General features: G+C 40.1%; 1 protein-coding gene across 2 annotated transcripts; it reads right to left on the bottom strand.

The window, feature by feature from the left end:
* Positions 1-44,976: 44,976 nt before the first annotated feature.
* On the bottom strand, positions 44,977-51,121 carry LOC106976122 (HLA class II histocompatibility antigen, DM beta chain). 2 transcript variants are annotated; one of them, XM_015073528.3, is made up of 6 exons: positions 49,987-51,095; positions 49,024-49,305; positions 47,476-47,760; positions 45,903-46,019; positions 45,708-45,743; positions 44,977-45,337 (listed from the first exon to the last, which is right to left on the bottom strand). In XM_015073528.3, exons 1-6 carry the CDS (start codon positions 50,039-50,041, stop codon positions 45,321-45,323), a joined length of 792 nt encoding a protein of 263 aa, XP_014929014.1. In that variant the 5' UTR covers positions 50,042-51,095; the 3' UTR covers positions 44,977-45,320. The 2 variants fall into 2 exon arrangements, with proteins under 2 accessions (XP_014929014.1, XP_026913842.1); XM_027058041.2 differs by lacking the exons at positions 44,977-45,337; positions 45,708-45,743 and adding an exon at positions 46,880-46,978 and having other exon boundaries at positions 45,926-46,019; positions 49,987-51,121.
* Positions 51,122-51,911: the final 790 nt, after the last annotated feature.

Below are 51,911 nucleotides of genomic sequence, written 5' to 3'. Positions count from 1 at the left end.
CTCACTGGCTGGGCTCCTACTCCTAACATTTGCATCTCTTTCCTGAAGGCTTTCTCCAAAGCTGTGGAAGCCACTGACCTACTCACAGTGAACTAGAAGGGACAAGGAATTCATATGCCGGAAAGCTGTTTTCTTTTTTTTGTAATATAATTTATTGTCAAATTGGCTTACATACAACACCCAGTTCTCATCCCAACAAGTGCCCTCCTCAATGCCCATCACCTGTTTTCCCCCTCCCCTACCCCCCATCCACTCTCAGTTTGTTCTCTATATTTAAGAGTCTTTTGTGGTTTGCCTCCCTTCCTCTCTGTTTGTAACTATTTTTTCCCCTTCTCTTCTCCCATGGACTTCTGTTAAATTTCTCAAGATCCACAGATGAGTGAAAACATATGATATCTGTCTTTCTCTGACTGACTTATTTCACTCAGCATAATACCTTCCAGTTCCATCCACATTGCTGCAAATGGCATGATTTCATTCTTTCTCATTACCAAGTAGTAGTCCCTTGTGTATATAAACCACTTCTTCTTTATCCATTCATCAGTTGATGGACATTTAGCCTCTTTCCATAATTTGGCTATTGTTAAAAGCACTGCTATAAACATTGGGGTACACGTGCCCCTATGCATCAGCACTCCTATATATATATCCCTTGGGTAAATTCCTAGTAGTGCTATTGCTGGGTCATAGGCTAGTTCTATTTTTAATTTTTTGAGGAACCTCCACTGCACCAGTTTGCATTCCCACCCACAGTGCAAGAGTGTTCCCATTTCTCCACATCCTCGCCAGCATCTATCGCCAGCATCTATAGATTTGTTCATTTTACCCACAAATATAGATTTGTTCATTTTAGCCACTCTGACCAGTGTGAGGTGGTATCTCCTTGTGGTTTTGATTTGTATTTCCCTGATGAGGAGTGACGTTGAGCATCTTTTCGTGTGCCTGTTGGCCATCTGGATGTCTTCTTTAGAGAAGTGTCTATTCATGTTTTCTGCCCGTTTCTTCACTGGATTATTTGTTTTTCAGGCATGGAGTTTGGTGAGCTCTTTATAGATTTTGGATACTAGCCCTTTATCTGATATGTCATTTGCAAATATCTTTTCCCATTCTGTCAGTTGCCTTCTAGTTTTGTTGATTGTTTCCTTTGCAGTGCAGAAGCTTTTTATCTTCATGAGGTCCCAATAGTTCACTTTTGCTTTTAATTCCCTTGCCATTGGAGATGTGTTGAGTAAGAAATTGCAGTGGCTGAGGTCAGAGAGGTTTTTTCCTGCTTTCTTCTCTAAGGTTTTGATGGTTTCCAAGTCTTGCATCCATTTTGAACTTATTTTTGTGTATGGCGTAAGAAAGTAGTCTAGTTTCATTCTTTGGCATGTGTCTGTCCAGTTCTCCCAGCACCATTTTCTAAAGAGACTGTCTTTTTTACATTGGATACTCTTTCCTGCTTTGTCAAAGATTAGTTGGCCATACATTTGTGGGTCCAATTCTGGGTTCTCTATTCTATTCCATTGGCCTACGTGTCTGTTTTTGTCAGGAAGCAGTTTTCAACCAATGACCAAAGTAAGGCACCTGGTTTTCTTAACTGGCTTCACAGCAGTACAAGTCAACTTCTCTCCATCCATTGTTCAAGAGTAATTAACCGTGACTCTTGATCATAGTGCCTGGGTCTCTAGCACCCTGTTTCTCAAAAACTTCTTATTCCTGTCTTTCCTCTCACCAGGATTTTTCCTTCTCCAGAATGCATGACAGCCCATTCTATTGAATATTAAGCAAAGGCAGTTTAGAAACTGTTAGAAATAGGAATGCCTGGGTGGCTTAGTCAGTTAGGCATGGGACTGTTAGTTTGGGCTCAGATCATGATCTCACAGTTCATGGGTTCAAGCCCTGAGACTGGCTTCAAGCTGATAGCATGAAGCCTTCTTGGGATATTTCTCTCTCTCTCTCTCTCTCTCTCTGCCCCTCCCCAGCTGTCTGTCTGCCTGTCCATCTCTTTCTCTCTCTCTCCCTCTTAAAAAAAATAAATAAACTAAAAGGGAACATTTTTATTTTGTTCAAATTTGTAATGAGAGACAATATGCCCCCCCCCTGGTCCTGTCCTTATATGCCCAAAGTATCTAAGTGTGGGGGAGCACTGATCATCTGTAACACAGTTTTAAGGGATTATAGGGCACAAGGCCCCTAGACTGGCACCATCTCCTCAGCCCAGGGATTCTGTATCAGTTCCAAGGCAAGAAAACTGGCTCTGACTTCATTAAGAGTCCTTCATAAATCTATTATTTATAGCATAAACACTGACTTCAGACTTTTACTAATCTAGGCCTTTCTTACATCTTGCCTCTACCATGGTTTTCAAAACTAAATTTTAAATTCAAGAGCTTAATCTTTTGATCATCATTCGTCTGCTGTGGTCACCCAAGGCATGAAAGGGAAATGCCTTATCTGCCTCAGAATTAGAAAGACAAAACAATCCCCAGTTGACAGCTCGGAATTTTTCCTGCCATACGCCGGAATATGTGGAAGCACAGGAAATGTCCTAGCAGATCCCTAACATTGCAGTTACCCTTGGGAAGCAGTGAAATGGCAGGGGAGTGTGACAAAATGGGACTTCTACCCCACACTCTTCTCTATGGTTTGAACCTTCTGTAACAAGAACAAGTTCAGGGGTGCCTGGGTGGTGCAGTCAGTTGAGCAACTGACTCTTGATCTTGGCTCAGGTCATGATCTCACGGGTTTGTGGGTTTGAGCCCCGCATTGGGTTCTGTGCTGACGGTGCAGAGCCTGCTTGGGATTCTGTCTGTCCTTCTCTCTGCCCCACCCCAGCTTGTGCTAGCTCTCTCTCTGTCTCTCAAAATAAATAAATAAACTTTTAAAAAATTAAAAAATAAAAGAACGAGTTCAGGTGTTTGCTGTGGAATTTTTTAAATCATAAGAAATAGGACTTTTTTTTTTAAATGAAGGAATTTCCACTAGGTGGTAGTAGAGAATCACAATCATTATCAGTCTGACACTGAAGGGCAAAAGGTGAGAATCAAATGTTGTAGCCCAACAAATATTTATTTACTAGTTCAGACTAAGGTTTGATTTCTTCACTAAATGCCACATGATACATATCATGCTCTTTAGAGTGATGTTTTTCTACTTACATTCTCCTATAACCTGTTTTTCTATAAACTGGCTTGTATCCATTTATATAGGACTATTGAAATTGAACAATTGGAGTCCATTACGGTTGGAATGATAGAATTTGGAGAGGAGATACACACACCGACAATAAAAATACATACTTTTTCCTTATGTGAAATAAAATTATAGTAATATACCTTGGATCTGCACACATTCCTCTCTTTAAGTCTCCCTGGGTAAAATGAGGCAAGTGCATTCTGAAGGAGTAACCACAAGTGGGATACAGCATCCTTACCTAATGTCCAACATGTTTGACCAGGCTGCATCTTTGACTCTTGGGTCTCTGCCCATTTTTTTTTTTTTTTTTTTTTTTGCCCATTTTTTTTTAATTCTAGCCTATCCCTAGCTCCAATCGGGCCAATACGTGTAAGATCTGGATATTCTCACCTGTGATATGCTGTTTCTTTTCCCTAGAGGTGGCTAGATTTGGGTTCTAACAGCCACCGATCCAGTTTTACAGGGATCCTTTGAAATAGGTGGCCAGATTCACCTTATTATGACTGGGTACCACCATGACCCCACAAATTTATTTCCCTTGGGATCTAAAATCTGCCCAGACTGAACAGCAGTTTAATCCTCTAATGTGTCCTATTAGACCCTGGTTCATGACCCTTGCTTCTCATCTTCCGTTGCTCCCTCCCCAGCTGTGCCTTATTTAATTTTCTTTGATTCTCACTCATGCCAATTCCAGGAGAGACATAGTCTCCTTCATCATTGGTCAGAGTTCCCAGCAAATTGTGCTAGAAATCCTTGGCATTTTAACAATGGAATCACTGCTCACCCATGACTAATAGGCAAACCACGCCCATTTCTGAGTTCAAAAGTCTCTGCCTCTGGGTCACTTAATCTTAAGTGTTTAGTTATTTCACTTCAATGCCCAAAGCATTTTTCTTACTGTTTACTTTCACATTTGGTTCCCTGCTTGTTCTTGTGCTCTTTTTTTAAATCCTTGGACATGGCACCTTCTTTCTGCTTTGGCAGAAAGTCAAAGTAAATTCTCTCACTTTGGCACCCTGAGTCCCTGGCAAGTAAACTTGATAATGTTAGGTATTTTGATTTTTGTCTATCTAGTGATTTTTAAATGTGATTTCAAGGGCAGTTTTAATTCACCATTCTTTGATAATTATGATGGACATACTTTTAAATGTATTTTGTTCATTTGTCTTTCCTTTTCTATAATCCATATTCATGTCTTTGACTATTTTTCTCTTAGATTATTGTTAAATGCTCTGAATATAATGCTATGTAAATTATGTGTGATGCAAATAAACCTAGTTTGTGGCTTTTGGGTTTTCTTTCTTAGAGTGTACTCTGAAAAAAGTTTCTAATTTTAATGTGGCCAGATTTATTAATCTTTTCTTTTATTTTTATATTTCTTTTTAAATTCTATATAGTTAACATACAGTGTTATATTAGTTTTAGCTGTACAATATAGTGATTCAACAGTTCTATACTTTATTCAGTGTTCACATGATAGGTGTGCTTTCCATCCCTTTCACCTATTTCACCCATCCCATGACCATCTTCCCCTCTGGTAACCATCAGTTTCTTCTCTATAGTTAAGAACCTGTTTCTTGGTTTGTCTCTCTCTCTTTTTCCCTTTGTTCATTTCGGTTTTTTTTCCTCTTAAATTCTATATAGGAATGAAATCATATGGTATTTGTGCTTCTTAGACTGACTTCACTTAGCATTATACCATCTAGATCCATGAATATTGTTGCATAAGACAAGATTTCATCATTTTTTATGGCTGAGGAATATTTCCATTGTATATATACACCATATCTTCTTCATACATTCATCTATTGATGGATACATGGGTTGATTCCATAATTTGGCTGTTGTAAAAAAACGCTGCGATAAACATAGAGGTGCGTATATCTTTTTGAAATAGTGTTTTCATTTTCTTTGGATAAATACCCAAATGGATCATATGGTAATTCTATTTTTAATTTTTTGAGGAACATCTGTACTGTTTTCCACAGTGGCTGCACGAGTTTGAATTCCTACCAACAGTGTAAGAGGGTTCCCCTTTCTCCACATCCTAACCAACAATTTGTTGTTTTCTGTATTTTCTATTTTAGCCATTCTGAACGTTGTGAGGTGATATCTCATTATGGTTTTGATGTGCATTTCCCTGATGATGAGTGATGTTGAGCATCTTTCCATGTGTCTATTGGCCATCTGGATGTCTTTTTTGGAGCAATGTTTGTTCAGGTCTTCTGCCCATTTTTAAATTGGATTATTTGGTTTATTGGTGTTGAGAATATATAAGTTCTTTATATATTTTGGATACTAATCCTTTATTGGATATGTCATTTGCAAATACCTTTACCCATTCCATAGGCTTCCTTTTAGTTTTCTTGATTGTTTCCTTTGCTGTGCAAAAGCCTTTTATTTCAGTGTAGTCCCAATAATTTTTTTTTTTTTTTTTTTTTTTGCTTTTGTTTCACTTGCCTCAGGAGACATATCTAGAAAATGTTCCTATGGCCAATGTCAGAGAAATTACTGTCTGGGGTCTCTTCTAGGATTTTTATGGTTTCAGTTCTCATATTTAGGTCTTTAATCCATTTCAAGTTTATTTTTAGGTATGATGTAAGACAGTGGTCCAGTTTCATTCTTTTGCATGCAACTGTCCAGTTTTCCCAACACCACTTGTTGAAGAGACCATCTTTTTCCCATTGCATTTTCTATCTTCCTTTGTCGAAGATTAACTGATCATAATTGTGGGTTTATTTCTGAGCTTTCTGTTCTGTTCCACTGGCCTCTATGTCTATGTACCATACTATTTGGATTAGTACAGTTTTGTAGTATGTCTGGATATCTGGGATTGTGATAGATCCAATTTTGCTCTTCTTTATCAAGATTGCTTTGACTATTCAGGGTCTTGTATGGTTCCATACAAATTTTAGAATTGTTGGTTCTAGTTCTGTGAAAAATGCTATTGGCATATTGATAGGGATTGCATTAAATCTGTAGATGACCTTGTTTTTGAGCAGTATGGACATTTTAACAATATCTGTTCTTCCAAACTATGAGCATGGAATATCTTTCCATTTGTTTGTGTCATCTTCAACTTTTTTAATCACCGTTTTATAGTTTTCAGAATACAGGCCTTTCACCTCTTTGTTTAAATTTATTTCTATGTGGGGCACCTGGGTGGCTCAGCCAATTAGGCATCTGACTTCAGCTCAGGTCATGATCTCACAGTTCATAGGTTCGAGCCATGTCGGGCTCTGTGCTGACAGTTCAGAGTCTGAAGCCTGCTTCAAATTCTGTCTCCCTGTATCTCTGCTCTTCCCCCACTTGTGCCTTCTCTCTCTCTCTCTCTCTCTCTCTCTCAAAAATAGACATTAAAAATTTTTAATAAAAAATAAATATATAAATTTATTCTTAAGTATTTTATTATTTTTTCTTATTCTCTCTCTCCTACTTCATTATTGGTGTATAGAAATGCAATAGATTTCTGTGAATTGGTTTTGTATCCTGTGACCTTACTAAATTTATTTATTAGTTCTAGCAGTTTTTTGGTGGAGTCTTTAGGGTTTTCTATATATAGTATCATGTCATCTTCAAATAGTGACCGTTTTACTTCTTCCTTACCAATGTGGATGCCTTTTATTTCTTTATTTTGTCTGATTGCTGTGGCTAGAACTTCCAGTACTATGTTGAATAACAGTGGTGAGAGTGGGCACCCTTGTTCCTGATCTTAGGAGGAAAGCTCTCTGTGTTTCACTATTGAGTATGATGTTTGCTGTGGGTTTTTCATATATGGCTTTTATTATGTAGAGATACATTCCCTCTATCCCAACTTTGTTGAGGGTTTTTATCATGAACGGATTTGTCAAATGCTTTTTCTGCATCCATTGAAATGATCATGTGGTTTTTATCCTTTTTCTTGCTGATATAATATATCACATTGATTGATTTGCAAGTATTGAACCACACTTGCAACCCAGGAATAAATCCCACTTGATAGTGGTGAAATATTCTTTTAATGAATTGTTGGATTCAATTTGCTAAGAGATATTGGCTTGTACTCCTCTTTTTTGTAGTGTCTTTATCTGGTTTTGGTATCAGGGTAACTCTGGCCTCCCTGAATAAATTTGGAAGTTTTCCTTCCTCTTCTATTTTTTGGAATGGTTTGAGAAGAATAGGTATTAGCTCTTCTTTAAGTGTTTGGCCCCTGTAAAGCCATCTGGTCCAAGACAATTGTTTGTTGCAAGCCTTTTGATTACTAATTCAATTTCATTTCTGGTAATTAGTTTGTTTAAATTTTCTATATCTTCCTGATTCAGTTTTGGTAGTTTATATGTTTCTAGGAATTCATCCATTTCTTTTAGGTTGTCCAATTTATTGGCATACAATTTTTCATAATATTCTCTTATAATCCTATGTATTTCGTTGGTGTCGGTTGTCATTTCTTCTCTTTCATTTCTGATTTTGCATATTTGAGTCCTCTCTCTCTCTCTTTTTAATGAGTCTGTTTGAAGGTTTATCAATGTTGTTGATCTTTTAAAAGAACCAGTCCCTGGTTTAATTGATCTATTCTATTATTGTTGTTTTTTTAACTTTCTATTCCATTTATTTCTGCTCTAATCTTTATTATTTTCTTCTTTCTACTGGTTTGGGGTTTTGTTTGTTGTTCTTTTTGCAGCTCCTTTAGGTGTTACATCAGGTTGTTTATTCGAGATTTTTCCTGCTTCTTTTTTAATGTTTTTAATGTTTATTTATTTTTTTAACATTTATTTATTTTTTGAGAGACAGATCACAAGCAGGGGAGGGGCAGAGAGAGGGGGAGACACAAAATCTGAAGCAGGCTCCAGGCTCTGAGCTGTCAGCAAAGAGCCTGACATGGGGTTCAAACTCATGAACTGTGAGATGAAGCTTCATGAGCTGAAGTCGGTCGCTTAACCAACTGAGCAACCCAGGCACTCCAATGTTTATTTATTTTTGAGAAAGAGAGACAGAGAGAGAGACAGAGCATGAGCAAGGAAGGGGCAGAGAGAGAGGGAGACACAGAATCAGAAGCAAGCTCCAGGCTCTGAACTGTCAGAACAGAGCAATGCAGGGTTTAAATTCACAAACTGTGAGATTGTGACCTGAGCCAAAGTCAGGTGCCCAACTGACTGAGCCACCCAGGCACCCTCTTGATTCTTGATATAGGCCTGTGTTGTTATAAACTTCCCTATTAGAACAGCTTTTACTGCACCTGAAAGATTTCGGACCATTGTGTTTCATTTTCATTTGCCTCTATGTTTTTTTTTTAATTTCCTCTTTGATTTTTCTGATTGACCCATTCATTGTTTAGTAGCATGTTATGTATTTGTGTATTTGCGTTCTTTCCAGATGTTTTTCCTGTGGTTAATTTCTAGTTTCATAGCATTGTGGTTGGAAAGATGCATGGTATGACATCAATCTTTTTTAATTTGTTGAGACTTGTTTTGTGGCCTAACATGATGTATTCTGGAGAATGTTCCATGTGCACTTGAAAAGAATGTGTATTCTGCTGTTTTAAGATGGAATGTTATATGTTAGATCCATCTGGTCACTCAAAGTCACTGTTTCCCTGTTGATTTTCCCTTTGAATGATCTGTCCATTGATATAAGTTGGGTGTTAAAGTCTCCTACTATTATTACTATCAATTATTTCCTTTATGTTTGTAATTAGCTGCTTTATATATTTATGTTTTTAAAAATTTGTGTGTGCTCTATTTAACAAATATTGCCCTATCTTAAAGTCATATAGTTATTTCTTTCCCATTTCATCTGAAAGTTTTAATGTTCTGTTTTTAATATTTTAGTACTTTGTTCATTTGGAATTTACTTTTAGGTATGATGAATGTATATTCAATTACTCCAATGTTATTTATTGAATATTATATTTTTTACCCATTTATCTTGAATGCCCACTCTTCACATACAAGCAGCCCTGATGCCATATTTCCATTCTATTCTGTTGGTCCAGTTGTCTACACACCCTTCCACCATCAACAGTGCATGGTCTCAATGACAGTATAATAACATTCTTCAGTAGTATCTTGCCTCTTAACCTCATACTACTTCATTTCATTTTAACATCAGTTTGTCTAAACTCCATAAAATACCACGTAGAGATTCTTCTAGGGATTATATTGAAGCTATAGAACATATTTGGGAATACTAATATTTTTATAATATTGAGGCTTCTTAACCATGATTATGGAATATCTATTTATACAGGGCCTCATCACTGCCTTTCAATGTTTTTAATTTTCCCCATTAGGATTTTGCATGTCCTTTCTTTATGAGAATTTATTCCTGATGACTTTAAGAATTACTATCAAAAGGGACCACTTTAGCATATTTCCTACTTTTTTGTCTAGTAGAAAAATGCAATGGACTTTTTGTGTATCTCTCCAACCACATTGCTAAACTCTAATTCTTACGTCTTAGATTCTTTTGTATTTTCTCTATAGACAATCATATCACCTGTGAATAAAGAAAGCTTGCTTTCTTCCTTTTTACCTTTCTAACTTTTCTTCCTCTTCCTTACTTTCCTTTCTTTTCAGCTGTTGTTAAAAGTCCCTTATTCCCTGCCTAAGTAACCCTAATGTGCCATTTTCCATTTCATATTATAAAATTTTACTCTCTAACAGTGTCTGCCTCTTTTTTTAACCCAATGCCAATAATGAAATTTCAGCTCTTAACCTTAAAATGCTGGTGACAACATTCTCAACAAGATAAAAAGCAAAAAATGTTCTTTTCTGCCCCCAAAGCTGGGGAGAACAATATATTTTTAACACAAAACTTTCTTACAAATGGTATTTCTAACAAGGATAATTTTTCAAACTCCTAGACTTCAAAGATTTGGGGTGCGACCTAATAAAATGACCCTTATCCTGTAAAACATCTGTAATTTTGATTACTTATCTTTGTTAATAATTTAGTGTTCTTGTGATAATGTTGAGTTAATGTCTCCATCTACAGGAAGGTAAAATTACTTGTGAATGTTTTCTATCAAACCAAAAAAGAAACATTGGCATTTCCCTGTACTCACATACACACAATAAAATGGTTCTACTGGAATTTTTATTAAAGAAAGTGTGAGAGGCTAGATAAACCAACCAGAGATGGGAGATGTAAGGAGGGTGATTGCATGCTGAGCCTAGAAATGAGCGCACAATAAAAATTTTTTTAAGATTTTTTTTTTTTAATTTTAAAAAGCCAAGTTAGCAAGGATGCAGAGAAAGAGGATCTCTTTTGCACTGCTGGTGGGAATGCAAACTGACACAACCACTCTGGAAAACACTATGGAGGTTCCTCAAAAAAATAAAAATAGAACTACCCTACAACCCAGCAATTGCGCCACTAGGTATTTATCCAAGGGATACAGGTATGCTGTTTCGGAGAGGCACATGCACACCAATGTTTATAGCAGCACTATCAACAATAGCCAAAGCATGGAAAGAGCCCAAATGTCCATCGATGGATGAATGGATAAAGAAGATGTGGTATATATATACAATGGAGTATTACTCGGTAATCAAAAAGAATGAAATCTTGCCATTTGCAACTACATGGATGGAACTGAAGGGTATTATGCTAAGCAAAATTAGTCAGAGAAAGACAAAAATCATATGACTTCACTCATATGAGGACTTTAAGATACAAAACAGATGAACATAAGGGAAGGGAAGCACAAAACAGGGAGGGGAACAAAACTTAAGAGACTCTTAAATATGAAGAACAAAGGGTTATGGGAGGGGTTGTGGGAGGGGGGATGGGCTAAACGGGTAAGGGCATTAAGGAATCTACTCCTGAAATCATTGTTGCACTATATGCTAACTAACTTGGATGTAAACTTAAAAAATAAATTAAAATTAAAAAATTAAATATAAAAAAAATTTTTTTTAAGTCAAGTAAGATAAAACTGTATTCAGGCCTTAATGGGAGACTGCTTGCTTCTTGGATCTTTTCTCTAACTAGCTCCAAACTTTGTTAATTGTTACTGAAAATTCAGAGCTATTTGAAAGAAAGAAAATTATGGTATTTTATTGTGTGATTTTTGTCTAAAGGCTTTTGCCAGAAGTCACTGGTAGTATAGGTTCAAGTGGAATATTATCTGTGAGTGTTCTAGCAGTTGAATCAGAGCAGGCATTCCCAAACTTGAGTGTATCAGGATTGCCTGGAAGTCTTGTTACAATGCAGATTCCTCGGACCCCCATCCAGAGGTTCTAATTCAGGAGTAGGTCTGGGTTCAAACCTGAGATTTTGCATTTTAATACATTTCCAGGTGATGCTGTAGCTGCTGGTCCAGAGACCACATTTTAAGAGCTGCTGGATTAGAATGATTGTAATTCCAGTATATATTCTATCATTAGCTTTTTTAAGTTGGCTGAGTTATGATTTCATCTGATTCAAAGTAAGTGATTCAGAAAAATGAGGCTGAGATGGAGACAATCTCCATGGAGAGCACTAAGAATAACCCAGCCTGGGTTTAAATACACAATACAGAACACAGAGGTTTCAATAGGTTGCTTTTTGCAGTAACAGAGATCCACAACCCACCACAACACCAAGATATTTTTTTAAGAAACATATGGAAGCTGTGTGATTTTTTTGTCTTCTAGATGTATGCAATTTCTTTTTTCTTCTCCTTGGAAGGAAAGTGCTACTGTACAAGTGCCAAGTACTTTCCCAAGAAACCTTTCCCAAGATTTCCCAAGAAATTAATGATGTTCTCTTTTATTTGAGTGTGAGATTTATTTTCCTTGCATGAAACCCCGTGTGAACTGTGTGTTTTTATTTTTTCATCTGTATTCATGGGTGAGACTGACTTATAATCTTTCTTGTGGTGTCTCTGTCAAGTTTAAAAAAAAAATTTAATGTTTATTTAATTTTGATAGAATGCAAGCAGGGAGGGGGCACACACACACAAGAATCCAAAGCAGGCTCCAGGCTCAGAGCTGTCAGCACAGAGCCCAATTTAGGGCCTGAACCCCCAAACCACAAGATCGTAATCTGAGCTGAAGTCGGACACTTAACCGACTTCAGCCACCCAGGTGCTCCTGTCAAGTTTTCAGTATGAAGGGTTACACTAGCCTCATAAAATGAGTAGAGAATATATCCTCTTTTTACATTCTGTAAGAATTTCTGTAGGATTAAAATTATTTTTTTCTTTGATTGTTTGGTGCAACTTACTGGTATAGCCATCAGGGCTCACATTTCCTTTGAGGGAAGATATTCAACAGTCAACTCAATCTTTTCTGCAGGAAAAGGCATTCAGTGCAACTGAAAAATGATGAGTAGATTATTGGTACCCGCAACCAGCAGCTATTTTCAGAAAGAAAGAGCAAAGCTCCTTTCTATCACCTACCATGTCCTAAAGAAAAGGCACTCTTTGGCTTAGGGCTTCTTTCCTTATAGATGAGTCTAAGGGGTGGGTGGAGCACAAGGCTCATAGGGAGAAGGCCTTGGGTTACTTTGGGAGCAAGGGCACCAGGAGTTCAGTTCTAAGAGAAGGATCAGGGGGCACCTGGGTGGCTTAGTCTGTTGAGCTTCCGATTCTTGATTTTGGCTTAGGTCATGATCCCAGGATGGTGGGACGGAGCCCCATGGTGGTGCTAAGCGTGGAGCCTGCTTGAGATTCTTTCTTCCTCTCTCTCTCTCTCCTTCTCCCTCTCTCCTTCTGCCCTTCTCCCCACTCAAATGCTCTCTCTCTAAAATAAAAAAAAAAAAAGATAATAATCCAAGAGAAGAATCAGTGTCTTTCAGACTTTTTTGTAATTATATATATATATGCTTGCTAACACAAACAAAAACACATATATATTTAACAGAAATAAATGTTATATGAAACTATAGCTATGCTCACTGCCTGTGACACAGGCTGGCATTTTCTGTTCTATTTTATTCTCTTCCATCTCAAATCTAATGGTCATTTACCATGGTAATCAGCATTAAACATTGGCCTATTTTATTCTATTCCATTCCACTAAATATATATTTTTAATATGATTTAAAATTTTATATTACTATGTATTATATATTTATAAATAAAAATGTTTTACTATAAATATATACGTTTATACGTTTATTTTATATGTATTTTATTATATATATATTTATATATATGTGTGTGTGTGTATTACTTATTCCATCGAGGGTCGTGAACGTGGTTTGGAAGTGGGCTTAGGAGTGTGAATCCAGTGCTATGGATTCCCTCGACCTCACACTTCCACATCCATGGTACCTGGGGTTCCCAGTTATTCTACTTGGGGACAGATAACGTCCCTCTTCTCCATCTGCTAACGGGGAAGAAGCCAGCGTTAGTCAAGATTGGCATTTATCAATTAAGCTGAAGTGGACTTAGATTCCAAGCTCCTGTTTCCCGCTGCAGCACGTGAAAAACCCGAGAATGCTCCTAGAAATCCCCCTCCTGCTCCTCACGGCCCTCCGCAGAGGTGAGTAGGTGAGTTTGGAATTGAGGTGAGAAGCCATCGGAGTCCGACAGAGAGAAAGCTAACACTTCCCCTCCCCCACAACCTTCTCCCCCAACCCTCTTCCCACAGCTGCCTGCCTCCTCATTCTACCCCCTCTTCCCCCCCTCGTCCAGCTCTTTCCCTCCCCCGCCCTGAACACTCTCTTTCCTCCCTGCGGAGACTAATTCGCCGCGCAGCAGCCGCTCAGGGCCACGAGGGGCCGGAAGCTTAGAAGAGACCTGGTCCAAGGTCCTGGAGAGGTGCCAGTCAGGTCGCGGGCCACATCAGCCGCTCCGGGACTCCCAGGCCGGAGTGTTTCTCGGCCGCCTCGCCCCGCCTTGGGGGTTGGGGGACGGAGCCTGAGAGCTGAGACTGGAGGGGTGGCGAAGCGGAGCACCAGGATCTCGGCACTGGGAGCAGGAACAGCGCAGACAAGCTGAGAGAACCTCGCGGACCACGACTAAGAGACCTTTCAGGTTATCTGGCGATGACCCTAGGGGACGGCCCTAGGGGACCCGGATACTGCACATCTCGGAGAGCCTGTGAATAACCCCGCCCAGGTTTAATCTGGAGAGCCTGGGGGCATTCCTCCCGCCCCCGCGGCGCCGGGCTCTGATTGGCGCTCACCGGAACCAATCATAGCCAGGGCCTGAGGTGGGTGGGACCGGAGCGCACAGGCGAAGCGGTGGGGGAGCTTTCCCAGGACCTGGTGTTTCAGGTGCCGCAGCCCCTGCAAGGGGCGCCTGAGGAGTTCCGCTTCGTCTCGCTTCCGACGGCCCTCGCTGAAACGCCTGCTCCCGGGCTTAAGATTTGGGCAGGAGCAGGCACTGCGGCTGGAAACCCGAGGCTCAGTGGGAGGTCCCGTATTGTGCAAAGTCCCTGAGCGCCTGCCTGGAGGAAGAGGGCATCCAGTGGCTCTGCAAATACCTGAAGAACGTGCAGGTGACGCTAATGCAGGGTGAGATTTGGGAAGGTGTCCCCCAGGGATCACCGAGCTGGGGTAGTGCGGAAGGGGTATGGACTTCTGGATTTCTCTCTCGTCCTCTCCGTGGCCTTGGAGTGAAGTGGGGGAGACTGGGTCTGGTCCGTTGCCCGGAGAGGGAGAGGGTGCTCTGCCCAGACCTTTAGACCCTCCTCTTTTGGAGGTGTGCTCTCGTTCTCCCGAGATCAGTTACAGGAATCCCGGCCTCTGGCGAGGCTCCCTGGAGAGTCCTTGGAGTCGTACGTTTATCCCTTAAGTTCTCATCACGTTTGTTTGGACACAGAACTCATTCCCCTTAACCTGAGGTGGCCTCCGTTTGTGCCACAGCCGTCATCCGTCTCAGACAACCCTCGGGGCCTCACACCGTCTCCCTCAGACTGAGACGAGGTACGGAGGGGTTGGTGGGGAAGGAAATCTCTTCTCAGACCAGGGAATAAGCATGACCAGGGTTCCAGCCTGGAAAGAATTATAAACCATCTCCTCTTCCTCTCTCAGAGCCCTCTTCCTAACTTCTTCTGATCATCATAGACATGAATGCTGGCCTTCTCTTCCTCGGTGCTCTGGTTGTTAGGGTGTAACTTGAATAATACAGATGAAAAACTTCAGGAAAAGAGAGTTAGGATACCAGGTCTCTTCCGCTTGACTTCTGCATTTCCCACACTAATAGGTGAGGTTCCCGCTATCCCGCCACGCTTGGGCCAGGGCGACTCACAGATGTGCTACAGAGGGTGGAAGGCGGTGTGCCCTTCAGCAAGGCAAGCCAGCCTGGCATGCAGAGGGGGTGGCCAACAAGCCACACTTGCTTGCCAGCACATGCTAGTGAGTTCCTGCTGCTGCTTGGATCGGAGGAGGTGAGGCAAGAGGCTAGTGAAAACTCATCCTGATGGTCAGTTTGACAAGCAGTCAAGATGGAGAACGGCAAAAATCAGCAGTACTGGTCTTCTGGGAGTCCCAGTGCCCAATGACAGGCTCCACCAGGGATGGCCAGCCCCTGTGGGCTGAGCTCCGCATGCCTGGTCTGCATTCCCATCTCTCCTACTTCTTCACAGAAGCTGGGGAAGCTGAATGACCAAAAGGGCACCCAGGCGCCTGACTTGATCAAAAATAAACAAAACTCTAAGTGAGCATGTACAAGTGTGTAAATGGTGCTACACGGTGGCGTGATTGGGTAATCAAAAGGGATATCCACCCCAGGCATATATGAGGGGGAATTTTGGAGTCAGAGAAACTTGGTGTGGTCCCCAGATGCAGAGTTCATTGGAGGCAAGCCACTGCTTCAGGACAGATTTCTGGAGAGCAGTTGTCTGAGGCCAGGCCCTTACCCCTCTTTTCCTGCATTGTTACCTGATTCTACCTTTGATCTGGCATTTAATGTTTATACCACTTCAGGAATAAGACCAATAGTTTGCTCTATAATCTCATAACCCCCACTTCCCCACTGGCCTCACACAGGTTATTTTCTCTTCACAGGTATTGAAAGAAGGTGGTAGCCTGATCTTCAAGTAAATAAGGGGGAGGAATGAAAACTGTGAGGGAAGGGGAAAAGTGGGTCTTTGCTGTGAAAAGTGGGTCTTTGCTATGAAAAATTAAAGAACCTACTTAACAGAAGGGAGCTTTGGGGCCTGTTTGGGGCAGGCCTTCCAGAATGCCGAGGGCTTCAAATCTAGTGTGTCTTTCCATCAGTGTTTCCTTCCTCAGTTTGAGAGGGCTTTTTGGCATAGAACTGAAAAAAATGCCCACTCATTCATACCTCTGCCCACACCCAGTCTCTCTCCTCCAAGCATTTGTCCATTTCCTAACTAGGAAATTCCTAATGGGTAACACAAGAAGGGGGAAGAATAGCTCAGTGGTCTTCCCCTCACATCCACCTGAAGAGAGTTGTAAAATATATGGCTCCTCCCACAGGCTTAGGTGGGCCTGAAATTCTCAGCATGGATCCAAATAGTTGCAAAGAATATAATGTCCAACATACCATATATATTAACACATTTAGATAAAACTGCTAATCACCTTGTCACATGTCCAGTGGAATCTAGCATAATATATTTTTATTTATTTATTTATTTATTTATTTATTTATTTATTTATTTTTGACAGAGAGAGAGAGAGAGAGAGAGAGAGAGAGAGACAGAGCATGAGCAAGGGAGGGGCAGAGAGCGACACACACACACACACAGAATCCGAAGCAGGCTCCAGGCTCCAAGCTGTCAGCACAGAGCCTGACGCGGGGCTCGAACTCACAGACTGAGAGACCATGACCTGAGCTGAAGCCAGACAGTCCACCGACTGAGCCACCCAGGCACCCCTAAGTAGCATAATATTTTGACACCCATCATTAATTTTTTAAGTGCACAACCTCTTTCTTAGCAGTTGGAAATGTTGGGGCACCTGGGTGGCTCAGTGGGTTTAGCGTCCAGCTTTAGCTCAGGTCATGATCTCACAGTTCGTGGGCTTGAGCCCCGCATCAGGCTCTGTGCTGACAGCTTGGATTCTATGTCTCCCTCTCTCTCTGCCCCTCCCCTGCTCATGTGCGCTCTCTCGCACGCGCTCTCTCTCTCAAAAATAAATAAACATTAAAAAAATTTTTAAACAGTTGAAAATGTTACATTGCTCCTTTTTTTCTTTTGAGTTCATATTTTCATTTTCTTCCCCCTATAGAATTTTTTCTTTTTTTAGTTCTCAACCCTGACAGCATCCTAATGTAGTATATTTTTGCTCTTGGAAGTCTTTTCTTGATCCATCTATTATGCTTCTTTGCAATAAAGTATGTTCTTAAAGTAAATTTTTAATTTTCGATCTCAGTGTTTGAAATACCATATGAATTAAGGTAATACTACAATCATTAGAGAAGGTTGATCAAAATAATATAAATAATACAGTTTTTGGTAAATAGAAGTATTAAACGTATAAATTTTGTAAGTAAAATTTAGCTGGAAATGCTTCTCTTACAGAAATGGTTAGGGGCTTTATTTTCCCAACCTCATGTTGATGGAAGTTATTCATTGTTATTATGAGGCCAGGTTCCATATGATTTCCATTCCTTTAAAAAAAATTTTAACATAAAGAACTAAAAAGTCTTGTTCACATATAAAAGTATGGGGACAGAATAAGTATAAGAATGGAAAGAATTTTATTATAATAACTTCACCCAATTTTTAAAATTTCTTCTTAATTATATGCCAGAACTCACATAGTGAGCTATTATTAAATACTATTTTAAATAATCTCAAGTGTAGAGTTAATTCTTCAATTTTGTTGAAGCAAAGAATCAGAAACTACCTTATTTGCAAAACTATTTTTACACACTAGTTTCTTTCACTTTCTCAGTTCTTAGAAGTATACCAAAAAAGGCTTTACAAATTCTTATGAAATAACTAATACTTATACCTGTTAGAGGCATCTTGTTTGTAAAACTCAAATTGGATGAAACTGGAGTTAGAAACAAACCCACAGAATTGGAAATTAAAACTCAATAGGTTCTGAATAAGACCTTTTCTCCATTTTTTATGTCATCTGGAAGTGCATTTAAAAATTATGACAAAGAGGGGTGCCTGGGTGGCTCAGTTGGTCAAGTGTTTGACTCTTGGTTTCAGCTCATGGTTTGTGAATTCGAGCCCTGCATCAGACTCCATGCTGATAGTGCAGAGCCTGCTTGGGATTCTCTCTCTCCCCACCCCCTCTGTCCCTCCCCCACTTGCTCTCTCTCTCCAAAATAAATAAACTTAAATTTTTCTTGATTATAACAAAGAGATGGGCACTAAACTATTGTACGTGTGTGTGTAATTTCATTTGGCCATAGAAAAGGATTAATTTTATAATCATGCATTTGACAGGTATAGAACAGTATATCAACATCCAAGAGGGAGAAATTAATCCAAAATAAATGAACCTGGATTTCTAAAGTTTCGGGTATTACAACCAAGACTGCATCTTGGAACATTTTGTTTTGTGTCCATACATAAGTGGATTTCTGCATTTAAGAACACAATTTAATCTACTTAGTGGAAATTAACAGCAATATGAAGAGAATATGTTAGATCTTTACTCAGTGTAAGTTTACACTATTTCTCAATGCTAAGTGAATTATTTATAGCAGAATATATAAAATATTTCCATCAGATTGACTTGAATCTAGTGAGTCTATAATAAAAATAAATAAATAAGCAGAAAAGTAACAGTACATCATAGACCTATACCCAAATAGAAAAGTGTATTTATATGATCCAGTAATATTTAGTAAAAGTCAAAAATATGTCACCTGTAAATCAGAATAAGCTCAAGAAGACATATGTTAAAGTACGTGTTTATTTTACTCCAAAATATGATGTTGGTCTGTCAGAAGTAATGTCGAGACTTTTGCCTTCAGTGCTTTCAAATCATGCACCGTAAGCAGGTGAAGTATAGATGAGACACAAATGGGTAGGGCTTTGTTAGTTCTTAGGGAACTCTGTTGCAAGTTAGTATTTCTTTACGTGATATTTACAAATTGAGAATATTCTAATCCTAAAACAGATGAGGATTGGAACCTCATCATGGGTTTGTCACCTGAATGAACTTAAAAACCCACCACCATCAGTATTTCCTGGCAATGCTAAGGAGCCATCAATTCTTTCAAATTAGAAAAAGAAGTCTCAGATATAATGTTTCAGCATTCCAACTTTTCCACAGAGGAATTATGCAAATCCAGAATATTGTAACACAGGCCAAAGCTCCCCCATTTCTTACGCCACTTGTCACCCTTAACACAAAGTTACTCAGCCTGGAGCATTATTGATGTTTGGAGTTGAACTATTCTTCATTATTAGAGGGGTATCCCGTGCATTGTAGGATGGTCAGCAGCATCCCCCACCTCTACCCACTAGCGCTGATCCCTGACCCCAACCCCTCAGTTATAGCAATCAAAAATATTTGCAGATACTGCCAAATGTCTCCCCTGGGGGGCAAAATGGTTGAGGATCAGTGCCCTCAACAGAAATATAGAAGGACACCAAGCTGTGGTTAAAGGAGGCTTTGTGGCCACAGGTTTTGAACTGTCCTTTGGTACTGAGAAATATCTTATTCCCAGGTCAAAGCACCATAATTATATCTTGGGTAGGTAGGCGGTACACCTTTCCCTGTAAAGTGGGAAAGGATTGAGTACTATAAGAGCAGTCATAAGCATGTCACTTTTTTTTTTAAGTGGCTACAACAGCAAGCATTTGATTAAGCACATCACTTTTTCAAGTGTGTGCACATGGAAGTTGAGGGTGTAGATTCCCTTGAAACTTTCTGTGCCTGTGTCCCCCTTGGAAAGCTTTCTGGTAGCCTGGAAATATAAAACCCCAGTTTGATGACTGCTGCTCTTGGGGACTGTCACAAACAGAACAATGCTGGATAAAGCAGAGCAAATGAGTTCTACATGCAAGGCTTTCTTTTTTTCTCTAGGGGGAAGGGAAGGGAAGGGAAAGGAAAGGAAGGGAAGGGAAGGGAAGGGAAGGGAAGGGAAGGGAAGGGAAGGGAAGAAAGAAAGAAAGAAAGAAAGAAAGAAAGGAAGGAAGATCCATTCCCTGAAGTCAGATCAATTCCATATCTTGAACATTTAGGAAGATTTTCACCTTCAACTGCCCAGCACACATGGTCTCACATAGCACAGTGACTCCTCCCTTCATATAAGTGGAATGTGAAAACAACCTCAGCATTTAGAAACTTGAAGCCCTTCGTGAATTGTTCTAACAGTACAATGAACATTCTTAGTGTACCTTTGAATTCCCATAGAAAAATATTAGTTGGATATTAACTAGATTTAAATCTTTTACAATGTCTTCAGCAGAAAGTGACACACAACAGCTGTTAGAAATGTAAGTTCCTCTCTTTACTCTTTTTGTAATTGTCTACCCAGTCATGAGAATCATGAAAAATGTTAGCAGACATCCAAGAAGTGAAGCACACACTCAAATGCAGCAACCATTTAGGCAGGAGATACCAGATCAAGGTCCCAAAGTCAATTAGAGATTTCAAAAATTTACATTAAGTTAATATTAAAGAAAAATATAAATACCATTAATGTTAAAAATCTGGCTGAGTACATCCAGATGGCCAACTGACACATAAAAAAGTGCTCAACATCGCTCATCATCCGGGAAATACAAATCAAAACCACAATGAGATACCACCTCACACCTGTCACAATGGCTAACATTAACAACTCAGGCAACAGCAGATGTTGACAAGGATGCGGAGAAAGACAGTCTCTTTTGCATTGTTGGTGGCAATGCAAGCTGGTGCAGCCACTCTGGAAAACAGTATGGAGGTTCCTCAAAAAAATTAAAATAGGGGGCGCCTGGGTGGCTCAGTTGGTTAAGTGTCCGACTTCGGCTCAGGTCATGATCTCATGGCTGGTAAGTTTGAGCCCCACATCGGGCTCTGTGCTGACAGCTCAGAGCCTGAAGCCTGCTTCAGCTTCTGTCTCCATCTCTCTCTGCCCCTCTCCACTCATGCGCACGCATGTTCTCTCTCTCTCTCTCTCTCTCTCTCTGTCTGTCTCTCTCTCTCTCTCAAAAATAAATAATAAAAAACATTTTTAAAAACATTTAAAAAAAAAAATAAAAGATGAGGGCTACCAAAACTTGTAAGTAACAAGATACCTTACAATGGGTAAATGGATAAACAAATTGATACATTCATACAATGGAATATTATTAAGCGATTTTTGTAAATGAGCTATCAAGCCACAAAAACACATGGGGAACCTTAGGTGCATATTGCTAAATGAAAGAAGTCATCTGTAAAGGCTACATACTGTGATCCCGACTATATGACATTCTGAAAAAGGCAAAACTATGGAGACAGTAAAAAGATCAGTGATCACCAGGAGTTCACAGGAAAGATGAATTGATGGAGCTCAGGGTATTTTTAGGGCAGTGAAGCTATTCTGAATGATATTGAAATGGTGGATACATATAATTATACATTTGTCAAAACCCATAGAATGTACAATACAAAGAGTGAAACCTAATGTAAAACTACAGATTCTACTTAATTTAAACTCAAAATGCACGAAACAATTTAACTTATTTAACTTATTTAATTAACCCAGCTCAAGAATATTAAATAAACTTAGGTTAAAATTAAATTCTTTTTAATTTACTGCATAATCCTATAAGTACTAGGTTAAATTTTTAGTGCAGAAAGATTTTTAGTGTCTTTTTATGATCACTAATCATTGGTCTATGGTCAAGTTGCATATCAGATTTGTATTTTATAACTTACTAAAGACACTGAAGATATTAAACCCGAATTATATTTCCCATTTTTCATACAAAACCTTTTTAGGAACAAAAAGTATTTATATTAAAAAAAAAACAAGACCACTGCTTAAGCATTCATTATAACCTAGTTATTTTTATGTGATTTGTACTTTTCTATCTTACACTTATTGAAGTATAATATTTATTTTTGAACTAAAGTTTTATAATAAGTATATACTTTTTTTAAGTTTGTTTATTTCGAGAGAGAGAGAGAGAGCAGGGGAGGGACAGAAAGAGAAGGAGATAGAGAATCCCAAGCAAGCTCTGTGCTGTCAGTACAGAGCCGAATGCGGGGCTCGAACATACTAACTGTGGTATCATGACCTGAGCTGAAACCAAGAGTTTAACTGACTAGAGGCTAACAAGAGGTTAACAGACGCTTAACCGACTGAGCCAGCCAAACACCCCTACTTTTTTAATTTGCAAGGCAACTTTGCCAAGTAAAGAATCATTAAAAGATTTCTGAAGGCTAATTTCTTTAACGTACTTAACCTAATTGTGTAACTTACAGATTGGAATTTTTCTCCGCAGTCTCTTGAAAACAGGGTGACAGTGGAACTCAGGTTCATAGATCCTGTACTTTGACCTTATCCCAGCATGGAATTTTTCTTAAATGTTAGGAACATTTAAAGCACTAGGAATCTTGGTTAATAACTTTTTCCCCCTATGTATTTGAGACTCCAGTCTTGGATTCATGTGAGTTAATAATAATCTCTTTTTTTTTTATTTTTTTAATGTTCATTTCTGAGAGAGAGACAGACAGAATGAGCGCAGGGGGAGGGGCAGAGAGAGAGGGAGACACAGAATCCGAAGCAGGCTCCAGGCTCTGAGCTGTCATGTCAGCACAGAGCCGGACATAGAGCTTGATCACACAAACCATGAGATCATGACCTGAGCCGAAGTTGAATGCTTAACCCCCTGAGCCAACCCAGGTGCCCCAACAATAATCTCTTGTAATCAATAAAAACAGGAGCTCCATTGACCATGATAGACAATGGCTTTTATTTTTTAATATCCTCCAGATGAGGACCTCATCCTAAGTTAAGGGCACCTTCCAAAGGAGGCTCCTTTCCTTGATATCCACAGTGTAGCCACACCAATTCTCAAGAAACAAGCAGCAGACTCCAGGCCTTTAAATTCCCTACTCCAAAGACATACAAATTCAACTGTGTGTTCAGCAATTGAAACTGTATACCTGGTCTACTTTCCAGGGCCCTGTTTTTAAATCAAGAAATGTGCAGCCTACTCTCCTTCTCCCAGTCTTGGTTTGTTTCCTGGGTTTACTCGGATTATCTAGCTGATTCACTGTCGCTGTAAAAAATAAGGCTGAAAAAAATAAATAAATAAGGCTGAGCGTGCTGTGTTGAAAGGCACTGAAACCAGAGGAAACCAGCTATGAAAACCCTATCAGCTGATAGATTTCTTCCTGATAACTCCTCATAACTACTAGCATTTTTTTTTCCAGTCTAGGGCAAATCTCCAGGAGCTGACCAAGAACCAGGGCTGTTTCAGCCCAGATTGCCTGTGATCTCCTTCCCCATGCTTGAGGGTGCCAAGCCATACTTTAACATGGACCCTGGCTACCTGGAAGGCCTGGTGCGAGGGTGCAAAGTCAGCCTCCTGACCCAGCAGGGCTACATCAACCTGGTCCAGTGTGAGACCCTGGAAGATGTGAAAATTCGTCTCCAGGCCACTGATTATGGCAACTTCTTGGCTAATCTAACAAATCCTCTTACTGTTTCTGTTTCCAGAATAGACACTGAGATGAATGCAGAGAATTTGAATATTTCTGTAATCATTCCCTGGAACTCCTGAGCACATTTTTCCACGTATATGACATGCAGTTATATGCAAAACAATATGATTCTACTGATGAACGGTGCATTGCAAAAAAGAAAGAAAGAAAGAAAGAAAGAAAGAAAGAAAGAAAGAAGAAAGAAGAAAGAAAGAAAGAAGAAAGAAATTCTGGTGAAGTGCCACCTATTGGGCTGTTTCACAGAAATGGAAGTGGTCAACATTTCAGAGACACCAATCTTTTTTTTTTAATTTTTTTTTTAAGTTTATTTATCTTTGACAGAGAGATAGGCAGAGAATGAGCAGGGGAGAGGCAGAGAGAGATGGAGACACAGACTCGGAAGCAGGCTCCAGGCTCTGAATTGTCAGCACAGAGCCTGACGCGGGGCTCGAATCCACAAACTGCGAGATCATGACCTGAGCTGAAGTCAGATGCTCACCAACTGAGCCACCCAGGCGCCCCGACACCGATCTCTTTAATGCTGCTCTGGTTGAAACACCATTAGCTCCATTCTTTCAAGATTGTATGTCCGAAAATAACCTAGTTGAACTGAGTGTTGAATTACTGCACATTAAACCGTACAAGTCTCACCCTGAGGCATCCTATAAATTCTGTAAGAATCATGGTGAGGTCACAATAGAAATTACGTGTCCCATTCTTGAGTTTGAGGCTGCCAGAGGTGCTTCTATCATCACTTTTAACTCCTTTGGCACTGAACCAAGCAAAGGCGACCAGGAGACCCTTTACCCAACCTATGGCAAGCTCTGTCTTGAGGGGTGGTGCCTGTGGGCTCAAGCAGAAGACTTCCATCAGGTGAGACGAGTAGCGGACCACTATAGCGGACCAGCCTTTGTTTGAGGCTGTGGGTGATGGCAGCAGAGGAAAGACTTTGGAGGATGTGTTTTATGAGTGTGAGATAGAAATGAACATGCTGACATTCAACAGGCAATCCCACCATAGCGTGCTTCACGCATACACAAAGCTGAAGGAGCAAGAAATGAGCAATATCATGTGGATAATAGAATGCATGTCAAAAAACACATCAAAGTAAAATTAACAGTTACATTCCAATTTTATAACCCAGTGTGGGGCCTCAAATGCAGAAAATCATAAATATTAAGGAGAGGATTTGAGGAAAGTCAAAAGAATTGCATTATATTACCTGGGTTGTACAAAAATAATCCATGCTGCACCTTCATGAATTGCAGACCCAATGGAAATACAGTAAACCAACCCAGAAATAAAGTGTTCCTTCCTTTTTTTTTCCCAGCAGCCTTAAATGTTTCCGTGTTTATGTTTCATTCTTTACCAGACCATAGACATTAATTCTGATTAATCCTATGGTGCTTTTCCTATTCTCATTTGGTTGTATTAAAAAATCAGATAGGGGCGCCTGGGTGGCTCAATCAGTTAAGCGTCCGACTTCGGCTCAGGTCATGATCTCGCGGCATGTGAGTTCAAGCCCCGTGTGGGGCTCTGTGCTGACAGCTCAGAGCCTGGAGCCTCTTCAGATTCTGTCTCTCTTTCTCTCTCTGCCCCTCCCCCACTCACACTCTGTCTCTCTCTGTCTCTCAAAAATAAACATTTAAAAAAAATTTTTTTAATCAGATCTAATTTTAAACAAAAGAAAAAGAAAAAGAAATGTGCAGCTTCTCCACCAAAACAGCTGGGATTTGAGGTTCTAGATCCTGTTGGATACCTCACTTTCCACTTCACAATTAACCCATGTTTTTACACAGGAAGGGGAAAAATCTCCTATCAAATAGTGGAAGAAATAATTAGGTTCTTAAGAAAGTTGAAAGTTATCCAACAACCCCTTTCCAAGGGGAAAATAATGCATATATTAGAAGAGAAAATGCAATCATATGGCTTCCCCAAGCCTCTCAAGCACCAAGCATCACCCACCTATGTATCCTCCAGAAAGTAACAGGTGGACTGTGATTTCTGCACATTAGTGGTTCCCATACTGCTTCCCAGTTCTCTATCATTATGGGAAAATGTTCTTTGCCAGACATCAGTTCGCATGAAGCAAGACACCTCACAAGAGTCTAAAATGAAGCTAATTTAGATGGCAAAACTCAGGGGTGGGCAGCAATTTTGGCTCAAAATTTTCTAGCAACCAACTCAAAACAGTGTTAATAGTGGCTATCATATAAAACCCAAAGACTAACTGATAGAGACCAGAAATCTATTTCTCAAGTTCCTACTTTAAAAGTTCCAATTTTAAAAAGTGATCCTCTGAATGATACTGTTTTAGGAAGCCCAATAGGGGGTTTCACAATCCTGTTTCTTGTGGGATTGTTCAATATAGGTAAATATCATCAAACCAATAGATAATTCTGTAACAAGAATTCTACAGAAAGTCAACACATTACAGCAGGATAAGTATAGCAATAGGAAAAAATACAAAGTAACCCAGAAAAATAAAGCGATTAACTCTTACTGGTATAAGGCAGGTCAAGAAATTTTCCTGGAGAAAGAGACATCTGAATGGAATTTTGATAGGTGTACCTTGGAATTTTCCAAGTAAGCAGTAGAAGGGGGACATTCCGGGCAAAGGAAACCACAAGAAAGTAAAGGCAGGGAGTCATGAATCAGCATGTTTTCATAAAGATCTATATCTATAATCAGATTAACTGACTGGAGAAAAAAGGCTAAACAGGCAGACACAGGAGAGGTGGGCAAGATGAAGAAATGTTTTGTATACTGTGTTAGAGATTTGACATTTATTATAAAACAAAATTATCTAAGTTCTAAATAACGGCATTAAAAATAGTAATGAAGATGAGAAATATACTTAAGGTTGTCTGGGAGGTAGAATTTACACTAAGTATTAATAAAATGAAGGGGTTGAGGGAGAGGTAAGAATGTAAGAGAGTCAGGGGCACCTGTGTGGCTCAGTCGGTTAAGCATCCGACTCTTGATTTTGGCTCAGGTCATGATTTCACGGTTCATGAGATCAAGCCCCATGTCTGGCTCTGTGCTGAGAGTGTGGAGCCCACTTGGTATTCACTCTTTCCTTCTCCCTACCCGCCCCCTGCCTCAAAATAAATGAAAAGCATTTTTAAATCTTTATTTTAAAAAAGACATTTTTGAATAACCACCATGAATCTGATGTTAAGTGCCAGAGATACAAGAGTGAACAAGACAGATGCAGTCTCCCACAAAGCTTATGGTTGAATACATATTATTTAAGTGATTCAAGACTTTCAGGAACACAGCTAATCCATTAATAGGTAAAGAGAAATTTTTTCAATATCGAGTTACTGACAAAGAGAAATGAAATGAACATATAAAGATCTAAATTTTAAAACTTGCATAGTAAAATCCTTAAATAAAACCAGTGGCAAATTATAGCCCATAGATGTCAGCAAAGACCCACCTGTGGGCAGGAAAACATTTTACCAGAAGAGGTAGTGTTTTAATTTCTGCCTTGTGTTTCTTTCCCCTCCGTATATTCATTTTTGTTTTATGTTCTCCATGTTTTAATAGCACGTACCCAAAGCAAATTTTTCCTATTATTTCATCCATTTATTGAATATATTTTGTTTTGTGAATTTTATTCAACTTATTCACCAGTTCTGGTAATCTAGGTTTGCTCTTCTCTCTAAAGGACTTTTTGTCTATAATATAAAACCTAGTGCTTGATGGTATACAGGCACAAATTGTTCTCTAAAACACTGGTTTGCAAAATAGAGTGTGTACCCTACAGTGAATGTACACAAGATCCTTAGGATTATGGGAAGGAAATACTAGGATTTCTATTTACATACATTTGGCAACCTTTAAACTTTCTATTTGTCTATGTTATGGTACATATAATCAAGTCATATTATTAGTACATGTGAATAATTTATGATAATTTATAAATAAACATATGCACATACTTCTCAAATGTTTTTTATTGAGAGAGCTGTCTTATCCATTTGGGCTGCTATAACAAAATACCAGAGACTGGGCGGCCTATAAACAAGTTTATTTCCCATAGTTCTGGAGACTGAGATGTTCAAGATCAGGGTACCAACGTGGTTTCATTCTGGTGAAAACCCTCTTCCTGATTCATAGCCAGTGCCTTCTCACTGTGCCCAGAAATGGAGGAAGGGTCAAGAGAGTTCTGGGAAGGTTTCTTTTATAAGAACACTAATCCCATTCAGGAAGGCTGCATCCTCAGGACCTAACCACCTCCTAAAGCCCCCACCCCCACCCCAGCTTAATACAATCACATTAGGCAAAAAGATTTCAACATGTGAATTTGGGAAGACACAAACATTTAGACCATAGCAAGTGCTTTGTGCTTTTTTTTAAAAAAAATTGAGCACCATAGCTCAAATGTGTGTTTTATCTTGCCTACATAATTGAAGTGTATGTTCTTCCAGGGAGTGATGGTATCTTACTTCTCTTACCTTTTCCAAGGCACATTGTACGTGTAAATGCTAATATTTATTGACCACCACTGACATACAATTCTGTTCTTCAAACCATCAACCTGGGGGCCACTCTTTGAACACACTTTGGAAGCATTTTCATTAAAGCTAAGGACAGCTTAGAAAATGTTAATTAAAAATTAAAACTGAAAGTGAAACAAAAATGTTTTCCTTTGGACCAGCAGGAAGAAGACTTAATGAAAAACTTCAATAGTAATTGTAGAAGTAATATTATAAGTAGGGCAATAAGAAGGATTAGATAAAGCCATGCCAGCAACCTCAAACCAAAGAATGTCCAGTTGCCCCAGTTAATTCATATTTGGTGTGATTTTTCACTGATAAGAATAACTCATAATTAACCTAACCAGCTTACTCATGCTTCTTAAACCTCAGTGTACATAGGAATTTCTAGGACGTAGCCTAGATGCAAATTCTCAGTTTCACCCCAGGGATTCTGAACCAGCAGGTCAGGGGGGTCCAGAAATGTGCATTTTCATCAAGCACCCCAGAAGACTCTAAGCTGGTTATCTGAAACACAACTTTGAGGTAAATGTCCTAGACAAGATTATTCTACCTTGTCACCAGCCGTGAGAATTGATCAAAAAACAAATCTAAGAACTCATTTACCAGTCTGTTACCCTCGCCAGCTCTTATTGCCAACTGTGATCAGAAGTGTGAAACAGTCTATGTTCTTCCCTCAGAGATGATCACATTGCTAGCTGTGAGATGGTCCAGATCCCTTAGAACTGGGTAGAGACTGTGGTCTTGGTACTCCAGCACCAATCGCTGCTCCTTCATGTGCCACCCGGGCATTTCATAATATTTACTTGATAAACCATTGCTCAGTAATGAGCCTCATCTCCTCCTGGCCTGATCCATGTGGCCGGACTGATCTCTTATCCATTAGGTAGACCATCTTCTGGCTCTCCTGTCTTCCCAACAGATGTGAACATGATAAATCCTGGAGCAGAGTAAGATGCCCCTGTATGAAAATAATGGAGACTCACCTGTGTGTGTACAGAGTGGGGAGGGCTATATCCAGGGATGGAAGCAGCAGTGGGAAGACACGCTGCAGGAAGACCTTTCAGATTAGACTCTTATCTCCACATACACCTTGGAACATCACTGCCTCCCCTTCACACATAAACAGAAATCAGAGCAGCACTTGTTCCTTGCTAAGTCAAGTAGCTGAAGAAGCTAGGTGATAGGCTGGGGTCTTCACTTCTCCATTACCTGCCACCACTACCCCAGCTGTCAGAGAGCCTGCCTGCTCCCAGTTGTGCTATTCCTTAGACTTGACTGACAGAGTGGCTGCAACTAGAGAGATCCACAGTGCTGCTGAGTTCTCCCCCAGGGCTGGACCTGGAAGGACACAGACCTTCACCCTTTTCCCACTACATATCACCCCTCCAAACCAGCTGTTACCTCTGTAGAGACATGAGCTCACAGACCCACAGAATTAGACAGCTAAGGACTAAAACCGCTGCAAAACAGAGATACCAAATCAAACACCATATACTATCTACTGCAGAATTCAGAAAGAGATGAAACAAGAACTTAAAATAAGATGGTAAATACACTTAACAATATAGTAAAAGATATCAGCAATCTAAAATTTTTTTTAATGTTTTTATTTATTTTTGAAGGAGAGAGAGAGAGCGCATGAGCGGGGAGGAGCAGAGACAGAGGGAGACACAGAATTCGAAGCAGGCTCCAGGCTCTAAACTGTCAGCACAGAGCCCAATGCGGGGCTCGAACCCACAAACTGTGAGATAATGACCTGAGCCGAAGCCGGACACTCAACTGACTGAGCCACCCAGGCACCCCGAAGATATCAACAATCTAAAGCAAAACTGGTAATTCATAAAAATAAAGAGATAATATTAGAGGTTTAAATGATAACAGTTTATGTTGCAAATACTCTGGGTGGAACAAGTAGCAGATGGATAGAGCTGAAGCAGAAATGGTGAGGTGGAAGCCAAGACGGAAAAGGCTCCCTGAACAGGGCAGGAAAGAATAAAGGCCTTGAAAACATAAAAGAGAGTCCAGCAAAATGGGGGATAGAAATAAAAGTCTTGACATCTGGTTAATAAAAGGTCTTGCAGTGAGAAAGCAAAAGAGAAGAATAAATATTTGAGGAAATAGTGACTAATGAATTTAACAATATTACAGAAAGATGAAAGGCCTTGGAACAAAAGGCTCAAAGTATACCAAATAGGAGCAATAAGAAAAATTCCACACCTAGGATCACTATAATGGGACAGAGAAATCTGCTAAAAGTTCACAGAAAGAAAGGACAGATCACCTACAACAGAATAAGAATCAGATTGACATCACACTTTTCAATAGCATCAATAGATGCATGAAGACAACATTTTAGTGAAGAAATATAAGCTTTAACTTAGAACTTTATATACATCTAAATTGCTATTCAAATAAGGTGGCATAATAAATATATTTTTATGCATACAAAGCCTTAGAACCCAAAGACCTATATTAAAAACACTCTTGGAAGAAGTACTCAAATAAGAAGAGACTCAAATTAAGGAGGTTGCAACAAAGAATATGGGAATAGAGGTGATTTGACAAGAGTTCCAAGACCATACTAAGAAAAAGGGTGTGTGTATGTGTGTGTGTCCAGATTTTAAAATCTTCATTTGGTGGGGGGATTGGCATTTGGGTGAGAGAAGGAAAACATCAAGGACAGGTAATGGATGTGTTAACCAACTTGATTGTAATAATTATTTTACAATGTATACGTATATTAAATCATTGCAGCTTTTTAAAAGTTACACTGTGTGGGGCGTCTAGGTGGCTCTATCAGTTAAGCATCCAACTCTAGGTTTTGGCTCAGGTCATGATCTCATGGTTCATGGGATCGAGCCCTGCATCAGGGCTTTGTGCTGACAGCACGGAGCCTGCTTGAGATTCTCTCTCTCCCTATCTGCTCCTCCCCCACTCTCTCTCTCTCTCTCTCTCTGTCTGTCTCTCTGTCAAAATAAATAAATAAAAACTTCAAAAGTTACACTGTGTAACTTAAATATATGTGATCTTTATTTGTCAACCATACCTCCGTAAAGTTGGATGAAAAAAATGTAAATAAATGCATTTTAAAAAATCGGAAAGACATCCAGTCTGCTAAAGAATTTGGGGTCAAGATATAAATATTAAGGTATTTAATAAATTCACAAAGGTAAGTAAACGTGAGTGTATGTTCTAAAATCAAGCCAACCCTGGGGCACCTGGGTGGCTCAGCAGGTTGGGTGTCTGACTTTGGCTCAGGTCATGATCTCACTGTTTGTGAGTTCAAGCCCTGCGTCAGGCTCTGTGCTGACAGCTCAGAGCCTGTAGCCTGCTTCAGATTCTGTGCCTCATTCTCTCTCTGCCCCTCCCCAACTTGTGCTCTGTCTCTCTCTGTCTCTCAAAAATAAGTAAATGTAAAAATAAATTAATTAATTAGTTAATTAATTAAAGCCAACCCTCATAAGAACAGAATCAGTAAATATAACCTTTAATCCAGCAGAAAAAAAAAATCAGTCTATCAAATGGAAAGTGAAAAAAAGAAAGAAACAATGTACATTAAACATAAAATAAGAAATGAGTTGCAAAAATAAATCTCAATATATTAGCAGTTACCAATTAAAAGACAGAAGCATGGATAATAAAGGAAATAAAAAGATGAAACCATGTGTTATTTACAATAAACACAAATAAAGCAGGAAAATACATAAAGGCTGAAATTAAAAGGAAGAAAGAGATTTACCAGGTGGCAAATATGACCCCAAAAAAGTTGGGCAACAATCTCAGTACACAACAAAATAGATTTTAAGGTTTAAAAAAAAAGTGCTTTGCTAAAGGACAAAAAAAAAAAAGATTTTTAATAATTAAAAAGAAAATAGGACAAGAAAAAATAGTAATCACAAATATATATAAAATGAATAACATAGCCTCACAATTTATAAAGCGATAACTGAAAGAACTATAGGTATAAGTTGATTTTAATCGCAGTTGGTGATTTTAACAAACCCTTATCAAAAACTGGTATACAGAAAAATAAACAAAGATCTTAAAAAGCAGAACAAATAAAATTATTTAAGCTTGTTTATTAATCAAGCCTCAACATATAGGAAAATAAAGAACTCTTCCAGATTACAAATGACTAAATAAACAAGACAATTTACTGAAATGAGTATTCTGGATCACAGGGCAAAGGATAAAGGGAGTGGGGAGACTATAAGGATCTTTATTGAGAAAATTAGATTGTGAAATTTGATTGTATATTGTGGGTGAGATAATAGTATTATATCAAAGTTTAATCTCCTGAGTATTATCACTCTCCTGTATTTATATAAAAGAATGTCCTTGTTCTTAAAAATGCACCAAAATATTTAATAGGAAAGAAGTATGATGTCTGCAACTTAGTCTGAAATGATTAGAAAAAAACATTAGAGAGACAGAAACAGAGAGAAAAAGAAAGCAAATATAGCAAAATGTTAAAAGTGATTAATCTGGACAGTGTCATAAGAACTTTTTTTACTGCTCATAATTTTTCTATAAATTTGAAATTATTGCAGAATAAAAAAGTTTACATTTTCATAAATAACATTGGACTTAAAATCAAAATTATAAAGAATGTAAAGAATAATTAGAACTGACTAGAAATTAAAACACTACCTATCAAAACTCGTTAGATATGATTAAAGGAACATTTTTTACCTATAAATATACTTATTAGAAAACCAAAAATAAATACATAAGTAAAATGAACTCAAAAATTAAGTAAACGGGGCGCCTGGGTGGCTCAGTCGGTTAAGCGGCTGACTTCGACTCAGGTCGATCTCGCGGTCCGTGAGTTCGAGCCCCGCGTCAGGCTCTGTGCTGACAGCTCAGAACCTGAAGCCTGTTTCAGATTCTGTGTCTCCCTCTCTCTGACCCTCCCCCATTCATGCTCTGTCTCTCTCTGTCTCAAAAATAAGTAAACGTTAAAAAAAAATTAAAAAAAAATAAAAAAAATTAAGTAAAGCAGAACAGAATAAACCCCCCAAAAAGAGGAAGAAAATAATAAAGATGAGAATAAAGATCAACAAACAGAAAACTAAAGGCAAATTAAGGAAAATAAAAGCTGGCCCTTGAAAAGATACATATGTGCACTGTTCCAGAAGAGCTGCCCAATTCATTGTATTAAAGACTTTTTATTATAAAAATAAATAAGGAAATATAAGAAAAGCAAGTTCTATGTCCATGCTTATAAAAGCAAACACAACACCCTAAGTAAAATATTAACTAAATAAAACAAACAGTAAATATGTAACTATAGGATAATCAAAAAAAGTTTATCATAGGAGTACAAAGATGTTTTGCATAAAAAAAATCTCTCAAAGTTCCAAAAACTTTTAGAAAATACCGGCTCTGATTTGCAAACACCATAGAAATAACTGCGGCCCCATTCCTACTCACACCAGAAAGATAGAATAGGACACCTAGACTTCTCCCCTCCTAAGAATGTAACATGACACTGCACTATCACCCTGCACTGGTGTCCAAAAAGACCAATTAGGGCACCAAGAATTTCATTTCATCAGACCAGTAATGAGGGCTTCTCCCCAAGATGCTAGTGGAATGGGATGTGGGAGAACTCTCACACCTGCCCAGCAATAATGATAATAACTAAAAGAAGTTCTCTAAACAGAATGGAAATTATAAAACAGGAACCTTGAAACATTGAGAAAGAAGAACAAGATCAGCAAAAAATATGAGTAACTACAATAAATTCTTTTTCTCTTGCATTTTCTAATTTACACTAGATGGTTGAAGCAAAAATTATAACACTAATGTGGTTGTAAATGGGTGTAGAGGAAATATTTAAGGCAATTATATTACATATAAGGGAAGGGAAAGGGACATAAAGAGAGGTAAGGTTTCTATACCCCACTCAAACTGGTAAATGATGACACCAGTAGACCATGACAGTTATGTATGTATAATGTAATACCTACAACAGTCACTGAAAAAGGCTATACAAAGAGATACACTCCAAACCACTATGGATAAATTTTTTAATGTTTATTTTTGAGAGAGAGAGAGAGAGAGAGAGAGAGAGAGAACAAGCAGGGGGAGGGACAGAGAGAGAGGGAGACACAGAATCCAAAGCAGGCTCTAGGCTCTGAGCTGTCAGCACACAGCCCAACACGGAGCTTGAACCCATGAACCATGAGATCATGTCCTGAGCTGAAGTCAGATGCTCAACCGACTGAGCCATCCAGGTGTCCCCCAAAACCACTATAAATAAATAAAAATGGAATTATAAAAAATATTCAAGTAAGCCACAGAAAAGCAGAAAAAGTAAACAGAAAAATGAGAAACAGAGAGAATAGAAAGCAAAAACTTAAATGGCAGAATTAAGCTCTAGCATAATACTATGAATTGAATTGTGTCCCTAAATTCATATATTGAAGCCCTGACCCCTAATGTATTTGGAGATAGGGCCTTTATGGAAGTAATTAAAGATAAAGGAGGTTGTAAGGATAGGGCCCTGATCTGATAGGATTAGTGTCCTTATAAGAAGAAACACCAGACAGCTTGTTCTTATTCTGTCTCCTACCCTCCATCCTCCATATGAGATACAACCAGAAGACAGCCATCTGCAAGCTAGAGACAGATCTCTCACCAATCATGCTCGTACTCCAATCTCAGACTTCCAGCTTCCAGAAATATAAGAAAATAGGTTTCTGTTGTTTAAACCACCCAGTCTAGGGTATTTTGTTATGGCAACCCAAGTAGATTAATATACATAGCTATAACTATATTAAATGTAAATGGTCTAAAATCACCAATTAAAGGCAAAAATTGGTAGAGTGGATTTTTTTAAGTGAACCAAAGATATGATATCTAAAAAAACTCAGTTCAGTTCATATGTAGGCAGGTTAAAAGTAAAAGGATGGAAAAATATATTATTCAATCACTAATCAAAGGGAAACATGAGTGAGTATACTATGATCAGATAAAATAAACTATAGAGTAGAGAAAATTATCAGAGACAAGCTGGGACATTTTATAATGATAAAAGGGTCAACCTACCAAGAAGACATAACAATCATAAGCAATTATGCACAAAACAACTGTCCAAGCTGCAAAATATGCAAAGCAAAAACTGATAAAATCCACAATTGGAGACTTCAACATAACTCTATCAAAAAGTAACAGAACGATTAAATAGGAAATCAGCAAGGATACAGAACTTAGCAATACCATCAACCAATAGGGTCTAATTCATATTTATAAAACACTCCACCTAACAACATCATAAAACACATTCTCTTCAAGTGCCCAAGGAACATATATCAAGATTGATATATCTGGGGCCATAAAACAAATCTCGATAAATTTAAAAGAATTAAAATCATACAAAGTATGTTCTCTGACCACAATAAAATTAAACTAGAAATCAGTAACAGAAAGATGACAGGAAAATCTCCAAACACTTAGAAAATAAACAATCATTTAAAAATAATCCATGGGTCAAAGAGTAAGTTTCATGAGAATAAAAGATACATTGAATTGAATAAAAGTTAAAATGCAATATATTTAAGCTTATGGAACATGGGTAAAGCAGTACTTAGAGGGAAATTTATAGCATTAAATGCATACATTTAAAAGAAGGAAAAGTATCGGGGCACCTGGGTGGCTCAGTCAGTTAAACCTCTGACTTCGGCTCAGGTCATGATCTCACAGTTGGTAAGTTTGAGCCCTGCATTGGGCTCTCTGCTGTTAGTGCAGATCCCACTTCAGATACTCCATCTCCCTCTCTCTCTCTGCCCCTACCCTGCTCACACACTCTATCAAAAATAAACAAACATTAAACTTTAAAAAAAGGAAATCAATAATCTGAATAAGATCAATAATCTAAGGCTTGTACCTCAAGAACCTAGAAAAAGAGCAAACCCAAAGCAAGCAGAAGAAAATAAATGATAAAAATAAAAGCATAATTCAATGAAATTGAAAACAGAAAAACAATAAGAAAAATCAATGAAACAACAGATTCTTTGAAAGATCAATAAATTGATCAAACTCTAGCAAGACTGACAAAGAAAAAAAGAGAAATTACGAGTTACCAATATCAGTGACAAAACAGGTAATATCATACAGACCCTGTGCACATCAAAAGGGTAATAAGGGAATACTACAAACAACTCTACAAGCATAAATTTGAGAATTTAGACAAAATGGACCAGTTCCTCAAAAAAGGAAGCTACTACAACTCACCTAATATTAAACAGATAACTTGAATAGCCCTATGTAACTATTAAGGTGTTGAATTTGGAATTTGAAATTTAAACTCCCAAAAGGGAAATTTCTGGGCCCAGATGGTTTCAGTGGAGAACACTATCAAACATTTAAAGAAGAATTAACATAAGGGTGCCTGGATGGCTCAGTCAGTTAGGTGGCCGACTTTGGCTCAGGTCATTGACCTCCCAGTCCTGGGTTTGAGCCCCGCCTCTGGCTCTGTGCTCAGAACCTGGAGCCTGCTTCGAATTCTGTGTCTCCCTCTCTCTCTGCCCCTCCCCCACTGGTGCTCTGTCTCTCTCTCTCTCAAAAATAATTAAACATTAAAAAATTTTTTAATAAAAAGGAATTAACGCCAATTCTACACAATCTCTTGTAGAAAATAGAAGAGGAGGAAACACTTCCCAATTCATTTTATGGAACTAATATTACTCTAATACCAAAACCCAATGAAAAAGGAAACTATATACCTATATCCTTCATTAACATAAGCACAAAAATCCTTAACAAATTATTAGTAAATAGGATTCAACAGTATATTTAAAAAAACAGCAAACACTACAACCATTGAGGTTTTTCCAGGGATATAAAGCTGGTTCAGTATTCAAAAATCAATCTGTGTAATCTACATTATATTATCAGGCTAGAAAATAAAAATGATCATATCAACATGGTTATATCAACAAATGCAGGGAAGGCACTTCATTAAATGTCATGCCCATTCATGATAAAAACTCAGAAAAAAATAAGAATAAAGGGAACATTCTCAACTTGCTAAAAAAATAATAGCAAAAAGAAAAAAGAGAAAAAAAATCCCAGAGCTAATGTTATACTTAATGGTGAAAGACTGAATGCTTTTCCTGTAAGACCAGGGACAAGGCAAGATATCAGCTCTTGTCACTTTTATTCAACATGGTGTTAGAAGTTCTAGCCAGGAAACAATGCAAGAAAAGGAAAGAAAAGGTAAACATATTGGAGAAGGAGAGGCAGAAGCAGCAGCAGCAGCTCAACCTAAAATGGATTATGGACTTGAATGTAAAATATAAATTTTTTAAAACACTAAGGGGAAACCTTCAGGATGTAGACCTAAGCAAAAAATGCTCAGAGTTGACAACAAAAGCATGATTCATAAAAGGAAATATTGATAAATTGGATCTCATCAAAATTAGAAACATTTGCTCTGCGAAAGACCTGTGAGGAGGATGAAAAGACAAGATCTACAATGGGAGGAAATATTTGCAAGCCATGTGTCCAAAAGAGAACCAGGGGCGCCTGGCTGGCTTAGTTGGTGGAGCATGCGGATCTTGATCTCCCAGTTGTGAGTTTGAGCCCCACATTGGGTGTAGAGATTGCTTAAATAAACTTTAAAAGAGAGAGAGACAGAACCAGTATCTAGAGTATACAACAAGCTCTGAAAACTCAACAGTAAAAAATAAACACTCTAATTAGAATATAGGGGGAGCAGGGGAAAGAAAACAGGAAAAACAAATGAAGAGGTATTTAACAGACTAGGATACACAGATGGAAAATAAGCACATTAAATGATTCTCAACAATAGCCATTAGGGAAATACAAAATAGAACAATGAGATATCACCATAAACCTGTTAAAATGACTAAAATAAAAAATAGTGACAATACCAAATGCTGACAAGGATGCAGAAAAACTGGATCACTCATACACTGCTGGTACAGCCACTCTGGAAAACAGTTTGGCAGTTTCTTTAAAAACTGAACATGTGGGGCACCTGGATGGCTCAGTCAGTTGAGCTTCTGACTTTGGCTGGGGTCATGATCTCATGGCTCGTGAGTTCAAACCCCATGTTGGACTCTGTGTGATGGTGCAGAGCCTGCTTTGGATTCTCTCTCCCTCTCTGCCCCTCCTCCACTCATGCCCCCCCCAAAATAAATAATTAAACTTTAAATACATACATACACACATACTAAGCATGCAACCACTGCACAACTCAGCAATTACACTGTTGGGCATTTATCTTGGAGAAATGAAGACTTATGTCCACACAGAAACATGTACATAAATGTTTAAAGAAGACTTATTCATATTATCTAAATACTGGAAACAACCCAGATATCCTTCAACCAACTGTGCCATATCTATACCATGGCAACCCAGCAATAAAAAACTATATAAGGAACAACCTTGTGTAATCTACAGAGAAATATGCCAATAGAAAAAAAAAAACCGATCTCCAAAAGTTATATACTGTATGCTTCCATTTATAAAACATTTTTGAAATGACAATATACAGAAATGGAAGACAGATTAGCAACTGCCAGAGGTTAAGGGGAATGTGAGGCAATAGGGAAGTGGGTGCAGCTAAGTATTGGCATATCCTGGTTGTAATATTTTACCATCAGGGAAAACTGGGTAAAGGGTACATGGGATCTGTTTGTACTATTTTTTTTTACAACTATATGTGAATCTACAATTATCTCAAATGACACATTTAATTTTTTTAAAAAACCTGCAGCAAACATTGTAGTTAATGGAGAACATCTAGTTGCATTTCTTTTAACACTAATGTTCTTTGTCGCTGCTACTATTTAACATGGCCCTAGAGGTCCTAGTCAATCCTATGAAAAAGAAAACTAAGAATTTCAAGGATCTGACAAGATACTCTCAGAGTCTGCTAAGGATATTATTATCTACCTGGAAAAAGGAAAGAGAATATCAACAACAAACAAACCGCTGAAACCAGCAAAAGAATTCAGCAAGTTTGTCCCATATATGATAACTTACAAAAAGTGGTTAACTTCTACTATTTGTAAATTACATATATGATAAGGTGTTAATAACCAGAATATATAAAGAATTCCTACAACTCAACAGCAATAACAAATAAAGCCACACACAAAAACAATTTAAAAATGGGCAAAAAACGTGAATAGGTATTTCTCTAACAATGATATTCAAATGGCTGACAAGCATATAGAAAGGTGTTCAACATCACTAATCATTAGAGAAATGCAAATCAAAACCCAATGAAATATCATCTTACACCCATTAGGATGGCTGCTATCAAAAAATAAAAAAAAAAAAGCAGGCACCTGAACAGATATTTGTACACCAGTGTTCATAGCAGCATTATTCACAATAGCCAAGGGATGGAAAAAACCCAAGTGTGAACTGATGGGTGAGTGTATAAACAAGATGTGGGATATCCATGTAATGGAATATTATTCGGCTTTAAAAAAGGAAGAAAATCCCATCACATGCTACAACATGGATGAACTTTAAGGACATTATGCTAAGTCCTTAAATAACTCAGTCACAAAAGGACAACTACTGTATGATTGCACCTTCGATGAAGTATCTAAAGTAGTCAAATTCATAGAAACAGAAAGTAGTATGGTGGTTACAGGGGCTAAGGAGAGAGGGAAACGGGAACCTGCTGTTCAATGGGAACAGAAGTTCAGTTTTGCATAATGAGAAAGTTTTGGAGATTTGTTGCACAGCAATGAGAATTCACTTCACACTACTGAAATGTACACTTCAAAATGGTTAAGATGGTAAATTTTATGTTATTTTTTACTGCACTTTTTAAAATGTTGGTTACACTTCTCTACACCAGAAATAATGGATTTGAAAATAAAATTACAATAAGATAACAAATCATAATTACAGCAAAGTCCATAAAATGTCTCAGAATTAACTGAGCATACACGGGACCACTATGCAAAAGTGAATTTTAAAAAGCATAATACAGGTGTCTGGGTGACTCAGTCGGTTGAGCATCTTACTCTTAATTTCAGCTCAGGTCATGATCTAAGGGTCATCGTATTGAGCCCCATGTCGAGCTCTGCACTGGGCGTAGACCTGTTTAAGTCTCTCTCTCTCTCTCTCTCTCTCTCTCTCTGCCCCCCCCCCCCCGTCTCTCTCTCTCCCTCTGCCCCTCTCCTCTGTTCTCACTCTCTGTTTCCACATCAAAACAAACAAACAAACAAAAAATCCTTACAGTAAAATATGTCTCAAAAAATAAAGATATGCAAAGAGTTACATAAGCCTTGCACTAGGGTAAGGGACAGAAATGGGTAAAGGATAGAAATGAGTATTCTCTGAGATCCCTGAGTGGGAAATTATTGTCTTCTCTTATGACTAAGCAGTGGTCCCTGCCCAAGACCAAAGGAAGCCCAAGTTTTGCATCTTCCCACCCCCACCACCACCACACTGCCACAACTTTGGCTTCTTTCCTTCATATTGTAAATGTGCCAACTGTCCTATATTTCTCCTGGGATCCACATTTCTCCTGCCCAGTGTTTGTGCCGAACGCTGTGCGGGCTCCCAAATTCCACAGCTTCCTCTTGTTTTGAGCCTTGCCCTGAAAGCAGGGGAGGGCAGTGAGGTTAGAGTTTTTACTCCATTGGCTCCCTTCCGAAGTCACCTTGGACAGTCTATGCCCCATGACTGAAAGGCACTGTTGCCAGCAAGGTAGTGACACTGTAGGACTAGCTCTACTTCTGAACTCTGATGACTCCTCCAGTCCCTTGCCTCTTTGGACCTTGTGGTAATGACAGCCCAGCTGCTGCTACCTCCAGATGACACTGTACTAGCCCCCACCCACCTCTTTGTAAATACTTCCTTGTACATAGATTCTCCTTGAACTGTCTTATTTTGAACATGCCATCTGTTTTCTCTTGAGGCCCTAGGACAATGAAAGTCATTTCTTCATTCCTTCCCTCTGACCAGTCTGGCCAAGGGCTTTTGGAAACCTCATTTGCAATGGAAAATGGGGAGAAGGGTCAGGAGAGTACGTGAATCCCCTGTCTGGGACAATCTTTTTGGTTTTGGAGCCTGGCCACTCTCTGCAGCCCTTGGGGATTGGCCTGGAAAAAAAATAATTTTCCTAAATAAACACTGAGATTAAACACCAATCTTCTTCTGTTCTTTTCACATGAATATGTACATGAGTAAGGAAATAAAGACAACCTGGAGCACAGGAACATGCTGTCATTCAGGAAAAAAGCACTGAGGATACACCTTCCCATTGTGTGTTTGGGTTTTATTCCCATTGTCTATTATTTTTTTTTAATCTGAGAATAATTGACACACAATGTTACATTTGTTTCAGGTATATAACATAGTGATTCAACTTCTCTATGAGTTATACTGTACTCACAAGTGTAGCTACCATCCATCACCATACAGCGCTATTACGGCTATTACAATACCTTTGACTATATTCCTTAGCTGTGCCTTTCATTCTTGTGATTCATTCATTCCACAACAGGAAGCCTGTGCCTCCCACTCCCCTTCACCCATTTTGCCCATCTCCCTGTCCCCTCCCCTCTGGCCATCATCAGTTTGCTGTGTTGGGGGTTTTTAATGTTTATTTATTTATTTTGAGAGGGAGATAGCATGATCAGGGGAGGGGCACAAAGAGAAGGAGAGAGAGAGTTCCAAGCAGGCTTCATACTGTCAGCTCAGAGCCTGACACAGGGCTCGAACTCATGAACCGTGAGATTATGACCTGACCTGAAATCGAGAGTCAGATACTTAACCGAGTCACCCAGGCAGACCCAGTTTGTTCTCTTGTGTTTACAGGCCTGATTCCGCTTTTTGTTTTTTCATTTGTTGGGTTTTTTTTAGATTCCATATTATGATTGAAATCATATCAAAAGAAGAACCTCAAACTTGAGGTCAACACGGTTCTCTAAAGTATTGATATCTGCCCCAAGGGTTGAAGGAACTCCTTACATGGCGCATGCCCTCATGAACATAGACCCAGCTCCATTATGAGTAGGGCGTTGGACTAGATGAACTTTAAAGTCAATTCCAGCTCCCAGTTCAGCTTTTAAAATGAACAAGACATTGAAGGGAGAGAACCGTGTATTGTACCACTTGGATTAGATACAACCCAACAGTGCAACTCCCTCTCTCCTCTTTCTCTCTCTCTCTCTCTCTCTCTCTCTCTCTCTCTCTCACACACACACACACACACACACACACACACACACCTTTTTGCATTTGATTATGTTTAACATTCTACTCTCCTTACACAGTCTGGGAGCTGGCCCACCATTAGTCCAGTTTTACTTTCCATCCAGACACCACTCATTCCCCTATGCAAGGACAGGTAGCTCCTCCTTTTTCTCCTTAATCTAGCTTCCTGGATCCAAGGAGACCTAGAGGGCACTTTTTCCTACTCCTCATCGGAAAGGGGACAGCCCTCCCCATAAAACAAAACCCCACAAAGTTGGGTCCGATACAAGCCTGCCAGGAATCTCCAGAAGGGTACTAGAAGCTTTCAATGAGCTGATTCCCTCCTTCCTTCCCCTGGGGGCCCTGTCACTTTGACCTCCACTGCTGTGACCAGACCCAGACCCTTTGGATGTGCAGCTTCTTCCAAATCAGCCTGTCATTGACATGACCCAGAGCCCCACCCCCAGACCAAACTAGCATTTCAAAAGGAATTTGCTTTGTCAAACAAACAAAAATAAAAACACTGAAAGGAAAAATGAAAATGAAGCAATACAAGACTTAAAACAGTAAGTTTTTAAAGAAAGTCAAGTTGGGGGCACCTGGGTGGCTCAGTCAGTTAAGCCTCCAACTTCACCTCAGGCCATGATCTCAGGGTTTGTGAGTTCGAGCCCCACATCGGACTCTGCACTGACAGCTCAGAGCCTGGAACCTGCTTCCTATTCTGTGTCTCCCTCTCTCTGGCCCTCCCTCACTCATGCTCTTTCTCTCTCTTAAAAATAAATAAACAGGGGCACCTGGGTGGCTCAGTCGGTTAAGCGTCCAACTTCGGCTCAGGTCATGATCTCACAAGCCCCGCGTCGGGCTCTGTGCTGACAGCTCAGAGACTGGAGCCCATTTCAGATTCTGTGTCTCCCTCTCTCTCTGCCCCTCCCCTGTTCATTCTCTGTCTCAAAAATAAATAAACATTAAAAAAATTTAAAATAAATAAATAAACATAAAAAATTTTTAAATTTTAAAAAATAAAGTCCAGTAGAGGTGAAAGATTATTTACATTATATATAAGCTGATTCATTAAAATGTTATATATAAATGCAAAAAAAAAAGAAATATAAAACTGATAAAATTTCTAGAGATTAATTTCTGAACCTACATTTACCAATTAGCACAGCGCACAGCACTTTCCCTGTTCTGACCTTATATGGATGGCCTTGCTCTGAGAATAACCATTTTGAATTCATGAGCACTTTCCCCTCCCATTGACTTCTTCAGTAAACTTCTTCCAGGACAAATGCCCTGATCGCAAGGATCCTTCTGGGGAAAGCGTGGATGTGGAGGGGATCTATTCATTGGTTCTGAGGCACCTAATTTGGACATCAATTCTGTAAGAACAGTGCTTCCCCCATTCTTCTGCAGGCTCCCATCAGCGTAGAAACAGTCCAAAGATGAAGGGTTCTAGTCCCCATGACCCCCCCTCACACACACACACACCCACATTCATGGATAGCAGCACACAGAGTAATGCAGTTTGTCTTCTGCCTCTTCCCCCAGCTCATCAGATTCTGATCTTATATATTCCTACATAGATACCCACATGCAAATATGCATCCATAACCCCTTGTTCTCCTGCCCCAATATTCTGTTAGGCTAAGCTGCTTCAGTACTCATCTTCATTTCTGGTTTTGTTTCCTTGCCCGCAGTATCCAACTCCAATTCCAAAAACAATTCCACTGCCCAGCTTTCTGTGTCCAGCAGGTGTCACCCTTCACTGGAAACAAACGGCACCTCTCTTCCACAGGTGTGAAATTTGTACCTCAGTAGTGGATGTCCCTCGGGTTTGGGGTAGAAGGAAATGAAAGCGTGGCTCTGAAGAGTGGTGTGCTCACCAGCATGAAGATCCTCAGAATAAAGCAATCTACTTACTTCCAGCTAAGGTAGACAAACATCTTATAGAGAATTTGCTCTTTGATCTTAGACACCCTATTTAACCCCTGAATCTTGCTTTCTTCATCTGTGACACAGAAGGAGACAATCTTTTCCTTCTAGGATTATTGTGAGAAATTAATGAGATAAAAACACAAAGCACTTAGCCCAGGACCTAAATAAGTACTTGAGCTATGGGCCCTTCCCTGCTTAGGGTATGGAAGAAATAACTGCCCAGAACTCCCATCTGGAGTTGAACTCTGCCCCAAGTCCTATCTGAGGATCTGCATCAGGGTTGTGATGAGGACAAAATGAAATAATGCATGTAAAGCACTTGATACAATGCTTGGGCCAGAAAGGTGAGTAACAGGTAATAACTAACATCATTACCATGGGCTCAGCATGTGCCAGCAATGTTCTTAGCCGTCTGCAAGTATGAAGTCATTCAATCCTCCTAAGATCCCTTATGAGGTCAGTCAACTGTCAATTCCCTGCCTCTCCCTTATTCTGTGACTCCATCCAACCACGGTTTAATTTCTTCTTATGAATTATGTATCAGAAAACTGCCCCCATTCTGTTATGTCTAAAGGGAATAATTAGAAGGAGGCACTGACTCCTCCACTCAAATAGGAAAGAATTCACCCAATCCATAACTCTGCTTGTGGTGCCTCCCCAGGGCCTCAGGAAAAAGCATAGAAAAACCTTATTTCCACCAGAGTTTATTCCTCAGACATGATCACCAGTGACTCACTAGCCCCCATGGCACAGTGTGGGCCCCACAAGGGCCTTTAACCTTCCTCCCCAGACTGCATTTGCCCCAGAAACATAGCCTTGGATGTTAACTTGGTTACAGAATATTCCCAGGAACGAGTTCCCCCAACTCACTAAGGTTTACATGGGGTGGGCTGGGAAGTTCAAAGATCTGGGTGGAGAAACCATAGGATCCAAGAAAATTTGGAGGGTCTGAGGATGTTGAGGGGACACAGCAGCATCACTAAGAGTTTGAATCTCCTCCTCCCTTGGAGCGGAAGTTGTAGGACCCTCCCTCTAGGAGATGTGTTGACCTGCAGAAGAAATAAAAACGACATAATAAGACTTTAAACCAACTTGACCCCATCATCGGTCTCTATAACCATCCATGCCAGAGCCCATAATACAGTGATACTGAAAATTCTAGATCACCAAGGACTAATGCTACAAAGCCACTTTCAGTCATGTCCCCATAGATGCTCCACTGGATAGAAGACAGGGGTGTAGGCATTCCTCTTTCCTGTTCCCAATCCTAACAATGGCAGTTTAAATTATGCTCTTGGCAACATGCTGGTGGAACTTCAACCCTATGATAAGCATCATTAGCTGAGCCCAAAAGCTGATCCCAGTGAACTCTCACCCCTCCAAAGGACCAGTAGGCAAACAGACCAATAGAGATGTTACCTTCTGGATAACTGGACCCAGGGAGGAAAATGTAGCCTAGGAGAAGAAAATATTTGATTAGCGGTCAGTCTGTGGATAAAAGTCTCTGGCAATACTCACAGCAAATGGGGTAGCAATGGGAGGACCAGTCACAAACGGAGAGTGAGCAGAAATTGGGAGCAAGACTGGCAATAGGAGATTAGGTGCAGCACTCACCAGAGGAGCTAGCTTTCCGCCAGCTGAGCAAACCAAGAGAGAAAATGATGAGGCCCAGGCCCAGAGTCACTGCAGCCAACGAAACCTTCAGTGTCTGCATCGGGGACAGCCCAGGTGCTGCAAAAAATAGAAACTTACTAGAACCAATCTGTCACTCATCCCCAGAGCAAACTTAATTTAGTGTGACCTGTACCTAGCAGGTTCAAAGGTGCTTTATCCCAATGCCAAGGATCTAGCTCACACCAACCTACTCCCAAGGAAACAGACCTTCCTCAAAACCCCCATCCTGTAGCTCTCCACTCCTAGAGTAGCCCTGGGGGACCCCTGTCACCAGAGTTATCACTCTAGCTACTTGGTCCTCTCTAATACAGTGGGACCTCTCAAGGCATCTTTTTTCCTTCCTTCACCCCCACAGGCCCTCTCACCAAAGAATGAAGTATTCCTCAATCCCTTCTCCATTTACCCCATGGTGACAACGTTTACTCCCTTATGTGTTCTACCTGAGTATTTGTCTATTAAAATGTCTTTCCACCTTTGTTATCTCTCAATGATCCCATTCCATGAGTTATCCGATACCGATGTGTCTCCTCCTGTCCACATCCAGATTTCCAGAACATGTCTCCATCCCACTCCGTACCTCCTGCCTCCTGGAATCCATCATACTCTGAGTCTCATCACACCCAGTTTCCTTCCCCATGCTAGAATGAACATTCCATCGCCAAAGGAAACTCAGGTGCGTGTTAGGAAGGAGACTTTCCCAGGAGAGCTGAGGTGTGCCTGTGGGTTCTTCTCTCTGCTCCTCATGCCCTTCTCAGCTGCCCAGCAAGACAGCACTCCCCAAAGGGGGAACCCAGTCTCAGCAGCCAGTCTGGGACTCTGTTCCCTGGCCCTTTGTAGATACCCTTCCTCTTCCTCTTCCTCTTCCTCATTTCTTCCTCTTCTCTTTCCCCAAATCTGTATACCAAATCTCTTGGTACCTTTAACTACTTCTAATCCTGGGCTTGCAATCCAGTGGCGATTGGATTAGGCCCCAAGCATGTAAACCAAAGTGCCTGCCAGCCATGGCTTTTTCTTCCCTGTCAGAGCAGGCCAAATTCAGTACTGCCCCCACACCAACAGAAATTTCTCTTTCTCCTGAAACCTTTTTTATTTCCTCAATTCCCATTCCTGACCCGACAACAGAATAGTTGAAATTTGAGGATCCTAAAATATTGCATCACAATTTGGGGTCCTGAAAACATGGTTACCAAATCCACATCCTCTTTTACAGGACAGTCACGCTGTTCCCTCCCACCCTCAGACACATGCACCACAACATCAACCATACCACCATGGCGACAACTACAGTCACTCTTTCCATTCCTGTCTCCCATTGCTCCATCTCTGGCCATCAGTCCTCCACCAGTTCCTCCAGACTCGCTTCTCATTCATAGCATCTCCCTTCCCTGCCATATACCATGGACCCGTCCACATGTCACTCCCTGTGCCAAAATGTTGCTGTTCCTTTTTCAACCATCCACTCACAATAGCTCTCTGCTTCAACCCTAATTCCTCTCACCCGCCATGCACTTACTCCAGTCCTCGCAGATGGGCTCAAGAGCCCCGATGTGATCCACCACACAGGTGTAGGTGTCCCCGAAAGAGGGAGTTGTGGCTAAATGAGAGACGGTCTGATACGTCCAGTCTCCATTGGGCTGAGCCATCTTAGGGGCACTTGTGTGAGGGAGGACAGGCTGCCCATTCTTCCTCCATGAGATATTCACATCAGCTGGATAGAAGCCCCACACGTAGCAGGCCAGCATCACACGCTCCTTCGTGTTAAAAGGAGTGGTTTTGGCTACCTGCACAGTTGGTGGCCCTGCATAGGAGGAAAATGTGGTCATGAAAGAGGGCCACAGACTGGTTTCTTCTCCAACCTGGTTTCTTTCCTACTTCAATTCTTCGTGGTTTTGCCAACCTGCCCTCCCCGCCCCCACTCCATGTCACCACATATCCCTTTGAAAATGAGGAGTTAGAATTTACTCCCGCTTTGCTCTTTCTCTTCTCCCATTCCTTCACTGCCCCTTCCTTTCCTTCCTCCTCCAAAATTACACTTGATCACATTGAGTAGAAGCCAGATCTGGACTGCAAGCTGTCTCAGAAGTTGTCGTATTTATTTCAAGCATATAAGCTAACTGTTGTCGAGAGTTGTAAGTTGGGGTTTGTAAAGGTAGGAAAAGATGTCTGCCCTCAAATCTCATTTAACAAATTAAGTGGCTAAATCAAGCAACATTTTTCCTTGGAGAGTTTAAGGAAACAAGCCTAACTCGAATCTAATTCTCTTAAATTTGGATTAGTCTAGTCCAAGTTAATGAGATTACTAATATTGCCATTCTCTACTAGTTTGTTGTCCTAGGCGACCCCCCTGCTTGCCTCTAACTTGGTGCTTTCCAAACAAAATCTTAAATAAATGCCCAAGAAACTGTTAAAACTCAGATTCCCTAGGTTGCATCCCCAGATATTTTCACTGAGAGGATGTATAGTGGCACTCAAGGGTTTGTATTTTTAACAAGCACCTTCCCCAGGCAATTCTGAGAAAAGTGGTCCAGAGATCACATGTTAAGACATATTACTCTCTCCTATGAAGATCTTCATATTTTCTTTTACCAATCTCAAGTCATTCCCAGGGCAAGGGCTTTGGGGCAAGAAAGCATATTGAAATCCCCTGGGAGGCTTTCTAAATATCCCCATGACCAGGCCCATCCCAGACCTAGAACATCAGAACCTAGCATAAAGAGGCATGCGCATTTTGGGAAAAGGCATTCTGGTTGTTCTGACACCCTCCTGGCTGAACTTGGCTCTGCATCTTTGAGATGCTCTGCACTGGAGGAAAGCATGTTTACTTTCTCCTCAATAGTTCCCCATTAGCTCAAACATCACCTCCCCTTCTTTATCTCTGCTCCACTCCCATCAACAACCCTTTGAAGGTCAACACTCACTCTTTCTACATTTCAGGTCCACACATTTTCTGCTTCTTTCCTGCCCAAATCTCAAACCCCTTGCCTACAGAGGGATACTCCCTGGACTCCCCTCTCCTAATTGTGCTTCTTAAAATAGCCCCTTTACACCCCTCTCTTCTTACGTGTCCTGTGGGTCAGTGATCCCCAGAAGGACTGGGTATGTGTGGCACAGTCCTGGAGCCCATTAGACAAGCGCTGGAGTAGGCTTTCCTGTTGGTTGAGGTAATCTGAGAGGTAATTCGCCAAGACACTCAGTACCCCAAATTCACAAGGGGCCATTTGGGATGTTTGGGGATCCCAGCAGGTCAGCAAATCCTTGTTGAAGGAGACACAAAATGTGAAATCCTTTGGAGTCCCATCATCATCCAACAGACAGGTGCTTTCCACATGGGCTAAAAAGCCACCTACAGAAGCCAGAGAAGAGGAGCAGCTTAGAGACCTCTTCAGGGAGCCCCAACTCCAGTTTCATCCTGTGAGTGAGGCGTAGCTTTCCCGCCTCAGGCAGCAGCTACAGACCAAGCTCCTGACTGGAGTGTCTGAGAGCACCGAGTAAGGGAATAGAGGGTAGTAGCAGAGAAGTTTTTAGATGCCATTTCCTCTTTATATGAGACTAAGTACGGAAACAGGAATTGCCCAAAATTATTTGCAAGTTTAAATGCAACAATTTACCCAGGACAAGACCTTCAGTAAGGCAAATTATTGAGTGAGAAAAGGGGTCAAGGGAAAGAGTCAGCTTTGTTGTATGCTGGATATTTTATTAAATATTCACTCCATATATATTTATGAAGCATACACACATATTATGTGCCAGACACTGTGCTAGCAGCTGAGAATGCAGCAGGAAACAAGACAGATGTTGCCCTTGCCTACATTCCAGTAAGAGATCTATGTTACACAAATAATTATACAGCTAAATTATTTTAAAATTGTCATAAAGATACAAAAGGACAAAGTGCTATCAGAGTATATACCAGGGAGACAAACTGTAGCCTGGGGTGTCCAAATCCAAATGAACCCCCTTGCAGAGGAAAGGAGGAGAGGAAAGGAGCAGAGGAAAGGAAGGTCCCAAGAAAGAATCTCCTTACCTGCTCTGGTGGAGCCCAGGCTGAGGCCTAGCAGCAATGGCAGGAGTGTGTTCATGCTCTGCTCTAGGAACACACTGGGAATTCAGTCCCCTGGACCAGTTCTTCCAGGGGCCCTGGGTCCTCGCCTGCTCCAGAAGCCCCAGCCTGGATAGATGATGTCCAGATCCTGCGTGGAATACAGTATTGCCCCAGTTCCTCGATCCCCACTAAATTAGTGATTTGGAGTCACCCAGCCCCTAGATACTAAACCTGTTCCTACCAGCTCTTCTAAGTCACAGTTTCAAACTAAGAGTTGTCAGATCGGTGAAGTAGGCGGGGACAAACGTAGAGACAAATGGCTCAGTGCTTCAGCCTAGCATCATCAGTTACCAGGTAAATCTTATCCTGCCCTAGGCTTTAAACCACTCCATCTTTTAACTCTTTGCCGGTGGGAAAGACCAGTCTGTAGGTAGATTTCCCTAGATCAGTGGAGAGAATAATCCCAATATTCCCAAAACATATGTAGCCTGGAGTGCCCATTGGTTTAACAGTTTCCTTTCAAAATCCTTCCAAAAGACTGGCACTAGATAACTTCTCATGTCCCTTAGAGGGAGGTTACTTAAAAAGATGTTACAAACCCTCAGTCTGTCCCGTCATTTGGAGATGGAGATGGGATGATGGAAGGCCCTTCTAGAGCAAGTGGCTGCTGTGATGAAGGAGGCACAGGAAGAGTGCAGCGTTATCTGGCATCAAACCAAGACAGTTCCACCTTAGAGGTCAGAGACAGAGCCTGGAAAATCCCTCCCTGGGATTCCATTGCTTCTTTTGTTCTAGCCAGCAAAGCTTCCTCTCATCTTTTCTGCTTTTTGGAGCCAGGAAATCCTCTCCTCCACCACTCTGAGTCATCTCTGGGCAGACTGCAGGACAACTCCCCTTAACCCTTGATAAACAGCTGGTGGTGGACCAGTTCCCAAAGCTCACCTGCCTCCCCCAAATGCAACTTCTCATGTATTTTTCTCCCTCTGGTCCTACCTGTCCCCAAGCAGGTCCCTGCATTATGAAGCCACTAGAAAAATATAATAAAGCTTCTCTCCTCTTCTTCCCCAGGAAAAGACAGATTTTAAATTTCAATTCGTGCTCCTATCCCACTGTGAACTATGCAATTGGTGGCTTTTTCCATCACAATTTAAAACCCTAAATTAGCTTCTCTCTGCTCCCCATCAGGCTTCAGGGCTGTGTCTCTTCACCTCTGAGTTTCTGCAAGCTCTTGGACTTGATTTAGTAATGAGCTAAATGAGAGAGGATTAAGAGACAGCCCCTTGACACCACACTTATCTATCGATATTTGCTAAGAAAAAAGAAGCATGTGCCAAAAGTGAAGACAAAGATGAATATTAGAAACAAAAGACTTGTTTCATGTAATGAGTTGAGATTAATTGAAGTTCTGCCCATGTTTCCCAGCCACCCTTACTCTCAACCCCACCCTGATTATAAGATGCTTCTATACTCTACCTCCTCTAATGGGCCATCAGGTGAGCTGGAATGGGCAGAAAATCGGGCAGTGAGTCCAAAATTTGTTGATCTTCTGCTTTGAAACAGATACTATACTAGGTAGGCCCTTTCCATGGTATCTCATATAATCTTAAAAGACCTGTTAAGTGTCCTCATTTTACAGTTTTGAAAACAGATCCAAATATTCACACCCAAGGTCTAGAGGTACACACACACACACACGCGCGCGCGCACACACATCATATACACAAACACAGACACAGGTGCACACGTGCACACACGAGCCTGTCCGCACCCTCACTACATCCTGGGGCTGAGATGACCCACAGAAAGGTAGCTAGTGGCAGCCTCTGTTGAAAAAAAGATAAAGGGAAGAACCAATCCATCCATCCAAGTCTTAGCTTCCCTGTTCTCAGAATTCCTTCTGTTCTTAG

Source organism: Acinonyx jubatus, chromosome B2, assembly GCF_027475565.1.
Source record: "Acinonyx jubatus isolate Ajub_Pintada_27869175 chromosome B2, VMU_Ajub_asm_v1.0, whole genome shotgun sequence".
Taxonomy (NCBI): domain Eukaryota; kingdom Metazoa; phylum Chordata; class Mammalia; order Carnivora; family Felidae; genus Acinonyx; species Acinonyx jubatus.
The sequence above is the reverse complement of the archived record's forward strand: the minus strand, read 5'-3'. Positions and strand labels throughout refer to the sequence as shown.

Bases quoted from the DNA above. Each gene is read 5' to 3' on its own strand.
- LOC106976122 (XM_015073528.3), bottom strand. From the start codon at position 50,041: ATGAACACACTCCTGCCATTGCTGCTAGGCCTCAGCCTGGGCTCCACC. The intron at 46,020-47,475 runs GTAAGTGCATGG...TATTTTTTGCAG, and splicing joins GCCCATCTGCGAGGACTGGA to CACCTGGGCTGTCCCCGATG. The intron at 45,744-45,902 runs GTGAGTGCTGCA...TTCTTCTCCTAG, and splicing joins GCGGAAAGCTAGCTCCTCTG to GCTACATTTTCCTCCCTGGG.